This window comes from Tachypleus tridentatus, chromosome 11, assembly GCF_004210375.1.
Source record: "Tachypleus tridentatus isolate NWPU-2018 chromosome 11, ASM421037v1, whole genome shotgun sequence".
Classification (NCBI taxonomy): Eukaryota; Metazoa; Arthropoda; class Merostomata; order Xiphosura; family Limulidae; genus Tachypleus; species Tachypleus tridentatus.
Genome location: NC_134835.1, coordinates 34,134,226 through 34,195,173, shown reverse-complemented (window position 1 = coordinate 34,195,173; position 60,948 = coordinate 34,134,226). Strand labels below are relative to the sequence as shown.

The 60,948-nt window shown below is 33.9% G+C and overlaps 2 protein-coding genes across 2 annotated transcripts; one reads left to right on the top strand and one right to left on the bottom strand.

The window, feature by feature from the left end:
• Positions 1 to 7,820: 7,820 nt before the first annotated feature.
• On the top strand, positions 7,821 to 16,099 carry LOC143231901 (uncharacterized). The gene is made up of 2 exons (XM_076466710.1): positions 7,821 to 8,049; positions 14,567 to 16,099. Exons 1-2 carry the CDS (start codon positions 8,039 to 8,041, stop codon positions 14,967 to 14,969), a joined length of 414 nt encoding a protein of 137 aa, XP_076322825.1. The 5' UTR covers positions 7,821 to 8,038; the 3' UTR covers positions 14,970 to 16,099.
• A 3,348-nt stretch (positions 16,100 to 19,447) lies between these two features.
• Positions 19,448 to 46,924, bottom strand: LOC143231464 (uncharacterized). The gene is made up of 3 exons (XM_076465999.1): positions 46,581 to 46,924; positions 21,302 to 21,649; positions 19,448 to 19,886 (listed from the first exon to the last, which is right to left on the bottom strand). Exons 1-2 carry the CDS (start codon positions 46,651 to 46,653, stop codon positions 21,345 to 21,347), a joined length of 378 nt encoding a protein of 125 aa, XP_076322114.1. The 5' UTR covers positions 46,654 to 46,924; the 3' UTR covers positions 19,448 to 19,886; positions 21,302 to 21,344.
• Positions 46,925 to 60,948: the final 14,024 nt, after the last annotated feature.

The window sequence follows — 60,948 nt, the reverse complement described above, 5'->3', positions numbered from 1 at the left end:
TGTAAACATACAGGGTTTTCAGGACGACTTCGATAAGTGAGGTCTCGAGAGAACGTGGATACTTAGTTTCGTAGTTTTCATCGGTAGTAACCCTAAGACTCATCACTGTTTAGACTGTTAATTAGGGTACCACACTGAATGAGCTATTTGTATATCGCTGTTGTTGTTCGTTATTAAGCAGAAAGGTACACAAAGAGCTATCTGTGCTTTGCTCACCACAAGTATCGAAACCCTAATTCTAGTGGTTTTGTTCCTTGTTTTGAATTTCGCGCAAAGCTACATGAGGGCTATCTGCACTAGTCGTCTCTCTAATTTTGTAGTGTAAGACTAGAGGAAAGGCAGCTAATCATCACCACCCACCACCAACTCTTGGGCTACTCTTTTACCAATGAATAGTGGGATTGACCGTAACATTATAACGCCCCCACGGCTGAAAGGGCGAGCATGTTTGGTGTGAGGAGGATTCAAACCCGAGTCTCTCAGATTACGAGTCGAACTCCTTAACCCACCTGGCCATGCCGGGCCGGAGGAATATGGATAATATTTACTGAATTTATATAAAAAATACACAATTTAAAACCAATGTGAAACTCTAGAACTGAATGCATTTACTTACAAAATATGTTCGAATTGTTTTAAAATTTATTCTTCATTCATCTTTACACTGTACTAAATAAAGAAAGAGAAAAAACAACTTGTGGCGATGTTGAAACGGAGTTTGGAAAAACGTGTTTAATTTTAGCAATATGAAAATATTATATCGTTGTTGGTAAGGTTAATTAGATTAGCTTGCGTCTACTTACTTTATCTTCTCTTCAGCGTCTCCTTAATTCACTTTGGTCTACCATGTGGAAACAAAATATTTAAATTTCCAAAACAAACAAAAAAAATGTTATTTTTACAGGTTGTCGCTTAGTTACGTGCCCCTGTAAACTTGCATGAAATTTGAGACAGAATTTTCACAATTCTGATTTTGGATCTGATATCAAAATTTCGAAAATTTAAAGGTGCTTATTTTAAACTAAACACTTTCTATCCAAGCCAACGTTCATAAAAACTCAGTGAATCCAATCTTGAGAACCCTCCAAACACTTTAGATTCTCTTTTACTTCAAAAACTAATCACCTCTAATTTGGGTCATAGTAACCAACTTTTGTCTAAATCCATTTTTGAAATGTCTTGCTGTCAAACACGCACACCAAACATGCTCCTCCTTTCAGTCGTTGGGGCGTTATAAATTGAGTTACGCTCAATTCCACTTTAGGCCCGGCATGGCCATGTGAGTTAAGGCGTTTGACTCGTAATTTGAGAGTCTCGGGTTCGAATCCCCGTCGCATCATACATGCTCGCCCTTTCAGCTCTGGGGCGTTATAATGTGACGGTCAGTACCACTATTTGTAGGTAAAAGAGTAGCCCAAGAGTTGGCGGTGGGTGGTGATGACTAGCTGCCTTCCCTCTAGTCTTACACTACTAAATTAGGGACGGCTAGCGCAGATAGCCCTCGTGTAGTTTTGCGCAAGATTCAAAAACAAACAAACAGACAAACACGCACGTACAGGGTTTCACGTGAAAACATAATTTCCGTCGGTGGCGGGGTAAATAGTAATAATTTTCTTTCAGGCCTTATTATTGTAACTTATTTTACGATTGTCTGTTTTTAGAAGACATTTCTTTGAAAAACATAATTTCTTGTTAACACAGAAATTAAGCATGTTGGGTACTCTCAAATTCGTTATGAAACTTTGATCAGTAATGTAACAGTAACTGGGTTATTTGAGTATTTATGTGGGATTACAAGATGCATATTTAATATCGTAAAAATAGCTGAGTCACGGAAGCTTCTTATAGTTAACTGCGACTTAAAGTATTGATGTATCGACATAACAATCTGTTTATTCTTTTTTTATATTATGTTAGAGTAAGTGAGTTAGTTGTATTCAACTTTTAAAGGCAGCAACAGAAACACAGTAGATAAATACTAACTACACATTTTACTGTCATCTAAACGTTGTGATATACTAACTTGCTATGCCTAGTTTTGTCCTTGTAATTTTATTTCTTTTGCTTAAATTATCGAAAAAAGAAATGTAGACGGTACATATTTGATTTGGCTATAAGTAATTACAGCCAACTGATTAACAACTTATAAAACACAGAGTAAATACAATTATTCAGTCATTGTAAACCAATACAACCAGGAATTTCTGAAGATATCCAGGTGTGGAATTGTAACGAAAAACTGCTTTATTTAGCAAACAAAAGTAATAAAGATATATATAAAGTAAAACAGCAGTTTATGACACAACTTACATTCCATAAGGAATAAAACTGTGTGATAAAAAAGTGTTTAATTATTTATGAGTGAAATAACATAATCCCTATAATTAAAAATCAACAAACTGGATTATACTAGAGTTTCTAATTGATTAAACGTTATTGTAAGATACTATTGCAGCGAAACAATTATATGCTGTTATTCACTAAATTTTAATGTCCATAATTTGTTGTGGTTTATGCACTATTTGTACTTTTAGGGATATTCAAATGATACTGTATGACAAGATATGTTTTTAGATAGATGTCCATTGAGACGCACTTAAAGGACAATCTTACACTTGAAAGAGTATGCTAATGAACATGTGTTTCAACATTTCTTTAATGTGTTAAAGACTTTTAATAATTTTTTATTACATGGTGTTACTTTATTACTGTGGCTAAGTCATTAATCTAAAGACAATAATGCACATATGGTTTATACAATACGCATGTTGGACTAGAAATATACTAAAACTGATATATAATGTTTGTCGTGGAATATGCTTCTAATTTAGTTTATGTTTGATAGCTTTGATATCAGGTGATGAATGCATGGCTTAGCGTATGAATTTTTTCTAAAGTTTTAGAGCAGTTTGACAAGTGTAAAGTTATTTTATAATCGGTAGATTAGCGATTTCTGAGTCGCTAGTAAGTAACATTGAGTCTGAATAGTGAGATATTCAATTGAGTTCATTAGATATTTGTCTCCGTTTTGGAAGATTGTGTATTCTCAACGAAGTGAACTTTGTAGAACGCGAAAATTTAGCACGTAACTTAGTAAGTGAAACTATTCTATTTTTTTGTTTGTTTTTTTGAATTTCACGCAAAGCTACACGAGGGCTATCTGCGTTAGCCGTCCCTAATTTTGTAGTGTAAAACTAGAAAGAAACCAGCTAGTCATCACCACCCACCGCCAACTCTTGGGCTACTCTTTTACCAACGAATAGCGGGATTGACCGTCACATTATAATGCCCCCACGGCTGAAAGGGCGAGTATGTTCGGTGTGACGGGGATTCGAACCCGCGACCCTCATATTTCGACTCGAGCGCTTTATCCTTCTAGCCATGTCGGACCAATTATTCTATTAAAATTTAAAGTCATATTAGACTTAGCCAAATTGTTCTCATTTTTTCCTTGTTTAAGTTATACAATATTTGTCTAACTTCTGTACTTTTGTGTAGCTTGACAGTTGATTTTAATGTCACATCCTTACATCGCTGTCATATTTATTTTAACTTATCTCTTTCATGTTCATGTAAGACATTTGGTTCAGGCAAAAATCAATAGAAGTGTCGTCCGAAGACGAAAGTTTTTGAAATGTCATCCTGTGTATCCAAAGTATTTTGTATATTATCCCTTAAAGAGTTTTTTTCAAGTGTATCTCTGAACTAGGCGGTTGCTGCACGTCTCATCTTTATTTTTATATCACGAATACCCTGAAATTCTTTACGACCAATTCACTGACTATACGTAAACGTAAAAAAAAAAATATGTAGTTGAAACAAGGAACCTAAGTATACATTATTACGTGATAGTCCCTTCTATATAAATTTATACATTGTACTTACTGCGTACAGTTTATTTTATAACATTGTTGGAAAACTTATATTGAGCATGTGCTACTGTTCTTGGCTCACATCGTGAAAATACCTTAGAGAAACCTTAGTTTAAAAATTCATCCAATGTCTTTTACCCATGGTTTCTATCTACACTTATGCAGAAACTCCATGTTTACATTTTAACAGTTCCAAGATAAATATTATACACCGTTAAATGAAGGAAATGCCATCACTGTACGTTATAAAAATATTCATAAAACATTAAACATTTATGAACAAAAAAAATTTTCATTTGCATATCTTTACAGAAAGGCACGTGGATGTTATTTAGATACGTTATATGAATCAAGACACAATGTGATTTTTGCGCTAAGCCTAACGTTTTAGAAATTATTTAAACTTTAACCGTAAGAACTTGGGCATTTATCTGGAAGAAAAACCCAACAGAGACTGTACTTATTTATAATGGTATCATAAATATTACGTTTTGCATTTTCGTGAGTTAGCCTGTAATTTTCTTAACGCTGGCTGCTACTTCAAAGCTCACCTTCCTTCAGTTTGAATTAAAGTACCCATTTAAAAACGCTCTTTGCTTTGATAAAACTGTCAGCTCAAAATATTAAGTTTGCCTGTAATAGCAAAATAAACATGCTTATTTTCTAATTAAACTCTTGTGAGACACTTTATCAAAGCTCTTCTGAAAGCTGAGATAAAGAGCATTAGAAAACACTTCGTCGAAAGAATCAGAGAAAAATAACAAACAAACTAGCTGATAAGGAATCAAATATCTTACCCTGAAATTAAGCTCAGTAAATTAAGTTACAGTTATCTTTCTGGGATGAATTACAAGACTCTGAGTGTAGTTTCCAAAAACACTTCCAAGAGTTATTCAGGAAGTTTGAAAAATTACGGTTAGAACCTCAAATAATTTCCTCTTAATTTTCTGCAAATATTTATTGGCGATGGTTAGAGCGCTCGACTCACAGTCTACACGTCATAGAATTGATATTGGCGATGGTTAGAGCGCTCGACTCACAGTCTACACGTCATAGAATTGAAACCAACTGCAGAACAAAAGTTCACCTTTTCAGCTGCGTGGGACGTTATTATACGATGGTCAAATACACAATTATTTGGGAAAATAGTAACCTAAAGGTTGGCGTTAGGTGCTGCCGACTGATTGGTTGGTAGCTCAAATTTAAGGATGGTGGTAGAAAACCTCGGTCCCTTTGCCAAAACCAATAAAAACAAAGATTTATGGTGAATCTCATTATGATTCAGTATTTAACCAGTCATGGATGCTTTAGAGGTCTGCTTAAGCGGAAGAAGTGTATTTCCATCTTCTGAAACATTATAAACTTAGAAATATAGTTATTTTAAGAGGTTGTGTGAACTTAGTGGGAGTCTGTAGGGCAAACTCTCTGATGATCCGTGGACTATCTTCAGGTGATATGTAGAAAGACTGCATGATCTCTAGAATGAATTTACAGAATATTTACATAATATATCTCATCAAGTCTGTTGAAATATCAAAAAAACAAAACAAATTCAGGTGATTCGAGAACAAAAAAAAAGTATAAGAACCACTGGGTTAAACAATTATAAGATACAAGGTTTGTTTGTTTTAGAGCAAATCCACATTGGGCTGTATCTATACTTAACTTCCTAGGTCCGCAGACTTGCCGTTATCCCACCAGAGGGCCTTCCCATGAGTTGGATGTTTTCAGAGTTTTACGTGTTAAATGTACAAGAAAGGTTTGTTTTGACAAAGGAAAAGAGTCAAGTGTGTAAGAATAATAAGGGTTAAAAACAATTTAATTATTCTTTACACTAACAAATAAAACTAAGCTTATCTTTAATTAAAGTTACTTAATTCTTATGAATGAAATATGAAAACCAGCCAGGCAACAATAATAACGTGCAACAGACATGTATAGATAACACTTGTACCAGCCAGGCAACAATAATATGTGTGTACCAGCCAGTGCTGGACCAAGACGATCGTAGGACCTAGGCACCTTCTGTTCGTAGGTCCTACTATCCGTATAGGTTAAACCGAAAGTTATGTAACTGTATAAGTTATAAATTCTGGTTTCAAATTCCTTTGGCTCCAGGCACTGTGCCCATTGTGCCTGATAAATAATCCGGCTCTGGTACGGGCCAGGCAATAATAATACATGTGTACTACCCAGGCAACAATGATATACGTATATCAGCCAGGTAAAAATATGAACGTACTTGTCAGGTTTTAATATGTGCATGTATAACAATGAAATTATAACATACTTTTAATAATGGCGTTCTAGTCTTCAAACTTCAGGATAATCCTAATTAAAATAACGAAATATATCTTTTATATCATTACAAACATTTGATTTTTTAAACTGTTATAGTGATCCACAGTATAGGTGTAAAACCAAAGTTGTGGATTGTTCAATAACAATCGTTACTTCTCTCAAATGGATATTCATCCGAACATTTCTTGTATGTTTAACGCTTTAGAAATCATACAGATTTTTAGGTTCTAATACATAAAAGAGTATATTTTGATGTTCTTTTACTGTTTAAACATAGCTTTAAAGAACCCTATTCTTATTATGATTCAGCCTTCATCATAAATCACGAAAATATGAAACCGCTTTCTGAAGGAACGACATTTAAACCTATAATTAGCACGACAGCTAAACAAAAAAAAAGTGTTGCTAAATCAAATAAGGATGTTACGAAACCTGCCCTAATCTGCACTCGAATCCAAAGACTCTTTCGTTGACTTTTACAATCCTTCTGAAGCTGTTTACTTTGTAAGTAGACGAAGCTTCATCCTTACTGTTACAATGTAATTCAGTCAGTAAAGATTCGTACTTAAAGGTACCTCACATAACCTCATGATTAGCTAATACACAAGAAAGTTTAGGTCAAGCTTCTACAAGACTGAAGAATTAGTTTACACCTAAGGGTGCCCGTTGGAAACTAAATTTAGGTTTGTAATTGAGCTCTAAATCAAAGATTCAGACAACGTAATAAAAAAACAACAAACAGCAACACAATGAAGTTAAAGTTAATTTTCAAATTTAAGCTGTAAACAGCCAAATATACACATTAAAACCAAGAGCTTAAAACTTTACCTTAAAGCAAAGAAAATTCATTTATATCCCATCTCAATACACAAGCTATTACGTCATAAACAAAGGAAAACAAAGCAGTATTTATAATAACTTTTCTCTCTCTCTTTCCGCCCTCCCCAGCTAGTACAGCGGTAAGTTTACGGACTTACAACACTAAAATCAGGATTTTGATTCCCCTCGATGGGCTCAGCAGATAGCCCGATGTGACTTTGCTATAAGAAAACAAACAATCTCTCTTCCCAGCACGTGAGAAGAAAAAACAAACTTGAAAACCTTTTCTGTTTTATGTTATTTGGCGTACTGAACAAACATTTTCGTAAGGCAGTAAAAATCTGTGTTACAGTGGAATTAGCTCATAGAATTAGCCAAAAAACCTATTGTAATAGATCTCTCTCTACTGCCTGACGAAGAACGTTTGTTCTCAACGTCTCACTGTATAAAGTGAGAAGTGCGTTCACTTAAACGTGTCAGTTAAAGAATAACTACAATTCAAAATGATGTCAGCAACAACTGATACTGACAGATCATATTTGTGTAACACTGAATACCTTTTGTATTTAAACAAAAATTTAGTATAAGATATTTTATATCTTCGCTGGAAATGTTTTAAGTAAAAGTAAACCAAAACATGAACGCTAAAATAGTGTTAAACTGCATTTTCGTAGCGGGTATTTATTTTTCGAAACATGTGATCACGTTTGAGAAGCACAGATGGATTGTTGGATATTTACCCGGGAATAATTACACCGTACAGGCACATAACACACCTGTTCTTATATTTCGTAATAACACAGCGTCATCAGCATAGGTACGTGTGCTTTGGAAAGTTGTGGTATTTCTTCCTTCGACAGCTACCGAAAAATGATGGGTGTACAATAAAGTTGGTTATATATTTTGTTGTTATTTTCATGAAATGGTGGAAACCATATTTACCACATAACATTTCTTGTTTTTAGTAGAAGAAAAGCGATAAATTACTTAGTGTTCCTCTGAAAGGCAATTACCAAGTATACCATCAAGACAACTTTCAAACGAAAATGGATTTCTGGTATGTGTTAAGTTGTTCTTTTTCTCCAATTCTGTAAGTTTTTACTTTCTTGTGTTTATTAACCTATTCTGATCGCTTTGAAACCTCCTAAGGTCACGGTTGGAAAGATCGAGAGGTTAAATTTAATAATATTACGTATGATAAAATAAGGTTGGTGGTTACAATATTTTATGTCTGTTTTAATGGTATTTAAATTTTAATTTACAACCTGAATAGAAGCTCTCGTATTTGTTGTTTTTATAAAAGAATAACATTTAGCTTCAGTTTCAACAGTCTTACGATGTGTAAGAAACAAAAGGAGTGGAATAAAAACAGCTTATGTACCTTTTAATCTGTTTTAAATCGTCCACCTAGTGGCACAGCGGCGAGTCTGAAGGCTTATAACAACAAAAAAACATGGTTTCGATAACAGGGGTCGACAAAGCCCATATAGTCTATTATATATATATATATCTTTATACTTAATTAAAAATGAACAAAACTTTTCAAAATCACGAACTTGAGTCCTGGAGGCTGTTAAAGAGTTTCAAAGCATAATAAAATATTTGCAATATGACGTTTGACAAAAAATGACAGTTTCTTGTTGTTGTTTTGAATTAAGCACAGAGCTACACAAGGGGCTAGAAAATTTGGTTTCATGTCTGATTTCCATTTCTCGAAGTGTGAGTATTATACAATTAAACTTGCTCGAAGAAAAGAACCACGTATAATACAAGTTACCAAAAACATAGTTATTATAAGAAAACTTTACGTTTTTCAAAACTATTTTACGCGTTTTTCTTATATAAGTATATATGCCATAACGAATAAAAGCCATGCCACTTAAAGTAGGAATAATCTACTGTTTGATAAAATCAGCCTCCTTGTTCAGGTTCTGAATGGGTTTTCTTTCAAATGAAATGAAGTGAGCAGGCATTACTCTTTAAAACAGTGGTGCACAAAGACCGGCCCGCGATGTCTAACGGGAAAGTCAAACATAAAACGTTCGCGCGCTTAGAGTTCGCGCCTGCGCAAAGATTAAGTGCTACAGAAGAATATGAATTAGATTAGATACTGGATGGTTCCATATTTGTGTCGAGCAATAAAGAAAATTTAATAAGCAATTCTCGTTAATGCAAAGGTATTTAATCATTGGCGCAATAGCGTAATATTTCCGTAATAACGAAATCTCATGCTTTCCAATTGTTCTTCGAGATTTACTTACGAGCCCTATTTTGATATTATTTCGTAACAAAAATGGCAGTTAATCGTAAAAGAAAAGTTGATGACGAAAACCAGCAGTTTCATGATGATTGGACTGCGCAATACTGTTTTGTTCAGCAACAAATGGAACGTGATTTGTCTGCTGTATCATTCAACAGTAGCAGTGGCGAAGGTATCCAATATAAAGCATCATTATGAGTCGAAGCATAAAGATTTCCACAACGTTGTCGGTGATGAACGAGCAGCTCGATTTGAATCTCTGCGGCGGTCGCTGAATCACTAGCAGAACGTTTTATCAAAGCAGTCAGCAGATTTAGGTGCAGCATGTGAGGTCAGTTACGATATTTCGTTGATGATAGCGAAATCTGGCCGACCGTTCACTGATGGTGATTTTGTCAAGCAATGTATGATTACTGCATCGGAAAAGTTGTGTCCGGAAGCAGTTCGCAAGCTACAGACGGTGGCTTTGAATCTTACGACAGTTCAACGATGAATTTCACACCTCTCAGCAGACGTGACAAGGCAGCTTACAAATAAAGCAGCCAACTTTGTATACTTCTCTTTAGCAGCAGACGAGTCGACTGACATCAGTTTAACAGCACAGCTACTAGTTTTTGTTCATGGTGTGTCGTCATCGTTTGATATCACAGAGGAACTAATTAGCATGGGTTCCATGAAGGGTCAGACAACTGGGTCTGCTCTATTCGAGGAGACAGTACGATTGTGTAGTAGTGTTTTATTGGATTTCACGAAACTGGTAAGTGTGACAACTGATGGAGCACCAGCCATGACGGGAGAAAGTAGCGGGCTGGTAGCACTGTTAATGAAGCATCGAGGAAAGCAGAATAGACAGTTGGTGAAGTTGCACTGTATTATTCACCAACAGAACCTGTGCAGTAAAGAACTTGGTTTTCAGGCACTGATGGCATTAGTGACGAAAACCATTAATTTCATCAAATCACGAGGGCTCAATCACCGTCAGTTTCAAAGTCTTCTTAAAGAAATTTATTCAGACTATGGTGGCCTTGTGTATCACTGTAAAGTACGTTGGCTGAGTCGAGGGAAGATGCTCAGAAGATTCTGGATGATGATTGATGAGGTGATAGAATTCCTCAGAAGCAAGAACAAAGACACAGAAGTGATTTGCATGACTGATCCAGCATGGCAAGCTGATTTGACCTTTCTGGTCGGCATGACACAACACTTGAATGATCTGAATTTGAAGTTGCAAGGCAAAAATCAGCTTGTCTGTCAGCTTGCAAATCACGTCTTAGCTTTCAGGACAAAGTTGCAGTTGTTCCGGCAGCAAGTACCATCAGGCAACTTCGTGCACTTTCCCACTTTTCAGTCACGGCTACAGAAGAATCAGGACATTGACACACAAGTTTATGTTTGGAAACTAGATACCCTGATTCAATCCTTCAACTCACGGTTTCATGACTTTGACCAATGCAGATTGTTGATGGAACTTTTTGCTGATCCGTTCAGTATGTCAGTGGATGACTTGTCAGCAGAATATCAGCTCGAACTTATTAATCTCCAGGCATCTGATGAACTGCGTGCTATTTACCGAGAAAACAGTTTGCTTGACTTCTACAAAACGTTGCCTGATACATTTACTAATCTGAAAGAGAACGCACTTGTCCACACCAGCATGTTTGGCAGAACGTACTGCTGAGAACAGGCTTTTTCGCATATTAAACTGAACAAAAACAACACTCACAATCAGCTGACTGGTGATCATCCGGAAGCAATTTTGCGGATTTCAACGTCAAATATCAAGCCGGACATTTCTAAGCTTGTAGATGACATGCAGCACCATCCATCGCACTGACTTTGTAACAGTTGACGTATCATAACATTTCTTAGAATAATGTGCAAACTCTTTGATGTAATCGTTATTTATGTATTCTTAAATGTGATGTTCATCTTGTGTGACACAATTGTGGGACGATTTTAATCTTCACTTTTTTGTGGCCCCCAACGGTTACGAGAAGTCTGTTTGTGGCCCCTGACACAAAAAGTTTGTGCACCACTGCTTTAAAAGAAAAAAAGTGTTATTATTACATTGATATTTTATCTTGACAATATCATATTTTGTTTTGTGAGACTCATACTAGCTTTATAAAGAATCACGTACAGATTATCACTGCCCATAGAACTGCAAGATGAGATAACGTAATAATGCTCCACAAAAGAGAAATAAAAACTGTGTGAAACAAAATTAAAGTGCAGTTTCGATACAAAACATTTGATTTTTACATCTTTATTTTTAATGATATTAACATGAAATATTAACCACTTGAACTCAAACGAATCGCATACTGATCATTCCTCTTTAAATTATTAAAAATGCTCATTTTCTTTGCTTATTATAATCTCACGCTAGACAAAGAGTCAGTATTAATGTTTAGGCTTTGCTGTCAAATAGGCCCGGCATCGCCAGGTGGGTTAAGGCGTTCGACAAACATGCTCGCCTTTTCAGCAATGGGCGTTATAAAGTTACGGTCAATCACACTATTCGTTAGTAAAAGAGTAGCCCAAGAGTTGGCGGTTGGTGGTGATGACTAGCTGTCTTCCCTCTAGTCTCACACTGCTAAATTATGGACGACTAGCGCAGATAGCCATCGTGTAGCTTTGCGCGAAATTTAAAAAACAAACAAACACTTATTTCGCAGTCTAATAGTTTCAGTTCTGCTCTTATTTACTGGCAGTCTTTTATACGTGTATATATATCAAAGTTACGTTTAATTTTCTCGTCAAGTTTTTATTATCCATGACAGTTTTCTTATTATATTCTCAAGCTGTCTTAATATCGAACTTAACGTTACTATATATAAAATAATGTTATTTTATAGTACTTTATCTGTATTGGTTAGAAGAGATTCTTTAGTGTTAATTTATAATAAGACGTAAGTAATTCAGTTACTTAAAATATGAAAATGATGAATTAGATTCCATTGTATTCATATATTTTTCTGTTCCCTTCGAATACATCCTTTGTTACAGTTTCTTTTACACTGACAACTCTTTATTTTGTAAATGCCAACCAAATGCACTGACTAATATGCAGTGTTACGTGCCGACAATACATTACAGTTCATCTATAACACTTCCAGTATTCTAGTACATAGTATCTTACATACCCCACAAGGACATAGCATCACTAATATACCACTCTCAAACATAAATAAATACTCCACTAGAACATAGCATTACCAATATACTACTGTGAAACACTTATATTACTTTTATGGATAAACAAATACTCAACTAGAACATAGGATTACTGTCAGAAAGTAAGTTTTGTTCGCCAAGTCAACTAAAGACTGCTACTCATAGTGTTGTTGTTGTTAGGCTTAGGATTCTTCTATAGTAGGTGTCTGTGACTTATTGGGATGAATTTAAAGATAAACGAACAGCATTCATTGTACTTGTTTTCAAAATATTATACATATATTTGGAACTAGTTAAACACATGTACAATAAATTCTTTACATATGGAAATTATAGGCATATCATAAATGCTATAGAGTTATCTTCTTATTCTCAAACGTCCACTTAGGTCTGTTCAATTGCTTTAAAATTTCAATTGACAAGCGGAACTGTTTTTCTCTACTACTATCACCAAACTATTCAAGTGTATGTAGTACATTTACTTTATCTTCGAGTTACTCTAGTTGTACCTTATACTTCTAAAATCGTCTGTTCCTTTTTCTCTCCTTGTATTTTCAAGAATCGTCTGTCTGTTTGCCAATATCCACTGAGGCTAGTTTAGTTACTTTAGTACTCTCTTTGACGAAATAAAAACTTTTCTTATCTCTTTCAATACCATTAGTCTCATTCTATTATATATCAATCGTTAGCCTTGTGTTAATCGTTAGGCCTCACACTACTTATATGCTTATTACTTATCGTCTGCTCGCTATATCCTCAGCATCAATAAATTTCACGCGATGTTCATTAATCTCGACATCAATGAGCTATAAACAAAACGTACGTCTCTAACATTTACTTTAAAATAATTGCTTCAGACTCTCTTGTTATGAAAATAATTAAACAATCATAAAATAAATTAATCAATTATATCTACACGAAACTCTCTTTTATGTCATGGCAGTTACTAATACACTACTGTAAAACACTTATATTACTCTCAAAGATAAACAAATGCTCAATTAGGACATAGCATTACTAATAGACCACTGTAAAACTTATTCTTATAGCTCACCAAATTTTCCAATAGAACATGACAACTTTAATATGTAATTTTAAAACACTTATTATACAAATATACATTATAGTTCAAATACACCAGAAATAAATTTACGCGAACTGAGATTTTAAGGTAAGATATTTTTTTAAAAAATGTGTGTACATTGAAATACTTCAAATACACTAACGTGAACATAACACTTCAAGTGCCTCACTAACATAAAACCAGCTTAAATATGCCAGAGTTAATTATTAGAAGTACATATAAACGTTGAAACTCTTCAAATTAAAATATTAGAGCTATTCACATCATTAAAACTCCTATGTAATGGAGCATTTGACGTTTGAGATATCTCAATATATAACGTCACTACTACGCGGTACTAGTGCATAACACTGTCAGTATTTCACTATTCTAGCATGGAACGTTCCGCAACTGTCTGTCGAAGCTCTTGAAATACGTGGAACAGAATCTCGAAATAAAGGAAAAAAAGGTTTTAATATGATGAGAATTTTTTTATAATTATATCTCATTGTAAGTTACCCTACATTGTGGCCGCTTTAGAACAATGTGTTTGTATGCACAATAATATTAATATTATTCATTTTAATACTATACAGACATAAACGAGCAGATGAATGTATATTAGTTTGACTTGAATTTCTATACCAAGTTACTCCTGTTTCTAGGTATATGCTTTTTTTTAAATATATAATGCCAGCTTCTCTCTGAAGTTTGACCCTTTTGGTATTTCATGAATGTATTTTAATGTAATTAGAACACAAATACATTTAATACTCCAAAAAATGTTGTTGCTTGAGGGGAGTTGAGCGAATAAAAGGTATATTGTTAATTAATACAACTTATTAAGTCTCTAAGTTCCCATTAAAACAAAAATATTAAGAGTGTTGCACTATTTTAAAAATATCTCCTGTTATCTTGTAAAACTGTATTATTAATAACGATTGGAAAATATTTTTAAAGATAGAAAATATATAAACTATCAATGAATAGATTGTTTATGCACATGAAAATTTTATTTAAAATAGCTTTCGAAAAGAATTTATTCTACGACATTGTTTGTTTTGTATTTTTCAGGATGCGTAATGTTGATGTAATTATACTTATTATATCAGCAATATTTTTTACTTTGCTGTGGCTTCTGATTGTCTGTCAGGCCTCACAGATGTGTTCATTTCGAAACGAATCTAACGATGAATCGTCATATCTGATCATGGCAGAACATAGGCCTAACACCAACACGGTTATGAATAACAACCACAATTATAACCGAGTTCTGGAAGAGTATCACAGCAAAAGTTGGGAACTAGACAGGCCTCCAGATTACGAGACGACGGTTAGAGAAGAGAATCGTTGGGCCGAAGCTTCTTCTAGAATGGAAGGTGGCACTACTAAGACTACTTCCATTTATGTTCCACCTTTTCCCACAAAACCGTTTCCGGTGGCTCCTGCGTGCGCGATAGATGGGTGTGAAAAGTAACGTGGAACATAAAAGATTCGATTAAAAATTGTTCGTTCCCAGAATCGTTTGTTGAGTGGTGAAAAACAAAAGAATAGTCTCAGTTGCGTTCTTGTGGATGAAGTTTGTTCGTTTGAAACTAGGCAGAATCTATCATCTTTCCTAGTTAGTTACATTAATGTGGGTATGATTCAAACATATACGTGTGTACATATCTATGTACATATATATATATACCTCATTGCTCGTGCATTCTTCAACAAATTGTGTTAATTATAAAATTTTGTATTTAGATAGATACGAAACTGAATTTTAGTGTGTCGTCGCCTTGACAGTCAGTGGCTTTCTTTTCAGCCAGCATTTGGAAAATGAGATCCTATATACCAAGCAACTTCTGTTGCTAGAACGTTAAGTGTGAAGTTTTATTTTCTTAAGGACCAAGGAAATAATTTGAACGTAAGACCACATTGTTCTACTCTATTTACACCAAACTCTTATACTCTTAAATATTTGCTGCATGTTGGTGTTTGAAGGTGTTCAGAAAGAACTGTGTAAGGGAAATAAATTATTATTTGTTCTTGGATAAAGTGGTGTAGAACTAGTTTTGAACAGTTAACTAACCTTTACTGAATTTTTCTACCGTGTATATCGTTATATGTTCTTGAGTTTAAAAAATCCATTTTCGTGGATCCAGAATATATTTCTATCGCATGTTCGATTATTTATAGGCGACACCATTTAAGTAGTTTAAACTCGTAATCATTATTAAAAACGTGAACAACAATATTCATTAATGTGCTTTAAAAATCAAGCTTAAAACAGCAGTAGTGAATAATGTGCTTCAATTAACATGACCGTAGGTTTGTTTTTCATAACTGGCAACATCACACGATGAACGCTCGATGGTTGGGATCCGGCAGAACTATGAAACGATAAAAAATATATGAAACTATAAAACAATCAGGAAGAAAATTAAATCTTTATATTGTTTCCACCTTAACAACAACGTATTTGAAGAAACCGTTTGTTTTTCAATGATTTTAATCTAACAAAAAAAAGCAAAAATTGTTACTTCTCGTTTCAAATTAACTACATGGTTAGACAGCGATTATTTCAATATCCAGAATTATGTCCTTCTTTCCTAAAAAAAATGTAAGAGTTATTTTATGCCAATAAATAATAAGTTCAGGTTCTTCAGTACAGTATTCGAACCAGTTTATTTCGTGAAACCAGATTTAGTGGATTGGGAAACATCAGGAGCCAGCCCATGGTTACTAAAATAATGTATATATATATCTTGATCAACGCCTTTTATTATTTCGAAATATCCAAATGGTGCACGAACTTTGGCTTTTCATAGGGCCCGGCATGGCCAAGTGTGTTAAGGCGTTCGACTCGTAATCCGAGTGTCGCGGCTTCGAATTCCTGTCGCAACAAACATGCTCGCCCTTTCAGTCGTGGGGACGTTATAATGTGACGGTCAATCCCACAATTCGTTGGTAAAAGAGTAGCCCAGGAGTTGGAGGTGCCTTCCCTCTCGTCTTACACTGCTAAATTAGGGACGGCTAGCGCAGATAGCCCTCGAGTAGCTTTGCACGAAATTCAAAAACAATAATTTTGGCTTTTTATAATACGATAGCGATCCTATTAAAGGATATTGATCAAGCTATAATCTAATGTGAAGATGGGTTAAAACAGAGGTCGGCAGCCTCTTTATGCACAGAGTCCGAAGATCATATTTGTGAGCGGATGTAGGGTCACTTCATCTCTATAGCTAATAAATGAAGGTAATAATAATAAAACACAATGAACTATGAATAATGTTTATTTTAGTTAAGTAATATTCATGTCGTAAAGTACACAGCGATTAGTGCGAGACTTGAGGCTGTTTGTAGTTCAAAATCAAGGCCTGAGATAGAGTTACAAACTTGAATTCTTTTTTAGGCCGGATGGATGTGATATTCCGTTTGGGGACTGTGGGCTGGATGATTTCGGCTGGCGGGTCGTAGATCACCAACCCCTGGGCTAAAATAACAGTACCTCTATTATGAAGTATTTGTTTGTTTTTTGAGCTTTTGACCTCACCGCTGTCCCATCAGTGGACTAATTATGAACCTTTTTTTTCAAGAAATGAAACCAGATTGCTAGTAATTGCTAATAGCAACAAGTGTGGGATTTCATGTTGATAGCTTACGAAGTTTTGTTTATTTGTTTGTTTTGAATCTCGCTCAATGTTACACGAGGACAATCTACGCTAGCCGTCCCTAATTTAACAGTGTAAGAGTATAGGGAAGGCAGGTAGTAATCGCCGCCCACCACCAAATATTGGGCTACTTTTTTACCACCGAATAGCGGGATTCATCAAACATTGTAACGCCCCAACGGCTGAAAGGACGAATATGTTTGGTGTGACGGGGATTCGAACCCGCGACCCTCAGATTGCCAGTCGAGAGCGCTAACCACCTCCCCATTATCAAGAAGTAGATTAACTTGTGAATCACGTATAATTTGAAGTTTACCTAAGACGTATTTGTTATACGTCATTTCGATTATACCTGCACCTGTCACGTTCAAACGTGCAGTAAGATTTCTGTCCTTGTTGCTATGGGGGATGAAATGGATCAAACGTGAGAACCTAGCTGATCAAGAAATGTCATGGGATCACAAAGATTTTAAGTTGTTCATACGTCCTTTGATTAGGTCCGAATATCTCAATGTATATTTGATCTTTTGAGAAAAGTAATAATGTATATGGTGTACAAAATTATAATTAATTGAAAAACTAAAGTGTGCGGCAGGAAAATAATTGAAATGCCATTGCTAATGTAACCTAATAAATTAACTACATTAATAATCTTATTGGACCCAGATGTTGTGCAAAGAAACTTGAGTATATTGTGAAGATGGAATTCTGGTACTAGAGTGATTTAAGAACAAAAATATCACATTTATGTAGGAGAGTTGTTCTAAAAGTTTGTGGCCTGATCAAAAAGATAAAAACTAGAATGTTTTATTAACATGTAATTTATCGAGCTTATTTTGTGAAAATTTTGGTTTGGTTTGTTTTCAACTTCACGCAAAACTACACGAGGGCTATCTGCGCTAGTCGTCCCAAATTTAGCAGTGTAAGACTAGATGGAAGGTAACTAGTCATCACCACCTGCCGTCAACTCTTGGGCTACTCTTTTACTAACGAATAGTGGAATTGGCCCTCACATTACAACGCCCCACTGCTGAAAGGGTGAGCATGTTTGGTGTGACGGAAATTCGAATCCGCAACCCTCGGATTACAAGTCTAGTGCCTTAAACACCTGGCCATGCCGGACCTCATTTTGTGGAAAAAAGAATTGATCAGTGTTAAACGTAATGGGGAAGATCGAACTTTGTACCATCATCAGATATTTTGTTAAAAGTGAAATGATATCGCAATAAATGGCATGAAAGCAACATTCAAAAAGGGCGTATTCAACATTGAAAAAGTGTTGTACCGAGTTTAATCGTGATAGGCAATAATGTGAAGATGAACCGAGGTCAGGTCAGCCCTCGACTTTGACCATAACAGACGTTGTACATAAAGTTCATGATTTAGTTATGTATGATAAAAAAAATTACCATTACAAAATTAGCAGAGGAAGTGGACATCGCAATCATTTTGAATTACAATTTGGGCATGGGTAGAATAAAGAGGAAGACGGGTTCCAAACATGTGGTCATCCGAGCAGAAACAGGCCCGGGTTGTTTCAGATAACTATGACGGCTATCAATATATTCGTAACTACATATGAAATGTTGATTGTTTACTTTGACAAAGATATAAAATGCAAAATTTGCAATGAAAACATCAAAGTCTACCCAACCGTTCTGCTGAAGGCCATGGTATCAAGTGCGTTTTACTGTAGTTGATTATTCTGAAAGGAGTCAGATTTGTCAGAGAAGGTTACTAAGCATTCGTGATCAATACTTTGTGTCAATAAATAAAAACGAGAGAAGATGTCTACTCATAAAAGATGTGCCCTTCCTTCAAGACACTGCTACAATTGACCAATCAACGCTATTCATGATTCTGGCTTCAAATTATTCAGTTACCCACTAACTCACCAGATGACGCTCCAAGCGACTTTTATCTTCTTCTTCTTTGATATTAAAAGTATTCTGAAAGGTGGAAGGTTGGAAAGTGGTGATGATCTCGAACGTACCCTCAAGCCATGGATTGAGGGCCAAGAAGGACAATCCTGGATTAAGAACCGAGAGGGACAGTTTTTTTCGGAAAAAGTATAAAGGCCTTAGAATACCTTAGCACAAGTGTATAGACTCAGGAGACCGTGCTGAAAAATAAACATAGTTGAACCGATGTGTTTTCGAGGTTGGACCACGGACTTTTCGGACACCCATCGTATGTATGTGTGTGTATTTCCATGCCTGCCTAAAAATAAAACATTTCAACGAGAGCAAGAGAGCTCAGTTTAATCAAACCAACACCAAATGCGAATGAATTTACAATGCCATGGGTTTTCCAAATTTATTCTTTAAAGTACATACAGTAAGATACTTGTTTAAATGAAATAAATAAATATACGACATGTTTAGATTTTCTCCACATGCATATACTATTATTCTATATGGGCAATACAACTATTTATATGGGCAATACAACTATTAGGCTTAGGTCAATTTTGCCGAACAGAAATAATCCAAATACATTAGAAAAATAGCAGAGTTCATTACTTCAGAAACGTAAGTACATCTGTTCTAGTTAGCTGTAAAATACATCATTCTGACACCCATTTCCATATTTTAGTTTATATATATACTGATCCATGCTATGAAAGTGTGTTTGGAATGCGCAATCATTTTATTTCTCATACAACATACTTAATGTAAACAGAACGTGAAATTCCGGAAAATTTTCTCCAATGGTACTGGGAAGGAGAAGATACTCTGAAAAAGTAAAAAATAAATAAAAATTATTGAAAATGTATTTTTTAATTATTCAGGTTTTAAATAAACTCACTCTTTGGCACATGTACTTATTTAAAATCCTTTTTCCTACTTTATTAAAAACAGACGCTCAGTTGGGTCTAGTAGCATTATTTGCTAATTTTATAACGTTGTAAATAGTGACTTGAAACATAGTAGCTAATATTAAAACCTGTCTGACCTGGTTGAGTTTGCCGTGAGATGTTGGTGAATGTTTCACCTTACAGTTCTTACTGTAATAAAAAAACGCTGTACGGGCTACAGTGTGGTGAATACATAATACACTAACGTGATAATCAAGGAATATTTTATCACTTTTAAACCTCCAATTTTAAATCGTTTACTCATTCATTGACCCATCATGATACCTTCATCTGTTTCTTTTCTTAAGCTCTTTGAGTTATTTTCTAATTATTGTTTCTTTGCTTCAAACATTTCATGATTCCTATTTATCATTTAAAATAAAGTATTCATGAACATACATTTCTACACGTTTCGTTCAGTAGAACAATAATTTTAATTGTATTATACTTTAGTAAAACAGTTTTATTACAAGAATTTTTGGAAAAACAAAATGTTTTAAGATCACCTTAATTTTACGAGGAATTAGGGTTTTCGATTCAAATAACTATAATGGCTTTCGAATACAGGTTAACAGCTGAACTATATATAGATGTTAAGGTGGCAACTGTCAACGTCATTAGACATCTCAACAAATCGCGTGTGGTTAATTATGACCCTCTTTCTCTGAAGTTAATTATGATAGATGACGTTTCTTAAACTAAAAATACACTAACTGGAAAACGATATCAAAGGACAAAGCGTAACCCTAACTTCTATCCTTAAAGCATAATTATACAACCCTAGTGATTAAACTTTATATCATTATTTCATTAATTCAATGAAGAATAACGCCTGCTTAAAGTTTTAATTACAACGTTATTATTTCCAATTTTCTATATCTCTTGTTCTCAAACAAAAATAATACAAACTTAGAGATTAGCAGCGATGAATTTTCTGAGGCGAAAAGAAATAAAGTGTTACTCTTCCTAAGACACGTAGATAAAACCCTGAAGATGTATTTGAGCCATATTATCTGAACCTACCTACCTACATTCTCCATCAGAAAATCAGAGACTGATAAACTTTACCTACATCTTTCACTATAATAATAACTTCTACTTACATCTTTCACTATAATAATAACCTCTACTTACATCTTTCACTATAATAATAGCCTCTACCTACATCTTTCACTATAATAATAGCCTCTACCTACATCTTTCACTGTAACAATAACCTCTACCTACATTATTAGAAATACTACATAAATACTACATGTTCGTCTCATGAAACCTTCAAATGGATTAATTTACTTTTTCACTTGAAGTGAGTGAAACAACATTTAGGCCACTCCCACTAACACAATGAGTGACACTGGACAGGGTGAAGTATTCCTTGAGCGATGCACTTTTTCATACAATCCGGACCACGCTTTCGAAATTCTGACTCAAGACTCCAAGGTTGAACGTCATTGGAGAGAACTGGATCGTCATTATCCAGCTCGTCATAGTAAGTGTTGGTGTTTTTCAAAGGGAAATCTTGATGCGTGATCTTCCAAACGTATTGAGTTTTGGTCGGAATCATCGGGAAAAGCTGCCGAAAGAGCTGACCGACTGACTCCAGGACCAGCTGGGTTTCGTCGTCGCCGGATGGGTACGCAACTGTAATAATATGTCGATCATTAGTAAATAGTGTGCGAAATTAAAAAAAAAAAAAAAGTAATCTCACGTACCTGAAAAATTGCTCATTCTTTCATAAATGTTGTCAAGACCCTACCAACACACAATGCGTGGGCCAGGAACACATTTCTGATGGTTAACTTCCCAAACAAAGCTTTCAATAATCTCTTTAGATAAAAATACTGAATAGAGATTTGACCCAGTTGTAATATCTAGAATCTAACTTGTTCACAAGAATGATCGAATTTGCAGTATTTTTTAGAATATCGCAAATTCTGTTGTCGATAGAGGTGGCCGAGAGAGACTCACCGAAGCTCAAATGCCGCTGTAAAGTGGGTAAGTGAATTACTTACCTGGACTTTAACACTTTATGGTCGGACCCTATTGAGAGGTGAGTTAATAAGTTGTTTTGTGATTTTTTTGTCTGTGTGTTGTTGTTTTCAGATTAAAAGACCGAGTTCTTTAGCGAAGTACTTTTTTTTTTCTTCTAACCTATCCAATGCTTCAACTGCAGTCTCATTGGCAAGTAAACTGGGTATTAAAACAAGTTTATCTTTCTAATTTCAAGATAAATCTTTCCTTTTAAATATATCAGTATTACATGCACTCCACGGGTTCACACTGAAGACAGAGAACCACGCTCAGTAATACTGACGTCAAGACATTTCAATGAATTTGTAGTGTTCTAATTGGCTGAGAGGCTTTAAAGTGTTGTGAGGAATAGAACTTTTTTATAATTTCTCCCAACACTTTTGTAGATGTGGCAGAGTAGTTGTAGTTGTAAACAGATATAAGTGGCCGAAGAAGACAAGCTGGAGAAATAACACAGCGCGAGAAAATATTTATCATCTGTTTAAATCTGATGTAAAATTAAGTATTATTTAAAATACCATGTGTGTACAGCTTAAATACTATTTTGACCATAGATTGATACTCTAAGTCCACACACAATCAAAACGTTTAGTTCACCGAAACTCAAAAGTATCTAGAACAAATAGCAAGATTTTTTGTCTTTATAAGACCGAATGATCAGGAACGCGTGGAATCGTGTGTTGTTTGTCTTACACTCTGATTGTGTTGATTATGTTCACAGACCATGGAGACACTTCCCCACTATTTAAAAAAAAGCTATCTATAGAAACCAGTTTCATTCTTATCTTGACGATAACCTGTTTTCAAGTGTATTCATTAACCATATTTGCAGAGGTGAGTAATCGATGAATGAAGCCAGACTTACATTAATTGTTTTTGTATATACTGATAGTTCTTATGCTTCCTTGTATAGGACGAGGAAACTTAATTGAATATCTGATTTTCTAATTACTTACGTTTATTTCCTATCTACTCAAACTAAAACTAAAAGTGATTCAGGCAATTACTATAGCTAAATTAAATGTCTAGTTCCTGAGTTCTCAGTCATAAAGATTAGGATACCTTAGTTGTTAGCGACAAATTTGGCCATAAACCCAACAGCATCACATGATGTTCAATCCGCTTAAGAGACTTAGGTTTATCCTAAGTATACTTCATAGGCTAGCAACTTTCTGTAATAATAAAGTAATAACAGAATGGATATATTAAACATTGTAACTGATGCCGAAGATGAAATTGACAACAAAGAAACAATGCAGCACAAATAACTTACGAAACAAATAAACACAAGTCGGTTGCTCCAATATTTTAAACAATTAACTATTACACGTTACGTTTTAGCTGTAGAGTCGGCTAGTAGAGGAAGAAATTAAGGTTTTTGAAAATACAGTATAATAAATTAAATCATCTTTTGTTTCTTTTTAATCAAGCCCAAAGCCACAGAATGAGTTATCTGTGCTGTATCGAAACCAAGTTTTCAGCGTTATAAGCCCAACTTACCGCTGAACCACGTGGGAAATAAATAAAATAAATAATTGGATTGTACTATATAGCAAACATTTTTATACTGTACTTAAAATATAACCCCAAAAAATGTAATAGAAAGGCAAAAATTATATATTAAACATACTATGAAACTTGCCTATCACAGTTGGTCGACCTTAACTAATCTGTCACTTTACACGATAGGAACGGATAATTAACGACCAAGGTTCGAGAACATTCATTGACAAGAACAATAGGTTAGTTTGGGGGTTTGTTTTAGAGCAAAGTTATATAATGGATGTGTTGGTAATCTAGCCCCTGACTCTAGTGCAATAAGTCCACGAGGACGCTAAAATTGCTTAAATTGTAGATATGTGGACTCGGTTTAGTCCTTTTAGCGTAAAACAACACGGTGTATTCTCTGTGCTCTATCCACTACAGAGAATAGAGCCCTGTATTTTAGCTCGTAAGTGTGTCAACCCATTGCTGGTCTACCAGGGTGAGGGGATAATAATATAAAAGTAAAGGATTGGACTGACAAAAATAAGAACTTAAATTAACGGGAGGTAAAACGAATGTTTGTCAGTACTCTACATCATTTACCTTAAACAGTTTATGAGGTATTAAAATACGGATGTGAAAGTTTTGAAAAGAGTGTAGTAGTCTCCAATTAGCAGCAATAAATCTGTCGAATATCCTGCCAAACATTTAATGGAGTTGGTGATCAAACAGGGCAGAAAACAAAAAACAACTACTGAAGGAAGAATTTTGTAACGTTTCTGAGTGATTCATCAAGTTAAAATAAATATTATTTCAAGAAATATTGTTTGGTGATAATAACAACGCTACAAAATAGACTTTGTATGCTTTAACTGAACGTTAAATTATAAGCCCTCAGACTTACTGATGAGCCACCGAGAAGCCTTCCAGAAGAAATGACGATATTTGAGATTTACAATATATACTTTTCTTTTGTTCGTAAAATGTCTGCATGCCCCCCTTCCATTTAAACAGCGTTATGTCTTTGGGCACAGCAGATAGCTAGCTTGATGTGGCTTATAATAAAATACGCACATGTCTGGACATGGAAATAAGCAAGGGCATGTAAATAGGTTTGGAAGATCGCTTTTGTTTTCTCAGTTAAATGTCTATGAAACAAATGCACACATGAACAACAATTAAAAAGAATGTTTTTATTCTGTAAGACCGGACATAGCCAAATGACTAGGGTCGCGGGTTTGAATCCCGTCACCAAACATGCTTGTCCTTTCATTTGTGAGTGCATCACAATGTACGATCATTTCCATTTTGTCGATGGTAAAGAGTAGCCCAAGAGTTGGCGGTGGGCGGCGATGACTAGCTGCCTTCCATCTAGTCTTACATTAAGGACGGCTAGTGCAGGTAGCCCTCGTGCAGCTTTGCGCGAAATTAAAAAAACAAACACAACAAAAGGCATTTTAAGTCCCTAGAACAGTTTCCTCCCATTTCTTTGCCCCCCGTTAGTACAGCGGTATGTCTCCGGATTTACAACGCTAAAATCAGGGGTTCGATTCCCCTCGGTGGGCTGAGCAGATAGCCCGATGTGGCTTTACTATATGAATAACACATAACACACCCATTTCTTTATGCACAAATATTCAAACACAGAAATAGTAACAGATAGACTCCTACATGCTATACTAAATTATTTCTAGAAAAACTGAATAAAAATGACTTATTATGTGAACTGGACGGATACTGCATACATTATGAAGATAGTCCTAATATATCCCCAGTGAATATATTATATATAAGAAACAAAAACAAGCCATATAATTACTAGACAAAACCAGACAGTAGTTACAAACTTAATTAAAACCATTGTAGGTTGTTTATGTAAATGTTCTTAATTTAAGTCTATAACTTTTGAAAAGGTAAGAAACTGATTGTGAGAAGAAATATATCTACACGAATGTATCTGTAAACAATACATGGACATTGTCCTGAATGTGGCCAGAGTAAGTGAGGTTTACTCTGTCTCCCAAGTAGCATTTCTAAATACGTTCATCAGAAGTTGAGCATCAACGTACAGAAGGGAGAAATAAGTCAAAGAACGTGACCCTCCCGGGTTTTTATACCTAAACCCTAAGAAGAGAGAAGAAGGAAGAAAACAGTTTTTTTTTTTTTTTCCAATTGGTAATTACAAAACTAACCCTAACTAAATTTACTATTCTTTTGTTATTGGTAATATCTTCCCTTTTTCCAAAAGATGGAATGACTGAACGCAAACGTTTCATTATTTGTGTACTATAATAAGACAAGTTTAATATATTTATAACTATTAATTACGTGCTGGTTGGATCTAGCTTATTGAAAAGACACGTTAACATCGAATTGGATGTTCACAGTTCACTGAACCGACAACATAATGATACAATACTTTAAATGAATAACAAATACTTCGGAGATTTTTTTTTTGCTTAATATTTTATTTTTTCTGGATTATTTCATGGAGAGCAAGTTGTCGTTTCTAATAAAACTAGCATATAGCCCGTCAAAATTGATAGGCAAGCTCTATAAGCCCCACTTCGTAGCGTTATACCACTCACCTCCCGTTTCATACCTAACTTAAATAAATAAATTTTGTGAAATCAAGCTTGACCAATAAAGAAACAGAAACGTGTGTCGAGGCAGTCAAACGTCGATTTTTTTTGTGAGCCAATCAAATTAAGATCATTCATGAAATGAATTCGTGGCGTATTCATAGGATGATTATTGATAAAAATCGGTTAACTTAACAACTTCTGATGTATAAAAGCGCATTTTGGTGACACTGCATTCCAGCAATGGCTTTTGTGTCGCATCGCTTAGCAACAAAAGTATAATCTAATATTGTTTTCATTAATATAAAATAAAATGTATAGACAACAAAACTGGAAATATATTTATCGATTGGTAAATTCATGGGCCCGCATGGCCAGGTAGTTAAGGTACTCGACTTGTAGTAATCCGAGAGTCGCGGGTTCGAATCCCCTTCACAACAAACATGTTCGCTCTTTCAGCCGTGGGGGGTTTTAATGTGACGGTCAATACCACTGTTCATTGGTGAAAGAGTAGCCTAAGAGTTGGCGGGGAGGGGGGGTGATGATGACTAGCTGCCTTCCCTTTAGTCTTACACTGTTAAATTAGGGACGGCTAGCACAGATAGCCCTCGTGTAGCTTTGCGCGAAATTCAAACCAATCTCAATTCATAGTCTCCATTGATTAAAGTTTTTTTTTTTACTAAAACTATCGTGATATTAACAGAAAATAGCATAATTCAAAACAAACGATTTAAGTTCGAAATTAAATCCATATTTTTTGCTGTCATAATAACTGTCATGTAATTGTCTCTATGCACTTTGGTTTTCATGAATCTTGTTTTGAGGAATCAAGCGTGGCGTGGCATGATACACGTTAGCTTTTATATGGGTTAGATAAGAAGTTAATAATGTGACAATAATATTCGTAATAGAACATCTCACACAAAGGCTAATCTGATCTGTAGTTTTGATTTCCGTCATATATTCCTAACAGATCTCGTGTCGAAAATAGATATACCGCTACCAACAACAGCGCAACTTGATTGGAAACATTTACCCCTCGTCTTAGAAAACAAAAAAGTGACTTATTTCCCGTGAGGGTTCAACAATCAGGATAATAACATAATTTTGGAGAGCTCATTACTATTAAGTGTTCGTTTACAGTCGAAGGAAAGTAGGTGATAAAGCACACGTTTTACTTTATCTTTTCTTGTATCAAATAACAACTAAAAACTATCAAATTATATGGAGGAAAATGTAAGCTTTTGCTATGTTTTAAAATCAAAAGAAACTTGTAGAAAATTAAACGATTCGAGTGACAAATCGGAAACAAAACAAGAAGAAAATAATGTTAGAGTCAAAAGAAAAAAGGTTCGAATTAGTGAATTGGAAGAAATATAACGGTTAACACTTAGGCCAAACGACCTTTACTGGTAACTGTTGAAAAGAGGAAGAAAAGGTGATTGGGAAAACTTAGAAGAAATTACGGAAAAATCAAATAATATGATAAGGGAAGCGTGGGTGTTTTTTTTTTTCTTATAGCAAAGCCACATCGGGCTATCTGCTTGAGCTCACCGAGGGGAATCAAACCCCTGATTTTAGCGTTGTAAATCCGGTTAATGGAAGTAAATAAAACAAGAACATTTAGTCCTGAAAATTTTAATTGAATTTTATGTTAATTATTAATTATTATTATTTATTAAGAAGTGTTCAAGAGAGGTACTATCATTATTACAGCAGAGGATGGGGATAATGGATACAAAACGTACAAATAATAATGAGGTGAGAATCCCCTAATGAGATATAATCAAATCTTTCTTGTGAAAATTGTGCTATTCCGAGGAGGTATGTTACGATCTAATCAGAAAACAGGTGTTGAACTTTGATATCATTATTCTGAATACGTAATGTTGACCACTTAAAGAGAGTGTCCACAACAATGAATTACGGTACGGAGGGTAGTATTAGTAATTCGTTCTATTAATACATCTGTATACCCTGTGCTTCAGCCCTTTCACATTTGGAACACAGATTTCAAGTGATGAAGTTTGTGGAACTTGTACAAAGAAGTATATATTTAATTTAAAAAATAAACACGTGCTTTTCGAATATCTAGCACATGATAACAACACCATACTTTCTTGACCTCGTTTGGTGGACTGTCGTGAACCAAAACTGGGGTACAACCTTTTTGTTCATTGATCTGTAAGGTTGAATCTTTCAAGCAAAAACAGGAGAGAGCTCTTCTGTAATTTGGTTTGGTTTATTTAGAACTTTGCGCAATGCTACTCGAGGGCTATCTGCGCTAGCAGTCCCTAATTTAGCAGTGTAAGACTAGAAGGAAGGTAGTTGGTCATCATCAGCTAACTCTTGGACTACTGTTTTATCAAAGAATAATAGGATTGACCTTAACATTATAAAACCACCACGGCTGAAAGGGCGAGCATGTTTAGTGTGACAGGGATTCGAACCCGCAACATTCAGAGTACCAATCAAATGCCCTAACCACCTGGCCTTGCCGGGCCCAAATAAACCGCTTGAAATTATGCACATAGATACACGGTGGGTTATCTGTGCTCTGCTCACCTCAGGTATCGAGCCCCGATTTCTAGCGTTGTACTTTCACAGACATACCATTTAGTCACTAAGAGAGTATTTTGGTAACAAATGTTTTAAGCAATACCAACGTAGCTTTCTCATTGTTTGGCTCATTTAGTCGAGTTCTCTAAACATAAACGGAAGAATGTAACATTTTGTGGACTGGTATAATATTAAGATAGGATAGCTAATATTACGTCATTTTGAACTGAACTTGAGCCTAACGGTAAGACAACTTGTTGACCCCATATTGTTATAACGTTCTCATGTTCCTCTTCTCTTAATTTTGTGTCATGAGTGTTTTTGAAATCGTCTTATAAACCTTTGTGTTCAATTCTTTGTGTTTGTCACGATAAAGGCCCCGGCATGGCCAGGTGGGTTAAGGCGTGCGACTCGTAATCTGAGGGTCGCGGGTTTGCATCCGAGTCGCGCCAAACATGCTCGCTCTTTCAGCCGTGGGGGTGTTATAATGTTACGGTCAATCCCACTATTCGTTGGTAAAAGAGTAGCCCAAGAGTTGGCGGTGGGTGGTGATGACTAGCTGACTTTCCTCTAGTCTTACACTGCTAAATTAGGGACGGCTAACACAGATAGCTCTCGAGTAGCTTTGTGCGAAATTCCAAAACAATATCACGATAAAGAAATAAAGGATGGACAAACTGCAAGAAAAACTGTAAATTGTGGAGAGAATGCTACGTAAGACTTGAATCACATAGAACGTAGATTTGTAACCAAAGTATAACAAAAGGAAGTTGAATATTTTGACCTTCACGATATTCACCCAAATATCTAGGGTTGTACTTGTTTTAATGTGTAGATTTTTTACTCAAATATCTAGGGTTATACGTGTTTTAATGTGTAGATTTTTACCCAAATAGGGTTGTACTTGTTTTAATGTGTAGATTTTTCACCCACATATCTAGAGTTATATGTGTTTTAATATGTAGATTTAAACCTGTATACACCGTTTTTATTTACAAACTAATTAGTATGTTTTTAACATTAGCTGTCTTAAATACAAGAATATGCGTTGTGGCTAAGATGAGTAAAATGCTTATTTTTTATTCTGATGATATATATATTTGTAATATATCAAACACAGTAAAACAAAATTCTCTATCAGTTTTGTCACTTAAAAACCATGCATAATTTAAATTAATGAAACGTAACTGACCTCAACTCTTGGCTACTCCTATCTGGCAAAACAGTGGATTGCGATTGTTGTTCCTGTTGCCCACCCACATCTCCAAAGCGCCCCGGGAGCACTCTTTTTGTGACAGTGGGATCTCAGTTATGAATTATGTTGCAATGAGTCCTGTACCATGTATCACACCTAGCTCTATTCATCTTTCGAAAAGACTTGCGACAGCTAATCCATTTATGTTCGCATTAACAGAACATATTTAAAGCTCACAAAAATACCGTTGTTAATGTTTTCAGTCTGTACCCTGACACTTCTAATCAAAAGCATTAACACTTTTTTGCATCCGTTTTCCGGTGTGTAATTGTTTGTACGCTTACTTTAAGGTTGTCATGACAAAGAGGGCAAGAGAAAAGTGGCTTAAAGACCACATCACTTAATTAAAGAAATTACAAAACTATATGACAAAAGTCTAGTGGAAGGCTTACTATTTGTACCTCCTCAAGACTTCTTTAATAAACTTAGATACGGACTCAGTAAGGCGCTGAAGAGCTAAGTCAACGCAGTTTCAAATATTTATTTGGCAGGTTTCGTAATAATTTATCAAGCAATGTTAGATATCACAGGTCAGTGATGGTTTTGTTGTCTTGAAATGTTTATACGTTCTATCGTAAATCCTGTACAGTAGATCCGAAAACTATATCCATTTTTCTTCATTAAGTACAGAATATTTCACCGAAAGTTATGACGTAGTCAAAAAAAAGGAAAGACTAGAACATGTAGTTTCAAGACTTATACTTCACAAAAAAAGTCAGAATCGATGAGGACAGATATTTATTTGACATCAATGTTCTTCCGTTTTCTTCAGTTTGTATTTTTGTTAATAAACATAATACTAAAAATATATATTGTGATAAACCAAATAAATCAGAAATATCCTTACACGATAGAAAAAATCAATATTATTTTCGAATTCTGTGTAGCTGAATTATGGAAAATCCGTTATTAAATCAAAACAGTTCATATGAAGTTTCAACGTGTAGGCCTGTGTAATTCTAGACTAATGCAATATTTTGATGGTCGTTGTATAATCATTCAACGTGCCCTAAGCCAGTCAAATGATCAAAACTTCTATGAACTTCTTAAAACAAGATAAAAACCTAATTGTTACTTGGAGAAACTGCTACATAGATTAAATCTGGATTTAGTTGATCGTTTCCAATGAAACGTCAGAAGTGATTACGACTGCAAACAATTAAAAACAATAACGAAAATTCGTTTAAAGATGAGCTTGGCTGTTCATAACACTAAAGTTTGAGGTCCGATCCTTGTGATGCGAATCCTTGGGCTTGAACAAGCAAATATTTCAAGTAAGGCAAAGACTAAGCACTGAAAACATTCATCACGAATTAAACCTATAAGCGAGCAATTTAAATACTTAAACAAAATGTATTTTTAGTTCTATTCCTTTCAAGTGTCTTCGAAAAGAAAACATCGTATTATAGACTACAACTTATTTATAAACATCAAAATGTGCAGAGAAAGATTTATGGTTGATCTTGTTTGCATAACTTCAATATAACTCGAATAACTTACTTTTTACCAGCTGAAAATCGTCAATATAACTAGTATACTCAAACTCCATTTAAATAATACCATATATCAAGTTTATAAATAATAAAGCAGATAAAACAGAAGCCAGCTATCGTAGGCTCCCAGCTCGTGAGCTGCAGGCATTCTTTCAGCAAACCAGTTTCTCAAGCTTCAAATCTTGTTAAGTTCAAAGCAAAAAAGAAATCTCGAAAAGTACCGATGTGTAAGTTTATCAGATCGAACATTATTTACGCATCGATTTGTAAAATATCTGATTTATCTGCGTGTTAGTCGGAAAACAAACGCCAAGAATTGTTTTTCGTATTTTACTTAAAATAAACAGGTCACATGAACTCAGTAAGTGGACTGTTTGTTGATGCACGAAAACAGAATTAGAGCATTAGGGATAGCAAACAAATCATCTGTTCTCTATGGAGTTAAATCTTTGGGAAGCTTAGAAAACTATTGAAAATATATTGTAGCTCTGAATTCAGTGTAAAACTCAATTTTCGTCAACTTTATGTATTCAGGCTATTTGTTAAATATGTGGAACAGCGTTCTTCACTTCGGTTGAAATACTCGGGAGAGTAGCTATCAGAAGTCCTCGTGACAAGAGAACCAATTCAAACGTCATTGTTGATAAGATATTAATTCATTTACGACTTTTAGTGCTGCTATTCATACTCTAGTTTTCACACAAATTGTAGCTTCATAAATAACCCATGGGATGCCTGCGTACAGCTATGGACGTCATTCAAGAACTGATATATGGAAAGAAGTCACCAGTTGGTCTGATTACTTTCATACACAAAACAAAATACGACAAAACAACAGAAAATATGAATTTAAAGCAGTTTGTAACATAATTATTTATTAATTTGATCAATAAGCCTTTTGTTAGAGACACGTGGTTTTGGAAAACTAAATCATCTTGAGTTTGTCCAACAATTTTATAAATTAGAATCCAATCTACTGAAAGGTTTGAATGTGAATTCGATCCCAACTAATACGAATTCCTTCAGGTATGTCGTACTTAAATCATACGAGATTAACTAACATGTTTTGTAATGTCTAAATTAATCTCAGGAAAAATTAATAAATTTCAGGAAGTGAGTAGTACTGGATTCCAGTTTCACTCTACGTAGCACGTAAAATATAACTGAACTAGGGATAATGCTCGCAACGTAACACAAACATAACCAGAAGGAAGGAGCCAGTTTGGTAACTAAATATTAAGGTGTCTGAGGTTGATATTTTTAACCGGAAAGTTTGTAAAGTTAGCGCACAGTGATAAGTTTTGCCAGTTTTAGTGCACGATCTATTGAAATGCTCAGTCTGTGTTGTTCACCCCTTTAACGGTCACATTTTCCTTTTTTATATTTCAAGACAACTTAGACTTTAAAGATTTTCTAGAGTCATTTCAAAAACTTCTTTCCAAGTTTAATGACATCATAATCTGACGTAATAGGTCTATTAACGTATGTAAAATAATGAAACTTATAAACAGTCATTATCTTAATTTTCTATCATGAAAAGTTACTAAGTTAACTGACATCTATTAGGTTCTCCAAAATAAATGTTGAAATTCTCGCGACGACGTTTAGAAGTTGAATATTGAGTAATTTATCATTGGTTGGTTGGTTTAATCCAACGCTTGTCACTTACAAGGTGTCTTAATTGTCTGCTGTTTCACAACCCCAAGGCAGCATGGACAAGCAGTACTTTTGTCTGATTTCCCTCTTCGACTTCAAACTTGGACAAAAAGCTACCGAAACTACACGGAACATCAACCAGGCATTTGATCATGGATCTGTTACTGAACATACAGTTCAGTGTTGGTTTCAAAGGTTTTGACATGAAGATGAAATTTTGAAGACCACGAAGGTCGTGGAGGGAAGCCATCCTTAGATGAAAACACATTAAGGGAAGTAGATGAGACAGACCCTCACACAACAGTACGTGAGCTTGCAGAAAAGCTAGACACAAGCAAATCAAGCATTGCCAACCACCTAAGTGCGGCTGGAAAGACAAAAAAAGTTGAATAAGTGGGTTCCGCATGAGCTGACTGAAGATCAACAAAATCGGCCTTATGAGACCTGTCAAGGATGATGCTCCAAAAATTGAACGAATCGGGAATCGAAGTTCTGCCTCATCCACTAAATTTTTCTTCTACAGATTTTTTTATTTTTTCAAGCGCTTTGAGAATTTTTGAACAATAAATGTTTTCAAAACCAGCCAGCTGCATAAAAAGCTTTCAAGGAGTTCATTGACCATAGAAACTTTGTTTTCTACAGCAGGGGCATAAACAGTGTGCTGAAACAAATGGTGCTTACTTTGATTAAAGCATGTTTCACTACACTGGTTTATACTTTTCCAAACTTCGCAGTCCAAAAACATTTATTTTTGGACAACTTACTAACATTATAATTACGTGGACTTCAAACATACTAGGTTAATTGGCATGTAATACAATAAATACGCATGAACTTTAACTAGACTAGGTTCACTGGCATGTGATGTAATAACTACGCATGAACTTTAACCATACTAGGTTAACTGACAGCAGTGAACAATGTTTTCGAAGTCAACATTTCTAATTTTTTATGCTGATGTTATGTGAAGTTATTTGAAAGTTTATTCGGGTTTTATTTAGTATTTAATAAAACCTTAAATTCCAATTCAAATGCTGGCTGAATCCGATTTAAACTGTTCTGTTCGTTACTATATCATTGTTAATGATTGGGTATCTAGCAATAGAAAACATGAGTTGTGACTGGAACAGTTACATTGGTTATTTGTTGGATATCATGTCAAACTATGGTCAGCTGACTTGAAAGAGTAGAGTAGAGAGAAAACAGTTAATTAACACCAGCCGTCAACTGTTGAGTTACTCTCGTGGATGTTGACTACCACTCTTATTATGCACTTATGGCATAAAAATTTGTTAACAATAAGAACCTTATAACTTTGAAACTAATATTATTAAGTTATTTCCTTTATTTAGTTCGTTGTTTGGAATTAGTTTAAGAGCATACAACTCTAAAACCTAAGGCTCTATTTCCCACGGTAAACAGAGTACCGAGAGCTCGTCATGTTGCTTTGCACTAAAGAAAGGTACTCAGCATGTTTGAATTTGATTTATATGCACTTTAATATGCTCTTATATGAGTTAGGTATAAATAAGAAATATTAATCTATGTGATGAGTTTTTCTGTAGACTATTTAGAATAAAAACTCAAGTAATGCCTTTCCCTACGAAGATTAAATAAGTAAATTTAAGAAAGAGGTTCTCATTTTCAAGGTTTTTTAAGGTAAAGAAAGAAACGAAAAACTGGCAATTATAAATAATTAATAATAATAATTAATTTGAATTATCAATATTTAAGGTCTGGTTTGATTTGTTTCCGCACGAAGCTACATGAGGACTATCTGCTCTATTCGTCCCTAATTTAGCAATGAAACACTAGTGGGAAGGCAACTAGTTAATACCATCCACTGCCAATTCCTGGGCTACTGTTTTACCAACGAAAAGTGGAACTGACTGAAAACTTATAACGCCCCACGGCTGAAAGGGCGAGCACGTTAGCTGTGACATGGCCTGATGGTCAAGGTGCTTGACTCGTAATCTGATGGTCGCGGATTCAAACCCCCAGGCCCCGCCAGGCTCTGCTTAAGATATTTACGTACAAATTCTTGATGTTTTGTGTTTGTTTGTCCAATAGTACACATTGGGCTAGATCAATCACAAACAAACAAATCAGTAAAATAGGCATAGCTCTCCTTACGTTCCTGAGTTGACATCATCCACCATCCGAAGCGGCTATGCTTAACCAATTAACGGGATTATTGTCACTCTTGTAACGCATCCACAGCTAAAAGTGCGAAGTTTGTTTGGTGGCACCGCTTTTCTAATCTCAAACTCTCCCTTTGTTAACCTGAAGATCACCTAGGAAGGTCGAAACGTTGTTCTCCACTTATCAATAAACGTTTTAATACCCATACCAGCCGTTCCGAGATACATTTTTACATTTCTAATCTATAGCTTAGGTATAACGTCACCAAAACTTACTGATTTTACATGCACTCTGGCTTCCAGTTTTAATACCCAATCTAACATCAAAGACAAGTGCGACGCACCTCCACCTAGCGGAATACTTGTTATACCAATTTCTATTTATTATAATTCTAAACTAGATGTGTTTCTGCAAAGTCCTCGAAAGTGTTCTGTTTCGAGAGTAAATTAAATCAAACATAAGATGAACAAATGTGTTTATTTTTCTGTTTTTGAAGTTCATATATCATGTTCCATTGCAGCCTACAGAGTGCATAATGTTTCTCGTGATTCATGACACGCGCACGTTTCACAGACATCAATACAGTACAAACTACATTGTTAGCCGTCCCTTATGTGAGGTTATTTAAGTGTGTACTGACTGACGGACAGACAATACACTACTGTATAATGGTGCGAAAGCTTAAAACAGGCGACCTTCCGGGGAATCAAATAGTGTACGGTTTGAATTATTCTCCCTTTTACAAAAAGGGAGAAAGAAAACCTAGGATTACAGACCAGTTTTCGTGAACTTCATATAAGAAAGTTAACCCTAATACTTAGCAATAATAGGATCATAATGCTGAATAGTAAAGTTGGGAATCACTAGTACATGGCCCAGCATGGCCAGGTGGTTAAGGCACTCGACTCGTAACCTGAGGGTCGCAGGTTCGAATCTCCATCACCACCCACCGCCAACCCTTAGGCTACTCTTTTACCAACGAATAGAGAAATTGACCGTCACACTATAACGCCCCCATAACTGAAAGGGCGAGCATGCTTGGTGTGATTTTCATCTGTGTGAAAATCTACACAGATAGCCCTTGTGTAGCTTTGAGCGAAATTCAAACCAAAGTATCTACTGTTCAAACCAATATAGTTTTGATATTTTACGAATAAAAAAATAATGTTTGTTAATGATAAATACTGTGGTCGTTTTTGTGAAAATATCTGAGTTTGCATTAGGTCGATTTAATATCTTAATACATAGTTTCTTTTATTGGGGATTCTTTTAAACATACTTTAATATGAAATGACTTTAGTTCGTTTTTGTATTGGGTTGAGGAATAAATCGTGAGCGTTTTTTCAAGTTAACAAAATATATTCATAAATGAAACGCTTTCGCAAAATATTTCATGTCATTTGGTAGATAATTTTTTGCTCTAATAGATAGTGTGTTTGATTTTCATACGTCTTTAATTTTTGCTTTCATTTTCAGCTCATTAAATGGAATGTCAAGTGGACAAAATCGAGCATTTTCGACACCATCTGCTTTTCGCATTTAATTTCTTGCAATTTCGTTTAAAACAATGCATACTATATACCTAGGTATTACATGAAATAAAGTATCATAATAAATGTTTTGGGTGTAATGTGTTCATGCATTGAAGTATTGTATAGTCTTGCATGTAATGCTCGAATGAAATTATTTAAAAACGCTCACGAATTATTCCTCAACCTAATATATAGATCATTCTCTGTTTCTTGTTTACCATGAAACTGCACAATGGACCACCAGTACCAGAAGAGTATGGACGTCAGTTTCTTCAGTCATAATTCTTTAACAAAATTTTTTCAGGTAATATAATATTTTAGAAAATAAAAGTATTGTGTTATACTTCATAGTTTCTCCTTCTTGGATCGGGCATGACTCAGACTATGACTGTACTAAATCACTATTCCAAGATCCATTTCACAAAAGCGAGGTTTACACTTCTGAGCCGTTGGTGCGTTATAAGAGTGACTGTGACATTTCAGTATTCGATAAGAATTACTACCGGCTAGCTGTCCAGTATTACAATTCACAATTTAAAATGGCTATGCACAGATAGCTGTTGTGTAAAATAACAACAACAAACAACAAATGAGTTTCATGTTCTATAAGTCAAACATTCGTTTCGTTAGAGCTCGTGTGCACTCAGGGAATTATAATCAGATAAAAACTATTAGGGACTTTTACATTTTTCTCTCATTGCTGTGACGACACGTGGACACGCAAGAGCTGTAGATTTCTCCTTTCTAACGTAAACGAATTGAAAGTGTAATATTCCCATCCTCTTATGTAATAAAAATCATGAACCATAATATTCACGAACCGGTTAAACAGCTCTTGTAACTAGACATTACGAAACATTGAAGAAAGCATCATCTTGATGGATATGGTCATATGAACAACAGAAACCCCCTATTGCAAATAAGCCCGCTGGAACCTCTTTATCACGTTTCATTTTTCTCTACCCGGATCTCACTGGCTCGAATGTTTAACACATTTGTAACAAGAGAACTTTGGCTTCATCCAGCTCTGTTTTCTCGATCCCTGGAGATTTTGTGAGTGTGTGTGAATTGAACTTACACTGTGGTCAGTTGTCCAGAACATTGTATCTTAGAACGGCTGATATGGGTATTAACACTTTTGCTAATAAAGCAGAGAACAACGTTTCGAATTTCTTAGGTCATCTTCAGGTTAACCTAAGAAGGTCGAAACGTTGTGTTCTGCTTTATTAGTAAAAGTGTTAATACCCATATCAGGAGTCCTGATATACATTTTTACTTCAAATAGGTTTCTACAAAGTCCAAAACCTTGTGACATCATGTTGTCTTGTGTTTTAAATGTTCCAATATGAAGTACAACACTTTGTAAAGTTTCACATTTGACGTTGTGATTCTGGTGTAAATTACTGAATTAGTTTTTAGTAGTTCTGACTAGTGCAAAATAACAGTTTGTAGTTTTTGTAGTACTGACTAATGCAAAATAACAGTTTGTAGTTTTTGTAGTACTGACTAATGCAAAATAACAGTTTGTAGTTTTTGTGGTATTGAACCTAGTGCAAAATAACAGCTTATAATATGCGCATTTTATCTATTTGTCCAATAGATAATAAAAGTTTTATAGTATCTTTGTATTTTGTGGTATTTTGCAAAATAACAGTTTGTAGTTTTTGTGGTATTGTTATTAACGCTCGGAGAAAATAGCATTTTATGGTTTTTATATTAGTGGATAATAACATTGCCTAGCCTTGCCTTCGACGTTAGAATAACAGTTTGTGTTATTTGTAATAGTAACTAGTTCAAAACAAGAGCTAATACTACTTGTAGTAGTTAGTTAGTTTATCATGAAATAGCAAGCTTTATGTGGTGACACAACTGAATATTTAACGTTTATCAAAAGCAGTGTGAAAAGGCCAGACAGCTTCAGGCTTGACAGTAATTACAACATCTTATCACATGGCTGGTAATTGGTATTTTTCAAGACCAGTAAATCTTCCATCAGATTACGACGTCAACCTGTCGGTTTGTTAGACTTTGCGGAAAGTGAGATATAAAGACATTGTGTTTGCTATAGATTAGCAGTGAGAGAGCTTTCTTTAAGAAATTACTTGAAAATTTATTTTTACGTATCTAATTAATTGCGTATTTTATTACGCACTTGCGTAGCCTATCATCAGTTTCTAAAACAAAATGTATATTAGTTGCGTTATATTTAGACTCTGTTACCGGTCCTCACACTAGTTATCTGAGAGGGAGCATATATATGTTATCACAACATAACATAAACCTATCGTTCCAGTTTGCCCTTGACGCGAAATAATACGTATCGCTTCGTTCAGTTCCTTACGTAAGGCAAAATGGCGTAAATATATGGTTCTTTATATCCCATCTTTCACACGGTATAACATAAATATTTCGTTTTTTCCGGCCTTGACGCAATATTAGCATAAAACCTATCGTTTCATTCCCTTATACCCTTCACGTGACATAACATAAACCTGTCGTTTCGCTCTTCAAATGACGTAATGGCCTAGCATGGCGTTCGACTCACAATTTCACGATCACGGGTTCGGATCGTTCTCTCATTAAACGTGGTCTCCATTTCTGCCATGGGGACATTACAATGCAACGCTCAATCCCATTACTCGTTGGTAAAAGTCGGCGATGGGTGGTGTTAACTACTGTCATCCCTCTATTCTATCACTGCTAAAGTAGGGACGGCACTCGTAAATAGCACCCGTGTAGCTTTAAGCGAAATTTAAAAGAAGCCAAGTTACGTGATTTAACATCTTTTCATTCTGTTCTATCACTGAAGCTACATCGTACAAACCTATTGTGTTACTATATTTCGCCCATTTCATGGTTGATTTGTAAACGTTTCTGATAGTCGTATAAGAAACACTTTTGCCAAATGTTTCAAAGTTTAGATCACTAGTTCCTTTTAACGAAAGTTGTTTTAATAAAAAAACAACAACGAATTTTATTTATTGTTATTTTCGTTTTTATTATTTTTTGACAAAATTTTTTGAGAAAAATCTGTGTAAAATTTTCGTTTCTTTCTGTAGTTGGGTTTCATCTTCTTTGTATGATTATACGTATACAAAATATGAAATTCAGTTCCACATAGTGGAAACTGAAAAACGTAGACTTCACTTCAACATAACGGAGACTAGAAAAGTGTTTGATATTTGTAATAATTGTACATTTAAAACACTTTCAAACACTTGAGCTAATTAGGAGCAACTTATGGATAATTTCCCCCGCAAACACCAAAAAGTCGTTGTACTCGATAGAAAAAAAAATACACAAACTAAAAAGAAAGTTTATACCTATCATAACTTTGATTCTCGCTATTACAATAATATTAAACTAATTAATTAATTGCTTTACAGAGGGGCAAACGTAAAAGTTGCTATGATTGCGAACAATTATCGTGAAGTAATTAGTTTTAGAAAAAATGGTACTACAAGTCAACACAGATCAATCATTTCTATTGTTTATCTATTAATCAACAAATAAGCTATTATATGAACATCATGTGTTAGGACAGTAAACGTTTGGCTCATGTTACGATTTAAAAAGTACTATCAAAGTCAGTCATGCTCGGCCCGGCATGGCCAGGAAAGTTAAGGCGTTCGACTCATCGTCTGAGGATCGCGGGTTCGAATCCCCGTCGCACCAAACATGCCCGCCCTTTCAACCATGGGGGAAGTAATGATGTGACGGTCAATCCCACTATTCGTTGGCTAGCCCAAGAGTTGGCGGTGAGTGGTGATGACTAGCTGCCTCTCCTCTACTTTTACACTGCTAAAGTAGGGACGGCTAGCGCAGATAGCCCTCAAGTAGCTAGGCGCGAAATTAAAAACTCGAAAGGTAAAGTAAACCTAATTCGTTCGTGCAACGTTGTGCGGAATTTGAGCCAAATACTTCTTACATAAAAATAATTACAAAACATATCTTTGTGTCATTTAATTTTTTTTAAAGCTGCAGATAATAATTAATTAGTCACTATATAGAAGTTTACCTGTGCTGTACTCACCATGAGTATCGAAACCGGGATTTTAACATAAGCTCGCAGATTTAGCGCTGAACTGCCGTGAGATTCGTAATAAAGTAAAGTTGATTCGGGGTCCTTCTAAACAATTTAAGCTGTTTCACAAATAATAAAAATGATAGTTCATTAGCATTTAATTACACATTTCTCGTAAAACGAAAATTAAACTACAACGCGTCACTCTCGGAGAATGAAAAGTAATTTAAATTTTTGTTTTGAATTTCGCGCAAAGCTACACAAGGGCTATCTGCGCTAGCCGTCCCTTATCTAGCAGTGTAAGATTAGTCGTCACCACCCACCGTCATCTCTTGGGCTACTCTTTTACCAACGAACAATGGGATTGACCGTCACATTATAACGTCCACATAGCTGAAAGGGCGAGCATGTTTGGTGTGACGGGGATTCGAACCTGCGATCATCAAATTACGAGTCGAGAGCCTTGACCGCCTGGCCATGCCGGGCCAGTAATTTTATACCGATGAGTTTTAACCTTCTCGAAGGTAGAATACAAGGGTAGGTAGGTGAATATTACCTAACTTCACAACTGACAGTCTTCATAAAATGTTTCTAGGTACATTATCGACTCTGGTTATTAGTTAATTAATTTTGTTTGGTTATTCGTTTTATTGCTCAATCAAAAGCTAGTTTTGAAAAAGTCATTTGGTATTTTTTTAAAAACAAAACAATAAATAAACTTATTTCGTAGCTCCACCTACTTTTTAATCATTAAAAGTGAAATACGTGTTTGTAAACATACAAAATTTGTCCGGCGTTTTTAAGCTGTAGTTCACATGTAACATCTACAACTGTAATTTTGTTGTTCAGTATATTTTAAGACAAATACCATGATATGAAGTAAGCCGGTTTCAGCGATAGCATCTTTTGATGTAATATTTGACATATCATTCTTAATGCCGTTTATGTATGGAATTTCAATACCAGCTGATAGTTTTCTAACTTACTACAAACTTTCCAACCACGTGGTTGATTTGTTTGTTTCTAAGTTATTCAAAGGGTTATCTGTGCTCTGCCCACCGCTGGTATCGAAACCCGATTTCGAGCGGTTTGAATCTGCAGACATATCGCTGAGTCACTGGGGTTCAGGAGGGACAAACAAACTGTTTTCAGCTGAATAAAGAAGGTTTTGAGTAACTTGTTATAACTTTTATTCGTATTTCTTTCGATAACACTAAAATATAAACATTAGAATGTTCAAACACGTCATTACTTACCATGATTTCTAAACTAGAATGGCCCGGGATGGCCAAGCGCGTTAAGGCGTGCGACTCGTAATCCGAGGGTCGCGGGTTCGCATCGTCGTCGCGCCAAACATGCTCGCCCTTTTAGCCGTGAGGGCGTTATAACGTGACGTTCAATCCCAATATTCGTTTATAAAAGAGTAAACCAAGAGTTGGCGGTGGGTGGTGATGACTAGCTGCCTTCCCTCTAGTCTTACACTACAAAATTAGGGACGGCTAGCATAGATAGCCCTCGTGTAGCTTTGTGCGAAATTTAAAAACAAAACAAACTGAACTAGAATACCTCATAAGCAAATGAGCTATCTGTGTCTACCGCAAAGGATCGAACTCTGGATTAAAGCCTTGTAAATCCGTAGAGTTTTTCTTGTCCAATATGGGTTATATTTAACAGCTAGTAATTAAACAGAAGTAGTCTTCTTACGTTATCGAGAAACATTCACCTTTTATCTTAGTGTACTAAATATAACAATGTCAGTCCAGTGAAAGAATTTTCTATTATAATTTGAGGAATGCTGGTAACTGTTTTATAATACTATGACTCACAACATCAGACCAATAGAGAAAGTTGACTAAAAATCAGTAAATGATAATCTAAAAATTAGTAATATTCAAATTATATACTACTCCTTCCGTCAGAGGGCCCCGGCATGACCAGGTGGTTAAGGCACTCGACTCGTAATCTGAGTGTCGCGGGTTCGAATACTCGCTCCACCAAATATGCTCGCCCTGTCAGCCGTGAGAGCGTTATAATGTGATGGTTAATCCCACTATTCGTTGGTAAACGAGTCGTCCAAGAGTTGACGTTGAATGGTGATGACTGGCTGCCTTCCCTCTAGTCTTACACTGCAAAAGCGCAGATAACCCTCGTATAGCTTTGCGCGAAATCCAAAGCAAACAAGCCAAACCTTCCGCCAGTGTTATGAACAGGTGACAATTATTTTAATTGACTGATGCAAAGCACTTTCGTTCAAATGAACACTTTATTGAAAACATACTTGGTTCGAACGTACAAGATACTCTCGAACCAGAACAGTAATATATATTGTTGCATATCCTCACTCCGAAGCTCCTTTTCGATGTTGTTTGCGTTTATATTGGATAAAGTCAAATTTCACCTTCGAAAACTTAAAAAAAAACCTCCTCAGATCTAGAATGACCAATAATCCGGGTCATTTACTGCATGTGGTGTGTAGTCTTAATATGCCCATGAAATTTGGCAAAAATCCGATCATAATCTACAAATTATTAACCCAAAACTGCGAAAATGCCCTATTTTATCATTATTAAAAATGCTTCAAATTGATCCATAATTTGGATTTGGATCCGGATCAAACTGAAAGAGGATTGTTCCATGCTGATTTTTCATTTTCTTTGTAAAATGTGTTTGCATAAATTTATTAGTTAATGAGAGACGCACGTGGAAACACAGATATAAACACACACACACAAATTCATTGCAATATTGTCGTCGCTCCCCACACCCCACCCAGTTTCATTATTGAACACAGTTATGAAATTATAATGCTTAAGTTCAGTTAGTAAGCTTACAAGATAACAAGTTGTATAGTCTAGAAGAGGCTATAATAATGTGTGAAATAATATGAATTTGTTTATATTAAAACTTGTAATGTTCAATGGCGCTTGTGGTACTTACACTTTGGAGTTAAGTTCCTTCCAAACATTTATACACGTAAGCTGTTTTGAAAACATTAGCAATAGATAAAACATTATTTAAACCCACATTCTGTGTTTTGTTATTGATACCATAATTAGACATTCCTTGCGTCATCAGCAGTGAACTTCAATTTGCAAAACTTTTATTTGACAAGAATATTTGTTTTGTTGTGGCGATTAATTAAAATATTATGCAGATACTTGAAATACTTGAAGCAGATCAACATATAAGTTTTTTATGACGAAATTTGACTTAAAAGCAGTGGGATTCATGTATTGCTTATCGTAGCATTTCGAGTTTTAGAAATTCAGACAAAATTGACCTGCATTAGAAAACATACATAAGGATTCTATTTTGCTAACTGCAATGTTAGAAAGTAAAGCTGATTAATAGTTTAAAAAGAACACGTGAACTCTTACAATAACCATGTGCTACAAAGCGCGTTACAGACAATTTGCTGTTTATTGTTACGACTTAAGATATTTAAGTATTTTTCTTTTCACGCTTAAAATCTTATACTTGAATAAATGAGACAAAGAAAAGTGGCCCTGTTGCACCACGGCATGTCTGTGGATACACGACTTTAGAATATGGGTTTCGATACCCGTATTAAGCAGAACACAGGTAGACCGTTTTGTATTTGTTTGTTTGTTTGTTTTGGAATTTCGCACAAAGCTACTCGAGGGCTATCTGTGCTAGCCGTCCCTAATTTAGCAGTGTAAGACTAGAGGGAAGGCAGCTAGTCATCACCACCCACCGCCAACTTTTGGTTTACTCTTTTACCAACGAATAGTGGGATTGATCGTCACATTATAACGCCCCCACGGCTGAAAGAGCGAGCATGTTTGGCGCGACCGGGATGCGAACCCACAACCCTCAGATTAGTTTTGTATTTAATTGCTAAGAAAATAAATGTTTCTTTGTCTTTGATATCTGAAGACTAATGAAGCCGCCTGGTGGTGAATACATTTAAAACAAATAATCAGCTGGCACAAACTGCAGGAGTTAAATGGAAATTAATGTTTATGATATGATTGAAACGTTAACACACACGACGATAGAGCACAACAATTTCCTATAGTTTAATCACATATATCTCAGTTTTAAAGCAGCTATTTTTTTTTAATTTCTGTAAACAGAAAGCTCTAAATGCATTTTAATAAGTAATAATTAACAAAAATTTCTTTAGGCATAAGATTCACCAATTAATAAAAACTAAAGTTTAATTTTTGTTACCAAAGTAACTTATCTACTGTGATAAATGAATAGTTTACGACTCATTTTGCTGAATATTGGAATGACTCCGACGGACGTATGATATTTCATAAGTGCAGTAATTACTCTCCAGATCAAATATCACACACAAGAAATCGTAATATTACAACACCGTCTACATTTTTAGTTTTTCGCTCATCCTTCTCCGGTGCGTTAGTTTACCAGTAAGCAGACACCTAGCCAGTTTAGTAAGAAGACCAGACATTAGCTATACTCAGCCGCCAATAAAACTTTTTTTCCATCCTAAGTAGTAAAATATCTAATGTCAAGGATGTTATAGGATAGTTTGAATCTTGGTAAAAAAAAAAAGACCCTGTTGATACTTGAAAGCAGAAAGTCAAAAGAAACGTTTGGTTAGAAATGCAAACACGTAGGCCCGGCACGCCTCAACACACTTAACCATGTAAACATGTGAGGAATAAAGATCAGCTTATCTACTTGCGTTTATAAATATTTTCCTTCACTATAAATCTTTTGTATCAGATATATTAACTAGCATCAAATAATAAGACCTGGAACAACAAACGTGTTTAACGAAATGTTTCATCAAACGTAAAGTTTTAAACTTTACCCATGGGCGAATTTTTCTTCGTGCATCAGATCTGTGTTTGATTACATCTGAAAAACAACAACAACATATTTATCATCTAAATATACTTCACATGGGGTTCTCGGAGGATGAAAAATGCTGCTTAGTGATTATGACAAATGCGTTTTAAAACACAAAATTACCATCAGGTAGATTTAATTTCAGGTTAAAAAAATGATTAAAAATTTTATATACAAATATAAATAATCGATGCCTCTAGATAATTCCCTAAAACTTATTTGTTTTAGGGAAATATTAAATTAGTCGGATCTTTATATGTATACGCATATAGACCTGAATCGCATGAATATATAACAATGGACTACTCTCATAACATTTTTTATAAACATTTGTCAGCACCTCATTATTTGTCTATTTCTCTGTTTGTCAGTCAAACACACACACAAACAAGATGTTGTTTTTATAATGTGTGTGTTTTTCTTATAGCAAAGCCACATCGAGCAATCTGCTGTGCCCATCGAGGAGAATCGAACCCTTGATTTTAGCGTTGTAAATCCGTAGAATTACCGCTGTACTAGCGAGGGGGCGTTTTTATAATGACTCTATAAATAAAAACATACAAAAATATTGGTACTAAATTCAATAGTATAACAACAAATCATAGCTTAGATATGTTTGGGTGGCAGACATGGCCGTAAACTATTGTATATCTAATCTAACATCGAAGAAAACACAAAATATGTCTCGTCTATGTTACCACTTCTTTATAGGATCTAGTGTTTTTAAAAAGCAACACTTTTCACAATAATCAAATAATACTTTGAAACATCAAAATAATATTTTATAATTTCTAGCTAATAATGTATAAATCACAATAATTCATAACGGTTTTCTGAAATAATATAAAGTAACTTTTTACTACCAATATTTCGGTTGTTGTAAGTATATAGACTTAGTATCAGTAATTTTATTATATTTTGATATCAGATACTAAATGATGCTTGAAAACATCATACAAAAAGTAGCTAACCTGTTATCGTCATCATCAAGGCCATCAATGACCATTTTAAGTTCAAATTGAAAATCGGACACAATTTAACCATCTTTACGTCTTCACTCTGTTGATGTTTTAGATGGTTCTGTTTTAAACTGACTAGAAATATTTGGAAAATTTCCACCTGGTTTATATACTTGAAACCCTTTTTTCAAATTAATGGTACTAACTTCCAACTTATATCTTGTTGGAGCCCTTAGATATTCAATGCCTTTATGCGACTGGCTTTTTTATTCTTTGATAACACAAGTCGTAAAAGGACCGCCTGCAGCACGTGTCCTTCTGAGCCAATGAAAGAGAGTTCTGCTCCTGGAAGCAGGTGGCTGTCTCGCTTCTGATGGTTCTTTCGCTGGTACTTAATATGTTGTACTTCTGAGCTCATGACGTCTTGACAATACATTTAGTGAGTGGTGCAATAACATTAACGTCATAATTATTTTCACCCACGCACCGGGTGAAATGATGACTTCCTGGTGGGTTTACTTCTTTGTTCGGAGGCATTGGAAAGTAAGCACAGTTAAATTAATAACAATTCTTTTATTAGTTTCCGTTTAAAATATGTTTCTTTTACGAAACAAATACAGCATCTGTCAGCTTTTAACTGAAATGAAATATCGTAAATATATTCATCAACATTAGTTTACATTTTATATATTGTTCTACGTGAAACAATTTGTTTGTTTAGAATTAAGCACAAAGCAACACAATGGGCTATCTGTGGTCTGCCTACCACGGGTATCGAAACCCGGTTTTTAGTGTGCAAGTCCGCAGACATACCACTGTGCCACTGAGGGGCTATATGAAATAAAATAAACACGATAAAATCATTCAAGTTGTGCTTTTAAACTGTCATACAGTTTGAAACTTTAACTGAAGTGGTTTGTTTATTTTACCCCAAAGTTACACGATAGGTTTATCAGCGTTATATTCAAGACAAGGAATTCAACCACGAATTTTAGTCTTGTAAACCCAAAAAAGTTGCCGCTGAATCATCGGTTGGGAAGAGGTGAGAATTTCAAATATTAGATAAACATAATGAGCTGGCCTTCCAGAATTTACTTTTAATTTTAAAATTGAACGCTGTAAGTTTTCTAGTTGTTAGGCCCTTCATGGCTAAGTGGTTAAAGCACTCGACTCGTAATCTAAGAGTCGCGGATTCGAATCCCCCTCACACCAAAATATGCTCGCCCTTTTAGCCGTGGGGGCGTTATAATGTGACGGTCAATCCCACTATTCGTTGGTAAAAGAGTAGCCCAAGAGTTGGCGGTGGGTGGTGATGACTAGCTGCCTTCCCTCTAGTCTTACACTGCAAAATTAGGGACGGCTAGCACAGATAGCCCTCGAGTAGCTTTGCGCGAAATTCAAAACAACCAACAACCAATCAGTAGTTGTTACATCAACAGAACTGTGGCATGTGACATTTTACATAAATTATTGACTTATTATATCACACTAGTTTACCGTTATTGTTGTTAACTTTTGCTCATCATTAGGTTCATACTGGGATGAGACAAATTTGGTTCTAACCTTAATATGTGAGTATTGAAATCTATATGTAAACATACTGATTTAATTATCTTAAGCTCACTAGTTGTTCCTTGCAAAAACAAAAAGCTTTATTGTCCAAGGAAACTGAGTGTTTGGAATAACATTAACTCGTTATACGTAAAATATTATATTAAACAGTTCTTTATTTTTAATGTTCTCTGTTAAATAACTCAATATATGTCAAAAAATAAGAGGTTATTCAGTCTTTGTTCTGCTCAGACGTTACTTTTATGTTAACTTTACAACTTGACAAAAACACTTTGCAGGAAAGCTAACTTAGTTTTCTTAATTTTTATAAAGATGAATCATGTTTTGGTTTTGTATAATTTTAATTAAAAGTTTGTTTGCTTTTTAATTTCGCGCAAAGCTCACGAGGACTATCTACGCTAACGGTCCCTAATTTAGCAGTGTAAGACTAGCGGGAAGACACCTAGTCTTCACAACCCACCGCCAACTCTTGAACTACTCTTTTACCAGCAAATAGTGGGATTAATCATCACATTTTAATACCCCCACGGCTGAAAGGGGCGAGCTTGTTTGGTGTGACGAGGATTTGAACTTGCGCCTCTCGGATTATGAGTCGAGCGCCCTAACCACCTGGCCATGCCGGGTCCTTATTTAAAAGAAGGAAGTTAATAGTTAATATGTAATTACTGAAATAGATCTCTCATACAGTTAAACAGCTTCAAAACTAATTTTATTAAAACGAGCATTGTTTGTTTGTTATCAAACACGAAGATACACAATGGACTATTTGTACTTTGACCACAAAATTCAGATTTCTAGCGTTGTAAGTCCGTAGAATTACTACTGTCCTGCAGGAGAAAGTATGCTTTTAGTATATGTGATTATATTGAAATACATTGACAAACGAAAGAATAATATATATATATCGCCTAACTTGACAAAGCCTTGGATTTGACAAGATATTATACTATCATTAACTTCTTTATTATGAAAACAACCATCTACATGTATCGGAAAATAAACTTAAAAATTAACCAAGTAATAAATATATTTAACTTGATATACTGTTTTAACTTATAATGATTAGCATACAGTTAGCGACATTTTCTGCCGTAACCCCAATAACAACTTACGAGGCTCGGCTAACTTAGAAAACTTTGGTCAACTGTAAATGTACAGATTAGTCCGAGATGTTTATTGTCATTATCTTTTCATAGACCTACTGCGGAACTCAAACAAAGATGTTTAAAAAAGAAGAATTCTTAATTTGTCTTATAACAAAATGGTTCTTCTTTTCTTGTTCGCTAAAACATATATTTTCGATCTACGCGTGATATATTATGGAAAAACATCTGAAGTCACATGTAATGTCTCCTTATATTAACTAAGTTTACAGAGTTTTTCTGCTTAACCAATGTAGATATCTTACACCTCAGCACAGGTTAACACACTTAACATTAGTTGTTAGTTTTTAGCTGCTACATGTACAGCTTAGCTGATAAGGTGTGAAATGTAGGGAAAACATTTCTGCAGTAAAAACAAATAAAGAAAAATGCTAAATCTGATTTTAATTCATTTTTATTCTGTCTAAAATAAATGTTGTCGAAAGGTTGTATCATTGTGATATTAAAGGTTGTATAATCGTGATACTAAAGGTTGTACAATTGTGATATTAAAGGTTATATAATTGTGATATTAAAGGTTGTATAATTGTGATATTAAAGGTTGTATAATCGTGATACTAAAGGTTGTATAGTTGTGATATTAAAGGTTGTATAATCGTGATACTAAAGGTTATATAATTGTGATATTAAAGGTTACATAATTGTGATATTAAAGGTTGTATAATTGTGATACTAAAAGTTGTATAATTGTTATATTAAAGGTTGTATAATCGTGATACTAAAGGTTGTACAATTGTGATATTAAAGGTTATATAATTGTGATATTAAAGGTTGTATAATTGTGATATTAAAGGTTGTATAATCGTGATACGAAAGGTTGTACAATTGTGATATTAAAGGTTATATAATTGTGATATTAAAGGTTGTATAATTGTGATATTAAAGGTTGTATAATCGTGATACTAAAGGTTGTATAATTGTGATATTAAAGGTTGTATAATTGTGATACTAAAGGTTATATAATTGTGATATTAAAGGTTATATAATTGTGATATTAAAGGTTGTATAATTGTGATACTAAAAGTTGTATAATTGTTATATTAAAGGTTATATAATTGTGATGTTAAAGGTTGTATAATCGTGATACTAAAGGTTGTACAATTGTGATATTAAAGGTTATATAATTGTGATATTAAAGGTTGTATAATTGTGATATTAAAGGTTATATAATTGTGATATTAAAGGCTGTATAATTGTGATATTAAAGGTTGTATAATCGTGATACTAAAGGTTGTATAATTGTGATATTAAAAGTTGTATAATCGTGATATTAAAGGTTGTATAATCGTGATACTAAAGGTTGTATAATTGTGATATTAAAGGTTGTATAATCGTGATACTAAAGGTTGTATAATTGTGATATTAAAGGTTGTATAATCGTGATACTAAAGGTTGTATAATTGTGATATTAAAGGTTATATAATTGTGATATTAAAGGTTATATAATTGTGATATTAAAGGTTATATAATTGTGATGTTAAAGGTTGTATAATTGTGATATTAAAGGTTATATAATTGTGATATTAAAGGTTGTATAATCGTGATACTAAAGGTTGTACAATTGTGATATTAAAGGTTATATAATTGTGATATTAAAGGTTATATAATTGTGATGTTAAAGGTTGTATAATTGTGATATTAAAGGTTGTATAGTTGTGATATTAAAGCAAAACCAATTTAAATTCTTCCTAATCACAGCTCATAGGCAAAACCAATGGAGAAAAGCACAATCAATTACTGTTTCTTAAGATGTTAATCTATCTACAACAGATCTTGGTTCTAATATATATATAGTAGCTAGATATCTGCCTGTCTGTCACGCTTTGTATTTCTTGAGCAGATAATAGTAAAAAACATTACACGTATCGAAATCCACCATGTCGAATAAATTGAACTGGATTGAATCGACTGTCTCTCCTTTTACGCTTTTTATAAAAATGACAACTGTCAAAAAGCGTTCATTTTTATAGTGGTCATTCCTTGCACACAGTCAAATGACAAGGAACAGTGACATCCAGCGGGGGAAAAATGCTTGCGACTACTTAACAAATCTCCAATCTGCTGAATGCACTCATTGCATCGAAAAAAACCAAACATTTTACAATACATTGCATCTACCCTTCTTTGCTTAGAAACAAATGGAATACAATTATTGTTATTGAAATAACACATGAAATGATAAAAGACGATTTTATACTGCCCACTAGACAATCATATTGTGTTTACCCTCTGATCCAAGGGATTAGGTCGACTGCACATTTTATATTTATTCATCACTAGTTTTAAGAACATTATAATTGAATTGTTTGAACAGGTATCTACTAGTAATTTATAAATTAGTAAAATTCATTATTGTTTCACTTTTAATTCATGTTTTAAAGCGGGTTATCACTTTTCAACTATTTTCAATATTTGCACGTTTGTAACTGAATTTGAATCTTTCGTAAGTTATTAAACTTTAAAGAATGAGCTTTTATACATTAATGTTTATTATCAAAATATGTGATGTCACAAATGCATCATTATTAACACATGTAAGCGTGAAGAGTTATTAAAGATATGCAATTTTCATAATTTTATATTATATTAAGATATCCAATACAAGGCCCGAGTTGGCCCGGTCGTAGAGTTCTGAATTTTGGAGATGACGAAACAGAATCGAACCCGTGCGATACTCCGAAATATTTTCTATACTTTAACCCAAGAGTGCTTTATAAGAGTAACAGTCAGTCCCTTGATGTGGGTGGTAGGGTGAGTCTCTAAATTAGAGACTGTAGCAAATATCATTAGCTTTGTTATAAATACAAATAAATAAACCAGTTAGAAGACTCAGTTATAAACAGGACTAACTACGTGTTGAAAATGCGAGGAACATATTTATAGTTTCAAGTTTGGAGGGTGAAAAATAAATTATTCTCAAAGGATTTGTTTTTTATATCTTTAACGTAAATTATGGGACCATCATATTCTACATTTATTTGAAACAGTTGTCCATGCTACAATGGCCCGGCATGGCCAGGTGGGTTAAGGCGTTTGACTCGTAATTTGAGGGTCGCGGGTTCAAATCCCCGTGGCACCAAACATGCTCGCCCTTTCAGCTATGGGGCGTTATAATGTTACGGTCAGTCCCGCTATTCGTTGGTAAAAGAGTAGCCCAAGAGTTGGCGGCAGGTAGGTGGTGATGACTACCTGCCTTCCCTCTAGTCTTACACTGCTAAGTTAGGGACGGCTAGCGCAGATAGCCCTCGAGTAGCTTTACGCGAAATTCAAAAAACAAAGAAAAAACTGTGCTACAAAATGAATTTCCAATATATAATAAGCATCGTATAACTCTCTTTTAGTAAGCAAAAACATTAAACTTCTTTAATTATTTTAATCTGCATCACAACAGTTTTGTAGAAACAGCTAAACCTGAGTGTAATAAATAGACTAAGATACGAGAAGAACACAGTTTCAATGTTGTGATATAAAGATATTTATTTCTATGCTGCATCAGACCTCGTGTACAAAGCAACGACGTCATTGAAGTTTGTCTGCAATAGATAATTAAGTTATGCTAGTCATGAATGTTTCTAATTCCTGTAACAGATCAGCGTTTCCTTTTCGACAATATAGTCGGTGACCAATGTCAAAGGTTCATATGCCACATCATAAATATATAACAGAAGTTTGAAAGTTGATTAAATATATTTCATTCCTTTTCATTATCGTACGTTTCAATTTAAATTAATTGCGAGTAATACAATAAAAATTAGCATTACAATATTTATCTCTTCGCGTTCAGAGTCTATAATTAGGATTAATAGTGTATACTGCACGGGCTGGTCCTGAGATACAAATCTCAATTTCAGAACTGGTGAATCGGTTTCGAGTCCATCACAAAATATTCCTTGCAGCACTTTAACTTGTGGATGCATTTTAAAAGTGACAGCCAGTCCCTTGTCTCGGACATTTGGTGGTGCTGACATATGTATTCCATTTGGACAGTAGTTCAAAAATAGGGACCGATACAGATATTCTTGGTAAATTTGCCAAAAATATAAAAAAGTACTTAAAAAATAAGTAGCTAATCACAATAAAGGTAACATTCAAGCAGCTAATCACAATAAAGGTAACGTTCAAATACCGAGATAACCGGAGTTTTCCCTCTTCTCCCTTATACAGACCTAAAAAAAAAACCTTATTCTTTGTCTGAATATACGACGACTTTCTATAGTCCGACATGTAGTGATGGAGGACCTAGTGTCCAGTACTCTAGATCCTGGGTCGGCTGGAAGTATCTAATCTAAAGTTGTTAATAGAGCTAGTAACTGTTATTTGATTTTAATCGACACTTGAATACATTTCCAGTCGACACTACAAACTCGAATACTGTCTTTAGGTCCTTCATCGGTGATAAACTTGTATGTTCGGTCGGGCTTAAGAAATTACTCGTATATTTAGATTTAATATAGATGTGTTTTTCTTTTAAATCTGTAAGAGCAGAAACTCGGGTTATCTAGGTATTTGGTTTGTTACTGTTACTTGGTCTTAGACCTCGAGGATGTCGTCAAACACGGAGTTCCTGACTTTTTGTTTTGACCAGAAGGAATAACGTTGTAGTGAGAACACGTACATCCTATAACTATCAACACATACCTGTTATCATAAAACTATTGTAGAAGTGTCTCTGTTCTCTACTGGTCACTTTTTATTCTTTAATATTAAAATTTAGACAAGTGTAACTTAAGGAGAACCGTGTAATATTACTTGTTCCAGTTACTACAGTAAACTTGACTAAATATTGTAAACAACAGAAGTACGACAGGGAATTATAACACTAACTTTTATCAAAGTTCATTTAATCTCGGTAATCCATACATACTGGGTTGTTTGTAAGTATCAAAGGTTATTATATTGTCGGAGGAATTAGTTCCTCAGATAAACGCCTCCACCACCACCAGTGGCACAGTGATGTATCTACGGACTTACAACGCTAGAAACCGAATTTCGATACCCTGGTTGGCGGAGCACAGATAGCCTATTGTGTAGCTTTGTGTTTAGTTCCAAATAATCAATCAATAAAAAAAACACAGATACAATTCACTTGACGGGAATGTTAGCTAGCTCTATAGTTGTTTGGTCTATCTCGTTTTACAAGTTTACTTTTCACAGTGGAAGATAGATATCTAATGTCCTCATATACATACTAACGTTCAAAGTTAATTCTCTGAAGTTGAACGGCTTTTGTACAGTCATTCGGCGCGTCGATTTATAATCTTAAGGCGAATTTCTCGAAAGTTCATTTGGCAACAATACTGGCAATCACTAATATCTTACACACGGATTGTTGATTCTTACGCTCAAGAATCTTCCACAAATTTATGGAGCAAGCGGCATGCAATATACAAATAAATTTCTAAATATATATTAAACTGGAACGAATATAAGTAGTCAAATAAGTCCATAATAGTAAATCCGCTACGATTTCAATTAAATTTCGAAGTAACAGCCGAATATTTGAAATTATATGCTCTATTTACAAAACTATTAAATCTAGCTGTGCCTCGTATACGTTTGTACAACAGTTATTTTTTTATTCAGTTTTGTTAAGCTTTAACAAACGGTTAAAATGTTCTATAGGACAAATATTTAAAGAACGAATTATTCCCAAACTTCAAAGTTGACATAGACCAGTGGTTCCCAACCTTTTTATGCCCCGCACCCCTAAAAAATTTTAATATGTTCTCGCACCCCTCACAGTAATTATTTATTTCAGAACAAAGGTGAAGGTGGCGGTAAAAACGATAGTTTATCGTAACAAGGTAAAAAGCGACGTCTGTAATAAGAAAAGTAAGAAATAAAAATCGAACGCAATTTTTTGAATACATAGGACAGTACCCTTAATATAAACAAAAAAAACAACTGAAATGTTATCTTGCACACTTGGTTAGGAACCACTGACCTAGACCATAAGCCCCCTCCCCAGTAAAACGACGGCATGTATGTGGACACAAGCCGCGAGAAACGAGGTTTTGATAGCTATGATGAGCGGTGCACAGCTAGCCCATTACGTAAAGCTAGCCCATTACGTAACTTTGTGCTATTCCAAACAAACAAAAACTAGACTACGGGAAGTTATTCGCAATCGAAATCAGATTTTAAAGTAAAGATAGATACTTGTTATTATTCTAAAGTGAAGGTAGATACTTGTTACTATTCTAAAGTTAAGGTAGATACTTGTTATTATTCAAAAGTGAAGGTAGATACTTGTTATTATTCTAAAGTGAAGGTAGATACTTGTTATTATTCTAAAGTGAAGGTATATAATTGTTATTATTCTAAAGTAAAGGTAGATACTTGTTATTATTCTAAAAGGAAGGTAGATACTTGTTATTATTCTAAAGTTAAGGTAGATACTTGTTATTATTCTAAAGTGAAAGTATATACTTGTTATTATTCTAAAGTGAAGGTAGATACTTGTTATTATTCTAAAGTGAAGGTATATACTTGTTATTATTCTAAAGTGAAGGTAGATACTTGTTATTATTCTAAAGTGAAGGTAGATACTTGTTATTATTCTAAAGTGAAGGTATATACTTGTTATTATTCTAAAGTGAAGGTAGATACTTGTTATTATTCTAAAGTGAAGGTATATACTTGTTATTATTCTAAAGTGAAGGTAGATACTTGTTATTATTCTAAGATTAAGGTAGATACTTGTTATTATTCTAAAGTGAAGGTAGATACTTGTTATTATTCTAAAGTGAAGGTAGATACTTGTTATTATTCTAAAGTGAAGGTAGATACTTGTTATTATTCTAAAGTGAAGGTATATACTTGTTATTATTCTAAAGTGAAGGTAGATACTTGTTATTATTCTAAAGTGAAGGTATATACTTGTTATTATTCTAAAGTGAAGGTAGATAGTTGTTATTATTCTAAAGTGAAGGTATATACTTGTTATTATTCTAAAGTGAAGGTAGATACTTGTTATTATTCTAAAGTAAAGGTAGATACTTGTTATTATTCTAAAGTGAAGGTAGATACTTGTTATTATTCTAAAGTGAAGGTATATACTTGTTATTATTCTAAAGTGAAGGTAGATACTTGTTATTATTCTAAAGTGAAGGTATATACTTGTTATTATTCTAAAGTGAAGGTAGATACTTGTTATTATTCTAAAGTGAAGGTAGATACTAGTTATTATTCTAAAGTGAAGGTAGATACTTGTTATTATTCTAAAGTGAAGGTAGTTACTTGTTATTATTCTAAAGTAAATGGTAAATACTTGTTATTATTCTAAAGTGAAGGTAGTTACTTGTTATTATTCTAAAGTGAAGGTAGATACTTGTTATTAGTCTAAAGTGAAGGTATATACTTGTTATTATTTTAAAGTGAAGGTAGATACTTGTTATTATTCAAAAGTGAAGGTAGATACTTGTTATTATTCTAAAGTGAAGGTAGATACTTGTTATTATTCTAAAGTGAAAATAGATACTTGTTATTATTTTAAAGTGAAGGTAGATACTTGTTATTATTCAAAAGTGAAGGTAGATACTTGTTATTATTCTAAAGTAAAGGTAGATACTTGTTATTATTCTAAAGTGAAAATAGATACTTGTTATTATTCTAAAGTGAAGGTAGATACTTGTTATTATTCTAAAGTGAAGGTAGATACTTGTTATTATTCTAAAGTGAAGGTAGATACTTGTTATTATTCTAAAGTGAAGGTAGTTACTTGTTATTATTCTAAAGTAAATGGTAAATACTTGTTATTATTCTAAAGTGAAGGTAGTTACTTGTTATTATTCTAAAGTGAAGGTAGATACTTGTTATTATTCTAAAGTGAAGGTAGATACTTGTTATTATTTTAAAGTGAAGGTAGATACTTGTTATTATTCAAAAGTGAAGGTAGATACTTGTTATTATTCTAAAGTGAAGGTAGATACTTGTTATTATTCTAAAGTGAAGGTAGATACTTGTTATTATTCTAAAGTAAAGGTAGATACTTGTTATTATTCTAAAGTGAAGGTATATACTTGTTATTATTTTAAAGTGAAGGTAGATACTTGTTATTATTCTAAAGTGAAGGTAGATACTTGTTATTATTCTAAAGTAAAGGAAGATACTTGTTATTATTCTAAAGTGAGGGAAGATACTTGTTATTATTTTAAAGTGAAGGTATATACTTGTTATTATTCTAAAGTGAAGGTAGATACTTGTTATTATTCTAAAGTGAAGGTAGATACTTGTTATTATTCTAAAGTGAAGGTATATACTTGTTATTATTCTAAAGTGAAGGTATATACTTGTTATTATTCTAAAGTGAAGGTAGATACTTGTTATTATTCTAAAGTGAAGGTAGATACTTGTTATTATTCTAAAGTGAAGGTAGATACTTGTTATTATTCTAAAGTGAAGGTATATACTTGTTATTATTCTAAAGTGAAGGTAGATACTTGTTATTATTCTAAAGTGAAGGTAGATACTTGTTATTATTCTAAAGTGAAGGTAGATACTTGTTATTATTCTAAAGTGAAGGTATATACTTGTTATTATTCTAAAGTGAAGGTAGATACTTGTTATTATTCTAAAGTGAAGGTAGATACTTGTTATTATTCTAAAGTGAAGGTATATACTTGTTATTATTCTAAAGTGAAGGTAGATACTTGTTATTATTCTAAAGTGAAGGTAGATACTTGTTATTATTCTAAAGTGAAGGTAGATACTTGTTATTATTCTAAAGTGAAGGTATATACTTGTTATTATTCTAAAGTGAAGGTAGATACTTGTTATTATTCTAAAGTGAAGGTATATACTTGTTATTATTCTAAAGTGAAGGTAGATACTTGTTATTATTTTAAAGTGAAGGTAGATACTTGTTATTATTCTAAAGTGAAGGTATATACTTGTTATTATTCTAAAGTGAAGGTAGATACTTGTTATTATTCTAAAGTGAAGGTATATACTTGTTATTATTCTAAAGTGAAGGTAGATACTTGTTATTATTCTAAGATTAAGGTAGATACTTGTTATTATTCTAAAGTTAAGGTAGATACTTGTTATTATTCTAAAGTGAAGGTATATACTTGTTATTATTCTAAAGTGAAGGTAGATACTTGTTATTATTCTAAAGTGAAGGTATATACTTGTTATTATTCTAAAGTGAAGGTAGATACTTGTTATTATTCTAAAGTGAAGGTAGTTACTTGTTATTATTCTAAAGTAAATGGTAAATACTTGTTATTATTCTAAAGTGAAGGTAGTTACTTGTTATTATTCTAAAGTGAAGGTAGATACTTGTTATTATTCTAAAGTGAAGGTAGATACTTGTTATTATTTTAAAGTGAAGGTAGATACTTGTTATTATTCAAAAGTGAAGGTAGATACTTGTTATTATTCTAAAGTGAAGGTAGATACTTGTTATTATTCTAAAGTGAAGGTAGATACTTGTTATTATTCTAAAGTAAAGGTAGATACTTGTTATTATTCTAAAGTGAAGGTATATACTTGTTATTATTTTAAAGTGAAGGTAGATACTTGTTATTATTCTAAAGTGAAGGTAGATACTTGTTATTATTCTAAAGTAAAGGAAGATACTTGTTATTATTCTAAAGTGAAGGAAGATACTTGTTATTATTCTAAAGTGAAGGTATATACTTGTTATTATTCTAAAGTGAAGGTAGATACTTGTTATTATTCTAAAGTGAAGGTAGATACTTGTTATTATTCTAAAGTGAAGGTAGATACTTGTTATTATTCTAAAGTGAAGGTAGATACTTGTTATTATTCTAAAGTGAAGGTATATACTTGTTATTATTCTAAAGTGAAGGTATATACTTGTTATTATTCTAAAGTGAAGGTAGATACTTGTTATTATTCTAAAGTGAAGGTAGATACTTGTTATTATTCTAAAGTGAAGGTAGATACTTGTTATTATTCTAAAGTGAAGGTATATACTTGTTATTATTCTAAAGTGAAGGTAGATACTTGTTATTATTCTAAAGTGAAGGTAGATACTTGTTATTATTCTAAAGTGAAGGTAGATACTTGTTATTATTCTAAAGTGAAGGTATATACTTGTTATTATTCTAAAGTGAAGGTAGATACTTGTTATTATTCTAAAGTGAAGGTAGATACTTGTTATTATTCTAAAGTAAAGGTAGATACTTGTTATTATTCTAAAGTGAAGGTATATACTTGTTATTATTCTAAAGAGAAGGTAGATACTTGTTATTATTCTAAAGTAAAGATAGATACTTGTTATTATTCTAAAGTGAAGGTAGATACTTGTTATTATTCTAAAGTGAAGATAGATACTTGTTATTATTCTAAAGTGAAGGTATATACTTGTTATTATTCTAAAGTGAAGGTAGATACTTGTTATTATTTTAAAGTGAAGGTAGATACTTGTTATTATTCTAAAGTGAAGGTATATACTTGTTATTATTCTAAAGTGAAGGTAGATACTTGTTATTATTCTAAAGTGAAGGTATATACTTGTTATTATTCTAAAGTGAAGGTAGATACTTGTTATTATTCTAAGATTAAGGTAGATACTTGTTATTATTCTAAAGTGAAGGTAGATACTTGTTATTATTCTAAAGTGAAGGTATATACTTGTTATTATTCTAAAGTGAAGGTAGATACTTGTTATTATTCTAAAGTGAAGGTATATACTTGTTATTATTCTAAAGTGAAGGTAGATACTTGTTATTATTCTAAAGTGAAGGTAGATACTTGTTATTATTCTAAAGTGAAGGTATATACTTGTTATTATTCTAAAGTGAAGGTAGATACTTGTTATTATTCTAAAGTGAAGGTATATACTTGTTATTATTCTAAAGTGAAGGTAGATACTTGTTATTATTCTAAAGTGAAGGTATATACTTGTTATTATTCTAAAGTGAAGGTAGATACTTGTTATTATTCTAAAGTGAAGGTAGGTACTTGTTATTATTCTAAAGTGAAGGTAGATACTTGTTATTATTCTAAAGTGAAGGTATATACTTGTTATTATTCTAAAGTGAAGGTAGATACTTGTTATTATTCAAAAGTGAAGGTATATACTTGTTATTATTCTAAAGTGAAGGTAGATACTTGTTATTATTTTAAAGTGAAGGTAGATACTTGTTATTATTCTAAAGTGAAGGTAGATACTTGTTATTATTCTAAAGTGAAGGTAGATACTTGTTATTATTCTAAAGTGAAGATAGATACTTGTTATTATTCTAAAGTGAAGGTATATACTTGTTATTATTCTAAAGTGAAGGTAGATACTTGTTATTATTTTAAAGTGAAGGTAGATACTTGTTATTATTCTAAAGTGAAGGTATATACTTGTTATTATTCTAAAGTGAAGGTAGATACTTGTTATTATTCTAAAGTGAAGGTAGATACTTGTTATTATTCTAAAGTGAAGGTAGATACTTGTTATTATTCTAAAGTGAAGATAGATACTTGTTATTATTCTAAAGTGAAGGTATATACTTGTTATTATTCTAAAGTGAAGGTATATACTTGTTATTATTCTAAAGTGAAGGTATATACTTGTTATTATTCTAAAGTGAAGGTATATACTTGTTATTATTCTAAAGTGAAGGTAGATACTTGTTATTATTCTAAAGTGAAAGTAGATACATGTTTTTATTCTAAAGTGAAGG

Coding starts and splice junctions, on each gene's coding strand:
- LOC143231464 (XM_076465999.1), bottom strand. CDS start 46,653: ATGGTTAAATTGTGTCCGATTTTCAATTTGAACTTAAAATGGTCATTG. Junction 21,650..46,580: donor CTTGATGATGACGATAACAG/GTTAGCTACTTT, acceptor ATATTATTACAG/TTGCGTACCCATCCGGCGAC.